Consider the following 72,089-nt stretch of genomic DNA (forward strand, 5'->3'; position numbering starts at 1 on the left):
CAGTGCTATTTGCAATGGCCTGAATCTGGAAACAACCCAGATGCCCTTCAATAGATGCCCTTCAAAAGATGGCTTAAGAAACGTGGTACACATATAAGATGGAATACTAGACAGCCATCAGGAAAAATGCAGTTATGCATTTTCCTATACATGGATGTACAAGGAAACTATTATGCTGAGTGAAATAAATCAGAGGAAGAGAGACAGACACAGAATAGTCTCACTCATGCGTGGAACTTAACAAAAGTAAAAGATAGCAATGTAACATTGCCCAGAAACAATAGAGATGAGTGCTCGAAGGTACAGCCCATGATATGAAGCTCAACACAAACAATGGTGAGTGCAGTTAGAGAAATTATCACACTAACAATTATCATGACAATGGTAGTGAGTGAGAGATGCAGAATGCCTGTCTCAAAGACAGGCAGGAGGTGGTGGAGGAGGGAAACGGGGGAAGGGGGAGGGTATTGGTGGTGGACTCACTGGTGAAGGACGGTGTTTTTTTTTTTTATGACTGAATCCCAAAGACAAACCTGTTTGCAATCACGGTGCTTAAGTAAAGATATTATTATAAATGTGAAAAAAGAGATATCAGTCTGGCATGCTCAGGGGACCCTTTGGGATTCCGGGGATGAAATCCGAGTTGGCTACATGCAAGGTAAATGCCCTGACCTCTGTGCTATTGCTCCAGACCTGGAAAACCTTAATTATAACTCTCCTCGGGAGCAAAAGCCCTGGTCCACGTGGGTTCATTGTTGGGTCCTATCAAGCCTCCAAAGAAGACTTAATACCTAGAGTCTTCAAGTGCTTCCAGAAACAAAGAGGAGTCATGAATTGTTCCAAATAGTTTCTTTGAAGCCGATGTTTTTCCAATTCCAAAATCAGATAGAGATGCTTCTTACGAAGAAAATGCCAGGGCCAAGGAGAGTGTATAGGCGTTACGGAAGTTATCTGGCCTGGTTTGATTCCCTAGTCCTCATATGGCCCCATGATACTTGCAGGGCTGATCACTGAGCAAAGAGCCAGGTGTAAGCCATGGAGAGAAAGAAAAGGGACAAAAGAGAAAAAAGGAGAAAGTAAAGAAAAAACCAGGAAAGAAAATAAAGGCAAAGAAAGAAAAACTGAAGGAAAGGAAAATAAGAAAAGGAAAGGGAAAGAAGCAACAAGAAAAATAAAAATATGAAAAGGAAGAAAAAGAAAAGGAAAGAATGAAAGATAAGGAAAAGGGAAGGAAGGGTGAGTAAAGAAAAGGAAAGAATAAAGAAAAGGAAAGAAAGAAAAGGAAAGAAATGAGAGGGAAAGAAAAAATGAAAGAAAATAGCAAAGCAAAATAAAGAAAAGGAAATAAAAGAAATGAAGGAAATGAAATCAGCAAATAAAAATAATATGAAATGAAAAGAAAGGAAAGGAAAAGGAAAGAAAGGAAAGGAACAAAAAGTTAAAAAATGAAAAGAGCAAGGAACAAGAAATAAAAGAAAGGAGAAAGGAAGGAAAGGAAAGGAAACGAAAGGAAAGGAAACAGGAAAGGAATGGACAGAAAGGAACGGAAAATGAAAGGAAAGGAAAGGAGGGAAAGGAAAGGAAAAGGAAAGGAAACAAAGGAAAGGAAAGGAAAAAGGAAAGGAAGGGAAGGAAAGGAAAGAAAAGGAAAAGGGAAAGGAAAGGAAGGAAAGGAAAGGAAAATGAAAGGAAAGGAAGGAAACTAAAGAAGGAAAGGAAAGGAAACGTAAGGAAAGGATGTGACAAGAAAAGACAAAGGAAAGGAGAGGGAAGGACAGGGAAGGAAAGAAGGGAAGGGAAGGGGAGGTGAGGAGATGAGAGGAGAGGGGAGGGGAGGCGAGGGGAGGGGAGGAGAAGGAGGGAAGGGGAGGGTAATGGAGGGGGAGGAGAGGGGAGGAGAGGAAAGGAAAAAGGAAAAAGGAAAGGAAAAAGGAAAAGGAAAGGAATGGAAAAAGGAAAGGAATGGAAATAGGAAAGGAATGGAAAAAGGCAAGGAATGGAAAAAGGAAAGGAAAAGGACAGGAAGGAAAGGAAAGGAAAAAAGGAAAGGAAAGAAAGGGAAGGAAGGGAAGGAAAGGAAAGGAAAATGAAAGAAAGACAAGAAGAGGAGAAAATAAAGGCAAAAGAAAAAATTAAAAGGAAAGAGAAGGAAGCAAAAGAGAAAAGAAGGAAATGAAGGAAAAGAGCAAAGAAAATAAGGAATGAAAAGAGAAAAATGAATGGAAAAGGAACGGAAGACAAAGGAAAAATAAAGACAAGGAAGGAAAAGAAAAGACGAGGAAAAGAAAGGAGAACTGAAAAGGGAGAGAAAAGAAAGGAAAGGCGATTCTCCAGCGAAGGTACGGCCTTGCCTTGGCCTCGGGCAGGAGGAGGCCAGTGGCCCTTCCTGGGCTGACAGCACAAGCGTCCACAGAGCCAGCCTTGAGACAGCAGTGACCAAACACGCGACCAAAGGAAGGCGACGACGAGATTCTAGCATGCATTTCTCACCACCAATGTCCTCAGTTTTCCCCCTGCTTGCATCTGAGGCAGACATTTTACTTCAGTTTTTCTCTCCTCTCCTCTCCTCTCCTCTCCTCTCCTCTCCTCTCCTCTCCTCTCCTCTCCTCTCCTCTCCTCTCCTCTCCTCTCCTCTCCTCTCCCTCTCCCTCTCCTCTCCTCTCCTCTCCTCTCCTCTCCTCTCCTCTCCTCTCCTCTCCTCTCCTCTCCTCTCCTCCTCTCCTCTCCTCGCCTCCTCTCCTCTCCTCTCCTCTCCTCTCCTCTCCTCTCCTCTCCTCTCCTCTCCTCTCCTCTCCTCTCCTCTCCTCTCCTCTCCTCTCCTCTCCTCTCCTCTCCCCTCCCCTCCCCTCCCCTCCCCTCCCTCCCCCTCCCCTCCCCTCCCCTCCCCTCCCCTCCCCTCCCCCTCCCCTCCCCTCCCCTCCCCTCCCCTCCCCTCCTCCCCTCCCGTCCCCTCCCCTCCTCTCCCCTCCCCTCCTCCCCTCGCCTCCCCTCCCCTCTCCTCTCCTCTCCTCTCCTCTCCTCTCCCCTCCTCTCCTCTCCTCTCCTCTCCTCTCCCCTCCCCTCCCTTCCTCTCCTCTCCTCTCCTCCCCTCTCCTCCCCTCCCCTCTCCTCCACTCTCCTCCGCTCTCCTCCCCTCCCCTCCCCTCCCCTCTCCTCCCCTCCCCTCTCCTCCCCTCCTCTCCTGTCCTCTCCTCTCCTCCTCTCTTCTCCTCTCTTCTCCTCTCTCTCCCTGTCTCTCTCCTCTCTCTCTCCTCTTTCCTCTCATTTTCTCTCTCTCCATTTTTTTACTTTTAGACACTATTGTTTGCATTATAGTTAATGAAAGGGTACAATGCATATCACATTTTCCCTTTCATCACTCAGTTCTTGTCCAGAGTGATCAGTTCTAATTATCTTTGTCTTAGTGGACCCTTCTCTACCCAATCTGCACTCCCTGCTGTTTGTGGCAAGCTTCCTACAATGGGCTGGTCCTCCTTGGTCTCATCTCTATTGTCTCTGGATATTATCACCATGAATGGATTATTTTCTAAGTAGATTTTGAATTTTCTTGATAAGCTTATTGATTTTTTTCTGGTATTTGCCAATTTTTCATCTTTTAAATTTTTTTTCCTGTGGTTAACAATTTTGTTACTTGTCTTTCACGTGCACAAAATTCCAACGCTACACCCATAACCAATGTATACCTTTCAAGCCTTCCCCATATGAACTTAATTTTGTGCATTAGTTCTTCAGTTATGGGGCCTTTGTCCCTTTGTTGCTGCCTTGTTTTGTATCAATAGGTCCCACATATGAATGATATCATTCTGTACATATGCCTTTCTTTATGATTAACTTCATTCAGTACAATAGTCTCTAATTCCAGTTATGTTGCTGAAAATTGCATATGTTTTTCCTTTCTTAGTGTTTCATAATATTCCCTTGTGTATACAAGATGCAACATCTCTATCCATTCATCCATTTTGGTGCTTCAGTTCCTTCCATATTTTGATCCATTCATCCATCATTGGCTCTTGGGTTGTTTCTCTTGGGGATTGATTTTAAAAATGGGGGTCTGTGGCTTTAATAGGAAAATAATCCCCTCAATTAGATACTTCTGTACCAAATTGAGAAGCAGTTGCTCCGGGTCATAAGAACCCAAGCTGGAATAATGTTGGGGGTTGGTGATATTGGCAAGTGATACTGGCAGTTGTGTTGAGGGTGAATGCTGGCTGGATTTTATGAGTGGCTTTTCAGGAAGACCTTGTAAACGTGTAAGATTATACATGTTTTCTTATATTAAACCCTTTCTCAGAAAAACTGCTGTCAGACCAGAATCATTCCTACTCAACTCCAGGAGTAAGGCATTTTCCTGACAGGTTCTATACCATGGGTATTGGACAAGTGTTGTTATGAACACTGTAGTGCCTATATCCTTTGAATGGATGTTTTCATGCTTGGGGAACAGATGCCAAGAAGTGCTATTACTGATATTATGGGAGCTCTTTTTCTATTTTTTTTTTGAGAAATCTTCGTATTGTTTTTAATAGAGGCTGAGCCAGATGACACTTCCACTAACAGTGGCTGAGGGTTCCATTTTTCACCACAGCCTCACCAGCATTGGCTGTTTCCAGACTGTTTGGTATGTGCCATTCTCACTGGTGTGACATGATATCTCAGTGTTGTTCTTTTTTTTCTGCTTTCAATATGACTTATTGACACAAATTCCTTCATAAAGGGCAGGAAAAAATGGTGAGTGGTACACTGAATGCTTTATTTCTTGAGGTTACAACCTTGGCTTTTCAAAACCAGTTAGATGACATAGAACATTTCTGACAACAGAGGTGGAACAAAAATAAACACACACTTAAATATCTCTGGTATTTTTAATGTAAGGAATCATGGTCAAAATAAGAGTCCAGTCTAGGAGGGAATGTTAAGATGAGCCCCCAAATTTCAATATGATATTTTGAAACAAGGTCTTATTTTTATATTTTAGTAATAGCCCTTTAAAACAGAAAAATTAACTCATTATAATAGTACTTCTAATTTAGACAAAGTTACATAAGAATTATTTTTATTTTGTCTATTTTTGGTTTGGTTTTGGGACCATCCCTGATGGTGCTCAGATTTACTCCTGGCTCTGCATTCAGAGATCATTCCTGCCAGGGCTCTGGGAGACTATATGTGATGAAGATGGAACCTGGACTGGCTGAGTGCAAGGCAAGCTCTATTTTATTGCCATGTGTTTTTGAAATGAGATGCTTAAAAAAATCTTCACCATAATAATAAAGCTTACCCCATTATGTATAACTACAATTACACCAGACAAATTAATCAAGTAATTGCTCTTGGAAGACTATAGTGTGCAAGACTTAAGATTATTGATTACATTTGAAGTCAAATGTAAAAAGAAGGGCCAGAGCTATAGCGCAGCGGTAGGGTGTTTGCCTTGCACGCAGCTGACCCAGGACTGACCTCGGTTCGATCCCGGCGTCCCATATGGTCCCCCAAACTAGGAGTGAAAAATAAAAAAATGCAAAAAGAAAAGCCCAGAGTAACAGTAGAGTGGGTAGGGTGTTTGGCTTGCACGCAACTAGTCGATCCTCGGCATCCCTGAGCCCACCAGGAATGATCCCTGAGCAGAGCCAGCAGTAAGCCCTGAGCACTGCCAGGTGTGTCCCCGCCCAGAAAAAGTCAAAGAATCTGAACCATCATAACAATTAACAGTATCTATTTAACTTATCAAGCAGGACAAATCTATTTTAGATACTAAGGCATTGCTTTATCAGTTCTCAGAGAATAAGGCACACAATCACTAGCATTATATATCAGGAAAAAAAATTTTGGGGGGGTTTTGAGCCACACCCGGCAGTGTTCAGGGGCCACTCCTGGCTATGCGCTCAGAAATCACTCCTGGCTTGGGGGACCATATGGGACGCCGGAGATCTAACCCAGGTTCGTCCAGGGTCAGCTGCGTGCAAGGCAAATGCCCTACCGCTGTGCTATCGCTCTGGCCCCGTGCATCAGAAGTTTCTAAAAGAAAATCTTTTTTTTTTTTTTTTGTGGTTTTTGGGTCACACCCGGCAGTGCTCAGGGGTTACTCCTGGCTCCATGCTCAGAAATTGCTCCTGGCAGGCACGGGGGACCATATGGGACGCTGGGATTCGAACCGATGACCTCTTGCATGAAAGGCAAACACCTTACCTCCATGCTATCTCTCCAGCCCCAAAAGAAAATCTTTTTAAAGACAGTCCATGGGTATTTAGGCCAAGGCTTTTCCTTTCCCTTCCCCATATTTTGTTGAGCCAGTGTCACTGCACAATTATACAGTAATGCAGGCACAAAAGTTTAAACTATGTAAACAGTAAGGAAATTAGTGGTTGCCAGGAACTATGAGAGACATTAGATGGATCATAGCAGTCTTAAGACAATGGAAATGCTTTGATTGATATATGATGGGTACATATCAGTATATACTTGTTACAACAAATAAAATGTATTCCATCAGGGATGAACCCTAATGCTAAAGAATTGTTTTGGGGGCAGAGATAATGCAAGGGTGAATGCAATTTCTAAAACATGGTTGCCTCCACTTTGATCCCCACAATAGCATATGGTCTCATGAAGACTGCCAGCTGTGATCCATGAGCATAAAGTCGAGTCAACCCTGAGACCTATGAACTCCAAAAAACCAGAACACTGAAACAAAACCAAATAGATATAAAATAGGGCTTTGAGAAAGATATGAGGCTGCAATGTAGGTGTATTATTTATGAACTAAGTACCACCTTGATGGACTATATTTGTAAACAGAGAGACAGTGAGAGATTGGTTATAGGGGTTCAATGAAACTCTTGAGCAAAGAGTACTCAAATTCATTGAACCTCTGAAGCATATGTGCACAGCAAAGTCACACACAAATGGGTACTGACACCACAATAGGCAAAAGTGAGAAGTATGGCAAGGGAGTATGTTTGATCTGGAGCCCAGTCTCAGAGCACAGGGAGGAGTCGGCAGATAGTGTGTTTCAGACCCTTCATTCTCAACATCTTCAGAACACAATGAACCCCAAGTCTGTGTCCAAGTGCCTGCCTGGAAGATAGCTCTGGAAACAAAATTTCTTTTTCACCTCCCAGCAGTCAGCAGGGCAGCAGCTTTCACCAAAACTTCCTGGATTTCAGTCATTTCTGCAAGAGTTGAGGGGCCACTCCTGCTGACTCTGTGAGGTGCTTCTGGCCCCTAGAGAAGCCGTCCAGGTTCTACGGGACCTTGAGGAGGTGCTACAGGACCCTGAGGAGGACCCTTCAGGACTGTGAGTGACACCCTCCCATCCCACAGCTATTGGGTACCAGAGTCAGAGTCTTGGTAGGCAGAAGAGGCTCAGTGGGCACAGCCTTTCCTTACTCAAGGCAAGGACCCTGCGGGGAACAGAGGGGACCCACAGAAAGTTGGTGTGCCCTGCAAAAAAAACTGAGAAAGTGGTGCACTGTTGTGGGGTTTTCACACTCTCCCCAACTTTTCAGAACTCTAGGAGTCAATTTGGTTCTCACTGGAGCAGTTGGCAGGGGGACACAGGGTGGCCCCAGGCACAACTGAGCAAGGTCAGAGAAGAGGGCCATGGAGAGGCTATCTGGAGCCATCAGAGCCACCTGGTGGCTTCCCAAAAGTGAAGTGCCCCTGTGCTCACTGGTCTCTGGGGTATGGCAGTGAGGTGGGTTTTAAGGATGAACAGCTTCAGGTTGACAGCAGGGAGGGTTCTCTCTGCCTGGAGTTACCTTGTGAAACCCAGTGAGAACAGATGAGACTCAAGACAGTCCTCCCCTTTGCAATATTGGGGACCCAGTAGGATGGTGGTATGCATGCTCTCCCTACATTTATAACTATTTGGGGGATCAAAATATTAGCTGAAGGTGTGCTACAAGGGGTTGATTTAAGATGGACTGAGTTTCTGAACCCCATACCAGAATTCCTCGGGAGGCCCATGTAGGCTGACTGCTCATCCCCATCTTGTCCTGACATGCACCTGGGTCTGAGGTATGGACTGAGAATAAGATCCAGTCCTAGGTGTGTCCATGAAGAGCACAGATGCCATTGGCATTCACGTAAGGACAGAGAAGATTGGAGGGACCTGGAGGGTGGTGAAACCTCCCCCAAACCTTCCGCTGCCATCAAGAAAGGGCTTGGAGACTCGGGGAATTATGGGTGCATTGACATTAAGTCCTGGGACAGAGAGGGGGGCATTCCAAGCCATGATGCTAGCCCAGCTGAGGTACAGGAGGGAAATTGTAATTTTATGCCACACAGGAGAGGGCCCTGAAGCTACTGTATGGGGTGCTGGGAAGTCACTGCAAGACAAGATCAAATAGAGCTCAGCTTCCCCCTGGGCCACAGAGCTGAGGGTCCTGCTGCGGCTTAGTCGGCAGAGGGTGAAATTTAGGCCACTGAACAGGACTTACAAGGCCTCGAACACAGATATAGACACTGCCAAAGAAACCTGCACCTAAAGAGATAAGGTAAGCTATCAGGAAGAGAGGCACTCTTTGCCTTCTCGGTGTGAAGGCACTGGTAGCCTGGGTAAAGGCTTGACCCTATGGAAAGAGAGAGGGGAAAGAACCAGCCCTGTTGGAAGAAAGGAGGGCTGCAGGGAGGAAGCAAGAGAGGCCTGACCACACAAAGAGCAGAGCTGCATTGGGCTCTGATCTTCACATACAGCAGGTCTGGGAAATCATGGGAATACGTATCCTGAGAGCCCGCTTCACAAGACAGAGAATGGGAGTCTCAGTAAGAATCCTGTCAAGGTGGGGGGGGGGTTAAGTGCCCCAGCCAAGGCCTTTTTCCACAGATGAAATTCACAGTTACAGTGGGGTCCACATGGTCCAGACTCAATCTTTGGGCTGTGTTTGCAATTACTCATAGAATCAACTACTACCTCCCTCCGGATCTTGGGGGACATCTTCCCAGGGACAGAGCCCTGTAGAGAAGTCAGGAAAGACACTTGCCCTTTCCCACCCAGTAGGCTCCACTAAGCTGACCTCATTTATGCACCATTTTCTTCCTCCAACCCTCAGTTTCCCACATCATGTCTCATGCCATCACTGTTTCCTGCAGGACAGGTGTCATCATGCCTGACAGAGACAACGAGGCAATGGCCAAGCCTGAGGTGGAGCAGCAGGAGCCCAAAGACGATCTGATGCTGCAGTTCTGGCAACTGTACTGGAGTGATGAGGAGGACAGCAGCTCCTTGTCTTCATCATCTGAGTGCTCTTTGTCCCTGTCCGAGTGCTCCTCCGAGTCTTCCTCAGGCTTCTTATCTCCCATCCCCTCCCTGTCATCCTGTCCCTCCAACTCGCCCTGCTTCTCTCTCCTGGAGCTGGGAATTTCTGACGGGGATGAGGGTGCTGGGGTGCCCACTGTACCCGGTGAGGCCCAAAGTGCCTCCACTTCTGTCCCCTCTCTTTGTGTTGGGAGTGACCATGCTGAGATGCCACCCCAGGGGGAGAGTCCCCCCACCCCAGCAGAGGGGCCAGATAGTCTGCAGGGGGCAGCTGCCGTTGAGCCTTCTAGCCCTGAAGTGTTGAGTAAGCAGGTGACTGAGATGGTGGGGTTCCTGCTCCTGAAGTTTGTTACTATGGAGCTGACGACTAAGGCTGAGCTCCTCCGTGTCATCTGCCCCCATGACCACGATCTCTTTGCTGTCATCTTCCCACGGGCCTGTGAGTGCCTGCAGCTGCTCTTTGGTGTGGGGGTGCAAGAAATAGACTGCCATGACCAAGCCTATGTCTTGAGCAAAATGGAGGGCTTTAAGCCCAATGAGGAGGTGCGCTGTGAGGGTGGCCTGCCCCAGAGCGCCCTGCTGCTCTTGATCTTGGGTTTCATCATGCAAGGGGGCGGCTGTGCCTCCAAGGAGGCAATCTTGGGCACCCTGAATACACTGAGGCTGAAGACCAGGGGGACACATGCTGTTCTTGGAGACCCCAAAGAGCTTCTCATCAAACTGTGGGTGCAGCAGCAATACTTAGAGCGCAGGCAGGTGCTGGGCAGTGACGCCACTCACTCTCTGTTCTTGTGGGGTCCCAGAGCCCATGCTGAATCCAACAAGAGCAAAGTGCTAGAGTTCTGGCTGGCTGTTGGGAGCAAAGGGCACAAATCCTGCCCCTGCCCTGCAGACACTGAGCAGGAGAGGCCCTGAGCAGGGTGGCAGAATCACAGGGAACAGCAAGGTGTGTGGATAATGCCCTGGTGAGCAGGTCTTCCAGCCAATAGCATCTCTGGCTCCTATTCTCTGTGCACCTTGTGGTTTTTGTTTGCTGTATGCCCTTGGCCAGTTTGCATTTGTATCTCCTCTAAATAAACTTAAATAACTGTATCCTCTTTTATTTTTATTGACATTGACCACCCCAGTATTTCTACTTTTCCGATATATGGGGAGGGTTTTTTTTTTAATATATTATAAAACAGATTGTTGGAAAATTCATGTTGGTTTGTGACAGAATGTCATAACATGGCATTGCAAATAAAAAGGAATGTAGAGGAATTAAACATCACAATGGATAGATTCAGAAATGGAAACATGAATGTAGAGCATTTATCATTTATCCCATCTTGTGCCCTTCAAAAAAGTGCCATATAAGCAATCACCTGGTCAAGACTGTCTTTTATGTTTGTTTGTTTGTTTGTTTGTTTTGGGGCTACACCTGGTGGTGCTCAGGGGTTACTCCTGGCTCTGTGCTTAGAAATAGTTCTTGACAAGCTTTAGGGGCCATATGGCATGCCGCGTATCAAATCTAGGTCCATTCCAAATCAGCCACTTGCAAGGCAAAGGCCCTACTACTGTGCTGTCACTCCAGCCCACAACTGGCTTATCCAAGGTGGACAAATGCCTTTATTTTCTTTTACACACCTTTACATTGATTGATGTTCTGTGGTTGACAATGCTATGAATATTGGTTTCTTATGAACATAAGAAAGGAGAAATCTAATCCCACTGAATTCACTCCCAGTGAGGAGCTCATTTAGCTCACATAGTCCCTGAGGCGTTGCTCCTACAGGGAGGTGTGTTATTCATTGTAACGCTTGGATGAGTAAGGTGCACCCCAGCACACACTGCAAGAGCATAGAATCTGATTTCTGATAATTCCAAGGCAGTGATTAGCAGACCCCTTAGACCTAAGGAACAATGTAAAATGGCAAAGAGATGGGGGTTAAGCTTCTAATGGATTGGGAATGCCTGAGACCACACAGTTTGTAGTCTGAACACCATAGTTATTTTTTGGGGAGAGGGACTGACATGTGCTGGGGGTGTTAGAAATGTTGGTAACACAAGTGTGTGAAGGCAGAGAAAAGTCTGGAACAGAAATGCCTTGTGTGTGTGCTGTGGGGTCATAAGACTCAGGAAAGAAAGCGCCTGGGACTGGAGTGAAACTACATGGAATCAGCCTCCTGCAGTACAACACAGTGAGAAACAGGGCATCGCCTCCACTCAGATAGCATGACCTCAAGCTCAAGGCCTTCCTTGTAGGCAAACCCAGGAAATTTCCTGGACAGGCTTTTTCTCATTCTCCCTGCTCAGCTGAGCTGTAAAGTCTTCATAGCAATGACATGGAACTAGGTAACCTAGAGGGTTCCTTTACCTAAGAAGGGCCTCGTTTTTCCCAGGATGAAGTGAATGAATGTAGTGGTTCAGGTGAAAAGAAAAACACCAGGTGATGCTACACAGATGTTGTTATATACAGAGATCACACTCTTCTTTTTCCAAAACAAAGACTCTGCCCTAGCTTCCAGTTTCTTTCACCCACCTATTTAGACATGTAAAAGACCCAGATAGGCTAGTGACACCACCCTTAAACCCCAATGTGGATGGAGTCTTTACAATAAAGATTACAGAGGAAGGTCAGTTTGGCAAGACCTTGCTTGGTCCATGGGGCTGGACCAAAGCACCCAGACCTCCATTCCTTTTCCCTCTCCCATATGACTGTCTTGGTTTATCAATTCTTGTGGCGACCCTGCTTTAGACCCACTCTTCTGGGGTTGAATTATGGTGAGTGGAGCCTTAAGAGAGGGCTTGTTCTGTGATTGAGGAGTTCCTGCCACTGATGGATGCCTACTGAGTCACATTGAATAAACTGTCATCTAGAAAGACATACAAACTTCTTTAACAGTCCTGTCTGCTCTCCACCTCAAAATCTCTTAAATTCCATGGAAAGGAAAGCAATGAAAAGGGAACTGGAGTGATTGGGTAGTAGGTTGCTCTTGTTCTGAATATAGCCTACCTGGATTCAATATTCAGTGCCCATAGGGTCCTCTGAATCTCCAGAAATGATGTCTGTCTGCAGAATCAGGCAGAAGTCCTGAGCACTGACACAGACAGGAACAGTGGAGGTAAAAACAGTACTGAAATATCTACAAACATCAAAATTTGCCACCTGGTTCCAGGGAGTACCCTCTGGGACGTGCACAGGTTTTGCATGTAAGTAGCCGAGATGTGACTCCTGACACCACATGGGACCTAAGAGCCATCAGCAGCACTTTCCAGCACTGCACCTAGGACAGTCCCGGCACGCAGCATTGTGTGACCTTGTACATCTCATGCACAGCATCTTCCTCCTAGAGGGAAACCGGCAAGTTACTCCACAGGCCGAGTGCTCCCTGCTCAGCTGAGCCACAGGGGTTCCAGGAAAGCATATGAAACAAGGTGACCTAGTTTATTAATTTTTAAAATAAAATGTTTTCACTTTAAAGATAAAACTATCTTTACAGGCCTGAGACTGGCCAGCTTTATGAATTCATCGCCTATAGTGCCCTAAACAGTAAACTTGTATCCTAGATAAGGAAAAGGTAGCATAGATCAAGGATTTTCCTGCTATCTTAGAACTAGGAAACAACCAGTGAAAACTGATAATAAGAAGATTCCTCTCATGAGGCACGTAAAGAAACATTGTCAGGGGAGGCCTGAAGGTCAACAGAATCAGACCCTCAGCATCTATAGAACTGAGTTACCCCAGGGACTGTGAGGTGGAACTGGAGAGGAAACCACAAGGCATTCCTATGTGAAGGAAAGCTGGCTCATGCCATTGGTGTGGTGTTGAAACACCGAATACCTATAAACTCATTTACAGTTTTGTACATCACAGTGATGAATAAAAGGCCTTTTGAAACAGGTATTTCAGCAATGTTCTAAAAGGTGAATAGGTCAGATTGAGCAATTACAAAATTTGACTTGGCTGTAGACCAGAAAAAAGACGGCTTGATACTGCTCACAGAAATCTCATTTTAATTCTAGCAGCAAATATCCTAAAGAAATCATGCCAATATTCAACAGTGGAGTGAATTAAACGTAAAATTAGACTATGTTCTACAACGGAAAATACAGAATACCATTATAAAATTGTTTTTGTTATAATTCCCTCTGTTAAGTGTTAACTCCTAGAGGAATAGAGCAGTGCCGAGCACTCCTGCCTTGCAACCTCTCCAGCATATGGTCATGAGTTCAAATCTTTGGCAGTGAGGTTGCAGAAAGAGTACGGCTGGAAAGGCATTTCCCTTGCCAGTGGCCCACCTGGATTTGATCCACGACAACCTCTGAGCACTGCCAGGAATAATTCCTAAGTGCTTATCCAGAACTAAGCACTGAGATCGCTTGTGTGTTTCCCCCAAAACACAAAAACCAAATCTTGGTGAGACACATGAATCTAGTGTGATCCTGGGAGGTGTGCTGTTTGGGCCCAATAGCACTGTTTTCTGAAATTTGGGACCACCAAAAATATTAAATGGAATTAATTAAATCATAAAATATCAAAATTAGAGAATGCAAAGAAAATGAATCAATTAATAACCCTGTTTATAGCTATTGAAAAAAGTTTGATAGAAATTTATAAATACACATGAAAAACTTTTCCCAATATAGTTTTAGAAAGGACTTTCCATTTCCATAAATACTAAACATAGTACACCTAAAAAATGAAAATTATTGAGGTAATTTAGTGAGAGGTAGTCATAAAAATATTCTGTCACCCTCTACTCTTTAAGAATGCACTCTCACACAAAAACACAACATTAAATATTGCTAGAAAAATCTTAATTGTTACTATAAAAGCACCGAATTAATAGCTACATTGAATTGTAGCTCACATTCTTGACAAATGTAAAAGAAAGAGCAAGTAAATTCTTTAAATTAAACTTTAAAAAATAAAATGTGGATGTTCACTCTAGAAAAATCAAAATTATTATAAAACAAAACAAAAATGTACTTTTAAAAGGAAAAGTGACTCATTCGTTCATTGATATGAAAAACTCAATTTTTGGGGGGGTTGGGGCTGAAGAGTCATGTTCTCTAGGAGGTTGGTTGAGGTTTGATTTCCACCGTGCTCACAGACAGGAAAGGCAGTTCCCATTCCCCTGCCCAATTAGGTCAGTGGTAACAGTTCCAGTAATAGAGATCCGCAGAAAGTAATTCACACAGTGAAAAGGTACGAGAATGGGTTCAGGAAATCTAGTGCTAAAGCAAGGAATTCAAACCTCCCAAGCTTTCTGCTCCCAGGATGGAGCACAGCTCAGTGGAAGAAGACCGAAAGAATGAGCCCCTGCCTTCCTCAGACCCCTGCTTTTATTGACAACAATCAGGTCCCACCCTAGGGTGGAAGAAGAACACCAAGTAGTGGATAATACAATATACTATCACCAGATCACACCCTAGGGTAGAGTACAACTACTGATTAGGGTAGGATCAGAAAACCAACATTGGGCCACACCCAGTTGACGCCCAGGGGTTACTCCTGGCTATGCACTCAGAAATCACTCCTGGCTTGAAGGACCATATGGGACACCAGGATTCAAACTACCATCCTTCCTGGATCAGCTGCATGCATGGCAAATGCCCTACCACTGTGCTATTGCCCCAAAACTCAAATGTTTAAATAGTACAAACAGACTGACAGACAAGCATCTAAGGGAGATCAAGATAGAGACTTTCTGATGGAGTTGCCTAGTAACAATGAAGCCTAGATTTTCCATTTTCTCCTACTCTATCCTCAACAATGTAAAGTTAAAATATTCAGAGCAAAATTAAACTCAAATACACACAGCAACACATCTATGTCAAAGGCCAAAAGAGAGACTAGTGGCAACACCAAAAGCTGGCATGGAACTCTGCAATGGCATCTCCCTTAGTGTTGAGAGGAAAACCTGAAATCATGGCCAATTTGCAGGGAAGTTTTTCAGTTTTCCATAAAATTAGGCATACTCTTACTGCAAGATCCCACAACCAAAAAAGCTCATTAAAACCTAACCTACAGGTCCGGAGAGATAGCACAGCAGCATTTGTCTTGCAAGCAGCCGATCCAGGACCAAAGGTGGTTGGTTCGAATCCCGGTGACCCATATGGTCCCTTGTGCCTGCCAGGAGCTATTTCTGAGCAGACAGCCAGGAGTAACCCCTGAGCACCGCCAGGTGTGGCCCAAAACCAAAAAAAAAAAAAAAAAAAAAAAAAACACAAAAAAAAAAAAAAACAAAAACAAAAAAACAAAAAAACAAAAAAAACCTAAACTACAGTGACAGTTGACAGACGACCAGGGACTGGCAGGGATTGGGAAGAGGGAAGACAGACAGAACACAGGATTCTGGAGGCAATAAAACTGTCCGTACAATATACTGTGAAGAATTCATAGTATCACATGCTAGTCAAAACTAATAAAATATACACAAACATGTGTGATCCCTAAGAGACAGTCAAGGATTGGGGCCATAGAATAAATACAAAGGATAAAACTCTTGCTTTCATGCAGCCCATTTTGGTTTGACACCCTCAAAGGCATATGTTCCACTGTGCATTTCACAGGTAACCCATGAATGCAGAGCCAGGAGTCAAATGAGAACATCACCAGCTCTGGGCAAAAACCCATAACCAGAACCAAAACTCAACCCAAATGAAAATCAAGTGTAGCTTTTGGGAGGGTATGATGCAGCAATGTAGATTCATTAACTATAAACCAAGTATCACAAGGGCAGTGATAGGTGGGTGCGGAGGTTAGATTGGAAATCTCAGGACTTTCTGCAATGTCTGGGCAATGAAGAGTTCTAGAATGGAAAGTATGAAACACACATAAGTACACACACAAATGGACACTGGTAAGGAATAAGCTAAAAGTAGAGAAGCATGGCAGGGGTGTGGTTTTGACCTGGAGTCCAGTCTCGGAGCACAGAGAGAGCCAGCAGGTGAAGGAGATGGAAGCAGCACTGGTGCAGGGCAGAGATGATCCTAAAAAGAGGAAGGTTTCAACATTCTCCACGCCCTATTCTCTATACAGATGAAAGGCAAGTTCTCTGAAGGTGCAAGACAGGAGCCTTGGAGAACAGAGGAATAGAAATGAGGCCATGAGTCATTTTCCTCCAAATGTGTTCCAATGACCGCCACCAAAAACATGGGAAACGTCGTAAACTCGGAAACATTTTAGTGGGAGACAACATGTCTTTCCAAACTTATCGTTTGAATTGGGTATGACTAATTGGTCAGGATAAGGAAAGTGAGTTTTAGGATGATGTCAAGCTTATTAAAAGAGGATCCCTAGAAAGTCTACAGTTTTTAGTCTGTGTATATATCAGAGTTCTTCGGGGGGGGGGGCAGTCTACCCGGTGGTGCTCAAGGGCTACTCCTGGTTCGGCGCTCAGAAATCACTAGTGGCAGGCTCAGGGGACCATATAGGATGCCTGGAATAGAACCCTGGTCCGTCTCGGGTTGGCCATGTGCAAGGCAAATGCCCTACCGCTGTGTTTCCTCTCAGGCCCCCATATTAGAGTTCTTAACTACAGAAAATGTATATCAAATGCTCCTCATCTTTAAAGGAGGTGTGTTCATGGCTATGTATTCATACACAGGGATCCTGGCTTATACATGTCCGGGCTAACTAGCAGCCCGGGGGGGTGATGGTGGGGTATATGGGTTGTAGAAAGGGAACTGGAATGGGGGGAGGACATAGTTGGTGATGGTTATTCCCCTGATTCAATGTTAATATGTACCTAAAACACTACTGTGAAAGATATGTAAGCCATTATGGGAAAATATGTTTTTAATCAGAAACTTTCTTTGACTTACATGTATTATTATATCAATTATATTATATGTTATGTTATGTCACTATATTATGTTATGTTAGCTTACCTCATTATGTTAATCAATTTTGTCTCTTGAATAAATTCTTACAATAAAAAAAAGAAATGTTGGGCTGATTGAGCTGGGAAGGAAGGTGGAAGGTGGAAACCACTGAGCCCTAGAATGCAGTAGCAACACATCTCCAATAGCAGGCTGCCCATCCCCTATCCCAGTGCTGCTCAAATACTTCATTTGCAACATCCTCAGGACAAGATGTGCCCACTGTTGATGTTGATGAGTCCCAAGTCCTGTCCCCAACATAGCTCTGGAAACAGAGTTTCTTTCTTACCTCTCAGCAGTCAGCGGGTCAGTGGCTCCTGTTAATGCTTTGCTTTCCCTGAATCTCAGTCATTATAACCAGGGCTGAGGGCCACTCCTGCTCTTGCTGGAGACTGTGAGGTACGCCTTTCTCCCACAGAAGCCAGCCAGGTGCTACTGGACCCCAAGGAGGACCCTTGAGGACAGTAAGTAATACTTTCCCCTTTTACAGCTCTCTGGGCACCGGTCAGAGCCCTGGGAGCCAGGGGAGGCTCACAGCCTTTCCTGACACAAGGCAAGGACCCTATGTGGGAGAGAGGGGACCCACAGAGAACAGGTGAGCCCTGCAAACACTGCTGAGGAAAGTGGCCTGGAGAGTCTCAGGAGCAATGAATGCATTGAAAGTGTGAGTCTTATTGAAACCCAACTACAAACATGCTTCTAATAAAGATTCATAATAAAATAAAGAAAAAAAAGAAAAAAGTGTGCGTCCTGGGACAGAGAAGGGGGCATTCCAATCCCCAGTGCCAGCACAGCAGAAGAGCAGGAGGGGAACTGGGGTTTTGAGCCCCACAGGAAAGGGCCCCAAAGCCACTGCATTAGGTGTTGAGAAATCAGAGCAAGAAGAGGTCAAATTGAGGCCAGCTTCCAGTTCGGGGACACAGAGCTGAGGGTCCTGCTGGGAGGATTGAATCGAGGACCCTTGAGATCTGGGAGGGTTTCTGATGCCAGAGACACATAGTGAGGTCCCTAGAAGGTGATGTGCCCTGATGTCTCATTGTGAGCCCTGAGCAGGGCTGTGAGACTGAATCCCTCTGGAGTCCCGAGCCCTGAGATCAGGGACATAGGCCTTGTCAGTAACAAACATTCCAATAGGGATCAGAGAGGGATCATACAGAAAGCATCATCTTCCACCACAGATGTAGGGAATCCCCAAATCATGGACACCCCTTCAGCTGCTACAGTGGTCCATGGAAGTGCATCCATCTGCAGTCTGAGGTATCCCCTTCTTTTACCATAATACAGGTTTGGGAAAGGCATGAGAACATCTATTCTGAGAGTCCACATGAGGCAACAGAGAATAGAAGGCTCAGTAAGAATCAGGCTTCAGGGTGAGGGATGCCCTGCATGCCCAGCCAGGGCCATTTCCCCACAGCACAGATGGGACACACAGCCTCATGGTCCACACAGCCTGAGAACAAACTGTAGGCTGTATTGGTGGTTGCTCAGAGAATACTGATAACTCCCTCAGAATCTTAGGTGACATCTACCCAGGGGACAGAGTCTGTGGGAGTAAGACCACCCCTGTAGAGGAGCCAGGAAAGACACTTGCCCTTTCCCACCTCATAGGCTCCACTGAGCTGAGCCCATCCATGCCTCTTTTCTCACCCCCTGACCCTCAGTTTCGCACATCCACGTCTTGACCTCTCCCTGTTTCCTACAGGATATGTGTTGTCATGCCTGCCAGGAACAACGAGGTGATGGCCAAGCCTGAGGGGGCACAGCACCAGGAGCCCAAAGAAGATATGACCCTGCAGTTCTGGCACCTGTACTGGAGTGACGAGGACAGCAGCTCCTTGTCTTTGTCTTCTGAGAGCTCCTTATCCTCCTCTGAGTCCTCCTCATGCTTATCTACTATATCCCCCCTCTCATCCTGTTCCTCCCCCTCTCTCAGCTCCTCTCTCCTGGAGCTGGGAATTTCTGAGGGGGATGAGGGTACTGGGGTGCCCAGTGTATCCAGTGAGGCCCAGAGTGCCTCCACTTCTGTCCCCTCTCTTTGTGTTGGGGATGACCATGCTGAGATGCCACCCCAGGGGGAGAGTCCCCCCACCCCAGCAGAGGGGCCAGATAGTCTGCAGGGGGCAGCTGCCGTTGAGCCTTCCAGCCCTGAAGTCTTGAGTGCACAGATGGCTGAGATGGTGGGGTTCCTGCTCCTGAAGTTTGTCACTATGGAGCTGACCACCGAGGCTGAGCTTCTCAGTGTCATCTGCCCCCATGACCGTGACTGCTTTACTGCCATCTTTACTCAAGCCTGTGATTGTTTGAAGCTGGTCTTTGGTGTGGGAGTGCAGGAAATAGACCCCCGGGACCACACCTATGTCCTGGTCATGATGGAGGGGTCCAAGCTCGCTGAGGGGGTGAGCTGTGAGTGTGGCCTGCCCCAGAGTGCCCTGCTGCTCTTGATCTTGGGTTTCATCATGCATGAGGGTGGCTGTGCCTCTGAGGAAGGGATCTGGGGGGCCCTGAATATGCTGAGGCTGCAGGTCGGGGAGAGACACACAGTCATTGGGGACCCCACGGAGCTGCTCATCAAACTGTGGGTTCAGCAGCAGTACTTGGAGCTCAGGCAGGTGCCTAGTAGTGACCCCACTCGCTCTGTGTTCTTGTGGGGTCCCAGAGCCCACGCAGAATCTAGCAAAAGCAAAGTTCTAGAGGTCTGGCTGTCTGTTGGGAGCAAGGGCCACAATTCCTGCCCCTGCTCTGCAGACACTGAGCAGGAGAGGCCCTGAGCAGGGTGGCAGAGCTTCAGAAGCAGAGTGCTATGTGGGTGATGCCCTGGTGAGCAGGTCTCCCAGCCAATGACGTCTCTGATCACTTTTCCTGGGCTTCCTAGTCTCTGGATGCCCTTGGCCAGTTTGCATTTATGTCTCCTCCAGTAGAAGCTTAAATAACTGTAATCTTTGATGTTTTCATTGACATTGGCCACCCCTGTATTTCTACTTTTCCAATACATTGAAGTCTTTTTGACATTTTATTAAATAGATTGGAAAAAAATTCATCTTGTTTTGTATAGATTTGATAATACATACTATGATAGAAATTTCTTGGAAATGTGACAAAAATAAGCATGACAGTTGATGGACCCAGAAATGAAAAAATAATTGTAAAGCATTTCACAATTCCTCACTTCTCCCCTTCAATAAAAGGTACCATATATGTATTATTTTAGAAGGATAAATATTATTATTATATTATTATTATCATTATTATTATTAGTTTTGGGGCCACACCTGGTAATGCTCAGGGGTAATTCCTGGCTATGTGCTCAGAATTCGCTCCTGGCTTGGGGAACCACTGGGAGATCGAACCGCAGTCCATCCTAGGCTAGAGCGGGCAAGGCAGACACCTTACCATTTGAGCCACTGCTCCGTCCCCGATAAATATTATTTTTATTTCAAACCAATTTGTAATTGCTATTCTGTGATTTACAATATTACTCCTATTTTTTCATGCACATAAGCAAATAAAATTTGAAACTATTAATAAGCTCCCAGTCTTTGGCTCATTTCTCAATCATGAGGCCTTGCTCTTTAGAAAGCCCACAAGTTACTTATGGTAACACTAGAGTAAGAATGATGTATCTCAGTACACATTGCAATAGCACAGAACCCTACTGTAGTATTTCAATGGAGGCAATTAGCAATTCTCTTTTATCCACAGAATAAATTAAAGCAGGGAGGCTTTCAGAGCTTCTCAAGTAAAATGGAATATTAATTCCTCAGTCAGTATAGCTTGGGACCTGGGACACTTCTGGAATTTCATTGATAGTCTCTGAACTGGATGTGTTAGGGGGCAGCAATTTGTAAATGTGTCTTAGTGGAGACAAGGGTCTGGAGTAAGCAAGTGTTATGAAGAAACTGGGATCACTGAGGTAACAGAAAGCTCCTTGAGCTGGTTCAAATTCCCCAATGATAATATTCGGCATGTGCGAGTGGATCATAAAAAGATCTAACTTTCTGTTGACCCCAGAAACCCCATTTTAATTCTAGCACAAATATCTTCAACTGATGCAATATTCAGCAACATAGTGAATAAAAGGAGCAAACAGGCTATGTTGAACACGAGAAAATACAATTTAGCATGATATAACTTTTGTTGTAATTACTTCATTAAAGATGCCATAATGGCCCAAAATAATAAATCATCCTAGAGTTCCTCCCTTGCAACCTTCTAATCATATGATCCTGAATTCAAATCCCTGGTGTCTCATGTGAATTGCATGTGATTCTGGGAGATGTGCTGCTTGAGGTCAGTAGTACAGCTCTTTGTGATCCTGGGAGCCACCACAATATATCAAATTAAATTAAAATATATTTAACCATTTTAAAATACTATGAATCTGGCTTGTTCGTCTACATCAATGGGTAAAGAATTACAAGTCTGATAGGAAGTTACACATATTATTTAAAAAACATTTCCCAACATAATGGTAGATAGATAATGTATAATATTATAGTCATATTAGTGACTACTCACACCCTCTAGTGTTTAGTGCTACACTGCTATACAAATCCAATGTTTTGAGTATTGCTATAGAAAAAAATCATAAACATGATTATAGAAACATTGCGATAATCACAGGACTAACACTGTGATTACCATTCCTGTTAAGTAAAAAGAAATGGGTACATGAAATATTCAAATCAAAACAAAACTTCAGAATAATAATGTATAAAAGATGACACATGCAAAAGCAAAACCCTTGATCATCACTCATGATTTAAGGAATGCAAATCAGAAGAACACTGAATCTCTCCAGCCCCACCATGGACTATGTTTTTTTTAAATATTTTTATTTTTTTAAAGAAAATGCCTCACATAGTTGACATAACTGATCATAATACATTTGTTTCAGAAAGACCAAAAGCAGCATGATTTAAGAAAATAGAGAATTAAAAGAAAAACTAAAGAGATGGAAGAGAAAGGAAAGTAGAAAAAGTTCAGTAGCTAGTATATTTCTGAAAAATATTGAATCACCAATGAACTCATTAAAGCACTAGCAGAATGTTTAATAAGCTCTTGTTTTTTTTTTTTAAAGGATACGAGTTTAAAAAAATACCTTAAAAATGGTGTGAGAGTGGCAATTGTTGCTGTTTGCATAGGCCCAACAAAATATGGGGAAGGGGAAAGGAAAAGCCTTGGCCTAAATACCCATGGACTGTCTTTAAAAAGATTTTCTTTTAGAAACTTCTGATGCACGGGGCCAGAGCGACACAGCGGTAGGGCATTTGCCTTGCACGCAGCGGACCCAGGACGATCCTGGGTTAGATCTCCGGCATCCCACATGGTCCCCCAAGCCAGGAGTGATTTCTGAGCGCATAGCCAGGAGTGGCCCCTGAACACTGCCGGGTGTGGCTCAAAAAACCCCAAAAAATTTTTTTCCTGATATATAATGCTAGTGATTGTGTGCCTTATTCTCTGAGAACTGATAAAGCAATGCCTTAGTATCTAAAATAGATTTGTCCCGCTTGATAAGTTAAATAGATACTGTTAATTGTTATGATGGTTCACATTCTTTGACTTTTTCGGGGCGGGGACACACCTGGCAGTGCTCAGGGCTTACTGCTGGCTCTGCTCAGGGATCATTCCTGGTGGGCTCAGGGATGCCAAGGATCGAACAGGACTAGCTGCGTGCAAGCCAAACACCCTACCCACTCTACTGTTACTCTGGGCTTTTCTTTTTGCATTTTTTTAATTTTTCACTCCTAGTTTGGGGGACCATATGGGACGCCGGGATCGAACCGAGGTCAGTCCTGGGTCAGCTGCGTGCAAGGCAAACACCCTACCGCTGCGCTATAGCTCTGGCCCTTCTTTTTACATTTGACTTCAAATGTAATCAATAATCTTAAGTCTTGCACACTATAGTCTTCCAAGAGCAATTACTTGATTAATTTGTCTGGTGTAATTGTAGTTATACATAATGGGGTAAGCTTTATTATTATGGTGAAGATTTTTTAAGCATCTCATTTCAAAAACACATGGCAATAAAATAGAGCTTGCCTTGCACTCAGCCAGTCCAGGTTCCATCTTCATCACATATAGTCTCCCAGAGCCCTGGCAGGAATGATCTCTGAATGCAGAGCCAGGAGTAAATCTGAGCACCATCAGGGATGGTCCCAAAACCAAACCAAAAAAAGACAAAATAAAAATAATTCTTACGTAACGTTGTCTAAATTAGAAGTACTATTATAATGAGTTAATTTTTCTGTTTTAAAGGGCTATTACTAAAATACAAAAATAAGGCCTTGTTTCAAAATATCATATTGGAATTTGGGGGCTCATCTTAACATTCCCTCCTAGACTGGACTCTTATTTTGACCATGATTCCTTACATTAAAAATACCAGAGATATTTAAGTGTGTGTTTATTTTTGTTCCACCTCTGTTGTCAGAAATGTTCTATGTCATCTAACTGGTTTTGAAAAGCCAAGGTTGTAACCTCAAGAAATAAAGCAATCAGTGTACCACTCACCATTTTTTCCTGCCCTTTATGAAGGAGTTTGTGTCAATAAGTCATATTGAAAGCAGAAAAAAAAGAACAACACTGAGATATCATGTCACACCAGTGAGAATGGCACATACCAAACAGTCTGGAAACAGCCAATGCTGGTGAGGCTGTGGTGAAAAATGGAACCCTCAGCCACTGTTAGTGGAAGTGTCATCTGGCTCAGCCTCTATTAAAAACAATACGAAGATTTCTCAAAAAAAAAATAGAAAAAGAGCTCCCATAATATCAGTAATAGCACTTCTTGGCATCTGTTCCCCAAGCATGAAAACATCCATTCAAAGGATATAGGCACTACAGTGTTCATAACAACACTTGTCCAATACCCATGGTATAGAACCTGTCAGGAAAATGCCTTACTCCTGGAGTTGAGTAGGAATGATTCTGGTCTGACAGCAGTTTTTCTGAGAAAGGGTTTAATATAAGAAAACATGTAGAATCTTACACGTTTACAAGGTCTTCCTGAAAAGCCACTCATAAAATCCAGCCAGCATTCACCCTCAACACAACTGCCAGTATCACTTACCAATATCACCAACCCCCAACATTATTCCAGCTTGGGTTCTTATGACCCGGAGCAACTGCTTCTCAATTTGGTACAGAAGTATCTAATTGAGGGGATTATTTTCCTATTAAAGCCACAGACCCCCATTTTTAAAATCAATCCCCAAGAGAAACAACCCAAGAGCCAATGATGGATGAATGGATCAAAATATGGAAGGAACTGAAGCACCAAAATGGATGAATGGATAGAGATGTTGCATCTTGTATACACAAGGGAATATTATGAAACACTAAGAAAGGAAAAACATATGCAATTTTCAGCAACATAACTGGAATTAGAGACTATTGTACTGAATGAAGTTAATCATAAAGAAAGGCATATGTACAGAATGATATCATTCATATGTGGGACCTATTGATACAAAACAAGGCAGCAACAAAGGGACAAAGGCCCCATAACTGAAGAACTAATGCACAAAATTAAGTTCATATGGGGAAGGCTTGAAAGGTATACATTGGTTATGGGTGTAGCGTTGGAATTTTGTGCACGTGAAAGACAAGTAACAAAATTGTTAACCACAGGAAAAAAAATTTAAAAGATGAAAAATTGGCAAATACCAGAAAAAAATCAATAAGCTTATCAAGAAAATTCAAAATCTACTTAGAAAATAATCCATTCATGGTGATAATATCCAGAGACAATAGAGATGAGACCAAGGAGGACCAGCCCATTGTAGGAAGCTTGCCACAAACAGCAGGGAGTGCAGATTGGGTAGAGAAGGGTCCACTAAGACAAAGATAATTAGAACTGATCACTCTGGACAAGAACTGAGTGATGAAAGGGAAAATGTGATATGCATTGTACCCTTTCATTAACTATAATGCAAACAATAGTGTCTAAAAGTAAAAAAATGGAGAGAGAGAAAATGAGAGGAAAGAGGAGAGAGAGGAGAGAGAGAGGGAGAGAGAGAAGAGAAGAAGAGAAGAGAAGAGAAGAGAAGAGAAGAGAAGAGAAGAGAAGAGAAGAAGAGAAGAGAAGAGAAGAGAAGAGAAGAGAAGAGAAGAGAAGAGAAGAGAAGAGAAGAGAAGAGAAGAGAAGAGAAGAGAAGAGAAGAGAAGAGAAGAGAAGAGAAGAGAAGAGAAGAATTGAAGTAAAATGTCTGCCTCAGATGCAAGCAGGGGGAAAACTGAGGACATTGGTGGTGAGAAATGCATGCTAGTGAAGGGTGATGATTGAAACTCAATCATGAACAATTTTGTAACCATGTGTTTAAATAAAGAAAAATTAAAAAAATAATCTATTCACCTCTTAATATAGAAGAAATAGATTGACATACACAAACTCCTCAGGAATGCACCGCAGGGAGTTCACAGACTCTCTGAGGCCTAATGACAGTGACGGTGAAACCTGGGTTTTCTGTCTTCCCCTACTCTATCTTCAACAATGTAAAGTTAGAAAACTCTGAGCAAAAAATTAAATACAAACATATAACAGCACATCCATACAAAAGGCCAAAATAGGGACCAGTGGCAACACCAGAAATTGGCATGGAATTCTGGGAATCTCCCTCACTATTGGGGGGAAGGCTCAAAATCATGGCCAACTAATTTGTAGGGAAATGTTAGAGTTTCCCTTAAATATACACATACTCTTACTTCAAGGTCTTGCAATCATAAGAACTTTAAAGGGCACTGAAGCGCATTGAAGCCTTGTGACAGCTAACAGTAAGGAGATCAGTGGCGGCAGAAAAAGGGCAGAGGGAAGATGGACAGGGCACAGGATTCTGAGAGCAATGAAACTGTCCATGCAATATACAGTGATGGGAAGTTTGACATACACACACCCAAACACAATATAGGCCTATATCTAAACATGTGCAGATGAGAACCCTGGAAGAGTGGAGTGAATTTGACCTGGTATTACTGTTTGCAAGGGTAGTGAGAAGTACATGGGAGATGAGATATATATATAAGCTTCACAGTTATAGTACAGAGGAAATGAAGGAAGAGGATCATTTTAACATCTCCCTTTTCCCCCTTTTTTTGGTTTTTGGGTTATGCCCTGCAGCACTCAGGGATTACTCCTGCCTCTACACTCAGAAATCGCTCCTGGCAGGCCCAGGGGACCATATGGAATGCCGGGATTTGAACCACTGCCCTTCTGCATGCAAGGCAAACGCCATACCTCCATGTCATCTCTCTGGCCCTTAACATCCCTTTTGTCCTACACCCTCAGACCCACATGATAGTAGTCTTTAAGTAACATAGGGGCATTGTTGAGAGAAACTGGAACATTGAGGCCTTGAAATGTGAGTCCATGACTAATTGGAAACTTCTTCCTGGGAGAGAACTGGGCTGCTTCTAAAGGAGGGAATCATGCATATCATGATATGCATGATACCATTTCAGTAAAAATATTACAAACCACAGTATCTAATAGGTGAGAGAGAGAAGGGGGGGGGAAATGTCAGCCATAGAGGCAGGTGGGGGTAGGTAGAGAAACTAAAGAAATTGGTGGTGGGAAAGATGCACTGGTGAAGGGATGGATATTGGATATTGTATGACTAAAACTCAAACCTAAACAACTTTGGAACTTTGATTATCACCTTGATTCCATTAAAATTATAAAATATTATTTGATTAGAATATGAATAATAATTCGTAATACAAATGTTATCAAAGTTAATCATGTTAAACTAAAGGTAAGAATTTTGTCAAAAAGGTCTCTAATATCTCTGTAAAATATAATTGTATTAAATATAATAAGTAAATTGCATAATCATATGTCCATACACATGGTTCTATATAAATGTATGAAAATGCTAGTCTCTGTGGCATAAGAGGATACCTCATTGTTTTGATTTGCATCTCCCCCAATGATTACTGATGAGAAGCATTTTTCTCAATTGTCTTTTGGCCATGGTATTTCTTTTTTGAGGAAATGTCTGTTCATCTCTTCTCCTGCATTCTTGATGGGGTTAGATATTTTTCTGCTTAATTTTAATCAGTGCCCTGTATATCTTAGATATTAATCCTTTATTTGATGGGTATTGGGTGAAAAGTTTCTCCCACTGTGTGTGTAGCCTTTGAAATGCAGCATCTCCGATTGGTAGTGAAACCGATGGTCCCACCTTCTAGGTGTGACGTCTTTCTATAGATAACAGCTGCTGGACAAAGCTCAGGGAAGGAAAAGACCCCCCTCCTCTTCCGTCCTGGCCTTTTATCTATGGAAAAACGTCACACCTACACGATGGGATCATCTGGTTTCACTACCAATCGGAGGTGGTGCATTCATAGAATACCATCCAATGAGAAAACCATGTGGGAGTTGATTGACATAGAGACAGGCAAGTCCCTAGTCACTATTTCCTTTGAAGTGCAAAAGATTGAGTTTAATGTAGTCCCATTTGTTTCTCTTCGCTTCCATTTGCTTGTCCAATGCTGTTTCATCCTTTAAGATGACTTTAGCTTCAATGTCTTGCTGCCTACATTTTCCTCAAGGTACCATATGATTTCAGGTCTGATATCAAGCATGCATTACAAAAACAAACAAACAAACAAAAACCACAAGAACAACCAGTGCTGGCATGAATACGGGGAGAAAAGGATTCTCATTCACTGCTGGTGTGAATGCAGACTAGTCCAGCCATTTTGGAAAACAATATGGACATTCCTCAAAAAGCTAAAATTGAGGGGCTGGAGTGATAGCACAGCGGTAGGGCGTTTACCTTGCACACGGCTAACCCGGGACAGACCTGGGTTCGATCTCTGGGGTTTCATTGCTCAGGAGCAATTTCTGAGCATGTAGCCAGGAGTAACCCCTGAGCATCACCGGGTGTAGCCTAAAACCAAAAACCAAAAAAAAAAAAAAAAAAAAAAGAAAGAAAAAAAAAAGCTAGAATTGAGCTTCCATTGGATCCAGCAATTCCATTCCTAGAGAATGTACCACAGGAATACAAAACACAATACAAAAATGCCCTCTGCACTCCTATGTTCAGTGCAGCACTATTTACAATAGCCAGGATCTGGAAACAGCCCAGGTGCCCCAAGAAAGAGGAGTGTCTCAAGACATTTTGGTACATCTACATCATGGAATACTATGCAGCTTTTAGGAAAAATGAAGTCATGAAATTTGCTTACACATGGATGAAAATGGAGACTATTATGCTGAGTAAAATGAATCAGAGGGAAAGGAATAAACATAGAATAAGATCATTCATTTGTGTGACATGAGAAAAACAAGAGATGGTATGGTAATAATATCCAGACACAACAGAGACAAAGGTCAGGAGGTCCAGTCCAGGTCCAGTTTGACACAAAGAACAGTTAGTGTAGCTAGAGTAAAAAAGTGTCTACCAGGACAATGATAGTTATAATTCATAGCTATGGACAACAATTTGGCATTGAATGTGGAGAAACTACAAGGCACCCCTCCATTAAAAATAGTGAAAACCAGATTGTCAAAGAGAGAGAGTGAGAGAGAGAGAAGCTAATTGCCTGTTCTAGAGCAATAGTGTGGAAAAAAATGGGTGACTTTGGTGATAGGAAGTGTACATTGGTGAAGGATATCATACGTTGTATGACTGAAACCCAACAATGAATAATTTTGTAACCCCGGTGCTGAAATAAAGCAATTAAAAATAAATGTATAAAATGCATGAGTGTCTTCCTGAGTGAACACACCTAGGTTCCAGGACAGAACTTGTTTCTCAATGGGAAGAAATGGACCAGTCAACCCCACTGCACTCCCCAATCTTCTGAGATCAGAGAAGTAGAGCATAACTAGGCAATAACTGATATTGTGGTATTTGTCCCTTTGCTCTGACTGAAGGTCACTAAGAGGACTTGGACTAGAAAGAAACTTTCTAAGGGAACACCAGATAACTAATGACATTAGACCCTGGGAGTTGGCTTAGAGGACTGAGTTCACTGAGTGGATAGGGTGTAGGATAGTGTGGGAAATCTTCCTAACAAAAGCTCCCAAGGTATGCACAACCTTAGATCAGATAGTTGAGGTACTAGAATGCTCAGCATTTGCAAAAATGTAGCCAGGAGAGAAGAATATAGCAGGAAAGAAAAGAATAAAATAGATAAAAATATCTGCTGACTGCAAAAATCTCCAGACAAGTATAGATTAAGATAGCTTTAGGGGTCGGAGAGGTTGCGCTGTGGCTGGCGAGGTGGCACTAGAGGTAAGGTGTCTGCCTTGCAAGCACTAGCCAAGGAAGGACCGTGGTTCGACCCCCCAGCGTCCCATATGGTTCCCCAAGCCAGGGGTAATTTCTGAGCGCTTAGACAGGAGTAACCCCTGAGCATCAAAAACGGGTATGCACCCCCCAAAGAAAAACAAAAAAAATCACCCCGGCAGGCTTATTTGGGGGTTCATATGGAACTTCTGGATTCGAAGCACTGTCCTTCTGTATGCAAGGCAAACGCCTCACCTCCATGCTATCTCTCCGGCCCCCAAGATACATAATCTTAATGATGGTTTCACTCATATGCTCATAAGAAGGTACGGTATGTATGATGCAGCTCCAAGAAGAAAACCACGGCATTTGCGGGGACATGGATTAGAGCTGGAGATTGTCCTGCTGATTGAGCTCAGACTGTTGGTCTTCAGGTCCGAAGGATAGAATGCGTCGACATTCTGTTCCCTGTCAAGAAGACCCCCTTCCCCACCCCGGAGAAGGACAGTTCCTTCTGCAACTTCCCTGGACTCTGGCGCATCCACTCTTTGAACCCCTTCTTTCTCCTGGACTCAGCCCTTTCCGCGAGGGCTGCACGGGAGTCTCTTGTGCGAGGCTGTGACGGGCTCCTGTCCCCCAGAGACTGGAGACAGAGAGCCCAGCTGCCTCCTGAGGGACCCTAGGTATAGTTCTGGGGTTCCTGTTGTCTTTCCAGTTTCCTCTGAACTCGGGGTCCACATTCCCCATCTCAGTCCCCCTCTGAGAGGCCAACGAGGGCCAGAGAGACACCGAGGGTCAGAGGAGAGGCCAAGGGGGCCACAGGAGAACCCTTTCCGGGTCTGAAATTCACCAGAACTGGCCGGGCAGAAGCGGGCTACTCTCAGTTCCGCCTGCAGGGGGCAGGGCCTCCCGCTGGGCAGATGCAGCCTCCTCTCAGTTCTGCCTGCAGGGGGCGGGGCCTCCTCTCAGTTCCGCCTGCAGGGGGCGAGGCCTCCCGCTGGGCATATGCAGCCTCCTCTCAGTTCTGCCTGCAGGGGGCGGGGCCTCCTCTCAGTTCCGCCTGCAGGGGGCGGGGCCTGCTCCAGGGAGTCAGGAGCCAAGGTATGGCTCTAAGGCAGGACAGAAGGGCCCACAGAGCCCACAGAGTGACCCAGAACACCCCAAGGGGGTCCGGGCAGGGGTGTAGGGCACACGGTCCCCTTCCCACCTCAGAGTCACCTCAGTGAATCAGATCGTGCCTGAAGGGTGCTGTCCACGTCTGGGCGGAGGCCCTTCCTTCTTCTAGGGCTCAGAGGCAATTTTCTGGAGGAGCCCTGAGCAAATGGCATTCTCACCAGCAGGGAATGAGAGTTACTTTCTCCCCGCTTTCTCACCAGCACTGACTGTTCTGTGTGTGTGTGTGTGTGTGTGTGTGTGTGTGTGTGTGTGTGTGTGTGTGTGTGTGTGATGTGTGTCAGTATCTGTGGTGTGAGATGGTACCTCATTGTTGTTTTGATTGGCATCTTCTTGATGATTAGTGATGTGGAACATTTTTTCATGTCTCTTTTGGCCATCTGTATTTCTTCTTTGAAGAGTTGTCTGTTCATTTCTTTTCCCTGCTTTTGGATGCAGAATTTTTTTCTTGTTAAGTTCTGCCAGTACCTTGTATACCTTAGATATCAGCCCTTTATCTGATGGGCATTGGGTGACTATTATTCTTCCATTCTTGGGTGGCCTTTGTTTCCTACTCACTATTTTCTTTGAGATGCAGAAGTATCTCAGATTAATACAGTCCCATTTCTATATCTCTGCTTCCACTTGGTTGGACAGCGGTGTTTCCTCCTTGAACGTGCCTTTAGTCTCAATGTCATGGAGTGTTTATACCTATGTGTTATTCTATACACCTTATGGTTCTGCGTCTGATATCAAGATCTTTAATACGTTCTTATTTGACCTTTGTGCATAATGTTAGATGGAGGTGCGAGTTTACTTTTTTGCATGTGGCTGACCAGTTGTTGCAGAGGCTTTCCTTGCTCCATTTTGCATGTTTTTGCCCCTTTTTCATGGACTAATTTTATGTCTGGTGAAAATTCTCTAAATACTCAAGTCTATTCCATTCATCTGAGGCTCTGTCTTTTTCCAATACCGTGCTGTTTTAATGACTACTGCTTTTAGTACAATTTAAAGTTGGGGAAAGTGATGCCTCTCATCTTCTTTTTCCTAAGTGTTGTTTTAGCATTTCATGGGTGTTTATTGGATGTTTATGGGTCTTTATTATTCCAAATGAATTTCAGGAGTGTTTGGAACACTTCTTTGAAGAATGGCATGGGTATCCTTAGAGGAATTGCATTAAATCCCTCCAATTCTTTGGGGAGTATTACCAGTTTTATGATGTCGGTCCTCCAACGCCATGAACAGGGAATGTGTATCCATTTCATTGTGTCCTCTTTTATTTCTTGAAGCAGTATTTTGTAGGTGTCTTTGTATAGGTCATTCATCTCTTTAGATAAGTTGAAGCCAAGGTATTCGAGTTTGTGTGGCACTGATGTGAATGGGTTATATTTTAAGGTTCATTTTTTCCTCTATCATTTGTATATAAGAAGGCCATTGAGTTTTGCATGTTAATGTTACAGCCTGCCTCTTTGTTTCGTAAACCTATTGTTTCTAGGAGCTTTTTCTTAGAATCTTTGGGGTTTTCTAAATATAGTAGCATGTCATCTACAAACAGTGAGAGCTAGAATTTTTCCTTTCCAATCTGGATGCTCTAGATATCTTTCTCTTGTATAATTGCCATGGCAAGTACTTCCAGCACTATGTGGAATAGGAATGGTGAGAGGGGGCAGCCTTGTCTTGTAGCAGATTTTAGAGGAAAGGCTTTTAATTTATCTCCATTGATAGCAATATTTGCCATTGGCTTGTGGTAAATGGCCTTGAATATACTGAGAAAAGTTTCTTCTATTCACACCTGGTTGAGAGTTTGTATGATAAATGGGTGTTGGACCTTATCAGATGCTTTATCTGCATCTATTGAAATGTTCATATGCTTTTTTGTTTTTCTTTTATTATTATGTTGTATCATGCTGTTTGATTTGCATATGTTAAGCCATGCTTGCATCTCTAGAATGAAACCTACTTTGCCATGGCGTATGACCATTATGAAGCTTCGGATCCTATTTGCTAGGATTTTGTTGAGGATCTTTGCATCTGTGTTCATCAGGGATATTGGTCTCAAGATTTTCTTGTTTGTTTGTTTGTGGAATTTTTTTTGGGGGGTTGGTGTTTTTTGCAGCATTTATTTCTGCTTTGGGTATCAGGGTAACGTTTGCTTCATAAAAATTAATTTGGTTGTGTTTCTGTGTTTTCAGTTTCCTAGAAGATCCTGAAAAGGGTTGGGAGTAGGTCCTCTTGAAAAGTTTGAAAGAATTTGTTAGTGAATTTATCCGAGACTGGGCTTTTGCTTTGGAGAAGAATTTGTACTTCCATTTTAATTTCCTCTATAGTGATGGGTCTGTTTAGATATGCTAGATCATATTGGTTCAATCATGGAAGACTAGAAGAGTCCAAGAAGTTATCCACTACTTCCAAGTACTCTTGTTTTGTGGCATACAGTTTCTCAAATTAGTGAATGATTACCCTTTGAATCTCTTGAATGACTGTAGTCATCTCCCTTTTCATTTCTAATTCTGTTTATTAAGTTTCTCTCTCCCTTTCTCTATGAGAAAAGACTTTTCCTTTCATTGATCTTTTGAATTATTCTTTGGATTTTCACTTCAATAATTTCTGCTCTAAGCTTTGTTATTTCACTATGCCTACCTATTTATGGTTCATTATGTTGATCGCTTTCTAATTTTATAAGTTGTCATTAAGTTTTTGATGTAGGCCCCTCCTTCCTTCTAGATGTGTGCTTGTAAAACTATAAATTTTCCTCTTAGTACAGCTTTTTCATTTCTCCCAAATTCTAGTAATTTGTGCTTCATTCTCCTTTATTTCCAGAATCTTTTCTTTTACTCTTGATTTTATTTCTGATCCACTGGTTGTTCAGTAGTGAGATGTTAATTTTTAGGTGTAAAAGCTTTCATTTTCTTCCATTATTCCTTTTAGAGTTAGTATATTCTGATGATGACAAACTGAGAAGGATGTAGAGAGCCCATATAGAGAGACCCCCAATCCCTTCAGCATTTTTGAGCATCAGAGGGACAGCAAATTTGTGTATATGTTGGGGCAATGTTAGGAAACATCCTTCTGTGTCTTTCAGGGAATTGGGAAGACCCCCAACTTGTACTCAGATGTTGTCAAACAATCGAGGGGACCATATCCACTCAGCAGTCTACTCTAAGTGAGGAACAGAAGGAGGGGTGAATATAACTGAACACCCAGAACAAATGGGGCCCCCAGGAATCTTTCCCTGCTTTTAATGTCAGGCTGGACCTCTGCTCCATGTCAGATGTGGTTCTCTGGAAGCATCTTGTTCTGGGGATCTGAAATCAGGTTAGCTAGGAGGGACCCCCAAAACAAGCAGAGCTCCACGGGGGGAGACACCAATTTTTGCATCCTGGAGTCTGGTAGACCCCGGGCACACTGTGAGTATAAAGATGAACCCCAAAAGAACAGTGGAGATATGTTCAATATCCCCAAAACACACATATCCCAATGCCAGGTAAGATGTGGGGACTATGGTGGCTAAAAATGTGCCCTAGTGAAGGGTGTTGGACACTGTGCGACTGATACTCGTGAATAGCTTTGTAACTGAGAATAAAATGACTGTATTGTGAACAGCCTTGTAATAATGGTGTTTAAATAAAGTAATTAAAAGAACAGGCTGAGTTGGCAACCTGTGCCCAGGATGTAACCTAATTCTTTCCTCCCAGGCTTCAGTGACAGCTGCCCAGAAAGACAGAATCTGTGAGGTTCCTTTCAACTCTTCACTTCACCCAGGTAAGTCCCCTTAAGAGAGAAAGAAGCTTTCATAATCTCACTGAGGTACCATTAACGTTCCTGTTTCCTTCTTAGGTACAGCTCCTGCCTCAGAATGTATATGGCACCCACCAAAGCCCAGCAGAGAGTCTCCAGATCCTGAACCACACAGTGAAATGAATCCCCTTCCTGGTGACCCCACTGCCAAAGGCCCCTCTGGGACCACAGCTCTGTGGTCTTTCTCCACTTTGTCTGCATTTGGTTTTGTTTGTGGCTGAGCTTTCCCCTCTGTGGCCCACACGCGAATGAGACCACCTGCTAGTTCCTCTCCTTCATGGGAGTCAGCCTCATGGGTGCTCCAGAATGCACATATCAGCAGGGCCCCTCACACTTCTTCTCTCCCTCAGGCTTGCCACTTCACAACCACCACGTGCACGCACGCCTGCCATCTGTGTGACACATGCCATGCCTCGTTGTGCTCCGTTTGTGACCTTCAGGACTGAAGAAGAAAATCAGGACCCACAAGATGATCTGCATGTGGAGATCGATCCACACACTGGGCTGAGGCAGAGCAGGCTGGTGGATGGTGGAGAAGGCACCATCCATTCATCCCTGCCTCTGTCCCCTTGGAGGATACCCTAGAGGAGGCAGCAGCTGCTGGAATAGTCAGTGTTCCCAGTGATCCTACCTGTTGTGCTCTCAGAGTCGTCACTTCCTGAAGACCATGGCTCACACTCTAGAGCTCTATGTCCAGATATACAATAGCAGCAGCTGGGCAAATATGGGGGCAGATGGTGGGGAGGAGGCAGCAGAAGCTGAGGCCTTACCTGACAAGATGTATAGTCTGGTAGAGTTTTTGCTCCACAAGTACCGCACTATGCAGCTGACCACTAGGGAAGTGATGCTGAGAATCCTTGACAATGATGTGGATAACTTATTTCATCCTAAGCAAAGTCTCCGAGTGCTTGCAGTTGGTCTTTGGCATTGATGTGAAGGAAGTAGACCGCCAAGCCCACAGATATGCTCTGGTCACTACCCTGGGCCTCACTTATAATGGGATGGTTGGTCCTCAGCAAATCATGCCCATAACGGGCCTGCTGGTAACAGTGCTAGGGATCATCCTGCTAGAGGGCGGTTGTGCTTCTGAGAAAGTGGTCTGGGAACACTTGAGCTTAAGAGGAGTTTATCCCGGGAGGAAACACTTCATCTTTGGGGAGCCCATGGAGCTCCTCACCAATGTGTGGGTTTGGGAGCAATATCTGCAATCCAAGCTAGTGCCAGGAAGTTACCCAACTTATTATCGGTTCTTCTGGGGACCCAGAGCCCACATAGAAATCAGCAAAGTAGAATTCATGGAGTTTTTTGGTTCAAGGGGATCAGAATTCCCTCCTGTTCCTAAGCCAAGAACTAGATGCAAAGAAGAGGGAGATGGATCCCGAGTGGGTGTGACAGAATTATAACCAACAGTCTGATTTCTAAGCAGTTGAGACCCAGGCAAGTGGGGCATCCAGGGAGAGCATCGTGAGGACCCTGTTCTCTTGATGACATGTAAATTAATTTTGGTTGTCTTGAATCTAATTTTAAATCTTGTTCTGTTACCTAGAAGGACATTTTGAATTTTCTCTGAGTTTATAAATGACTGATCTCTCAAGTGTGTGCACTTGCTAATTTCATGCATTCTTTTATATGTTTTATTCAATACTGGAGAAACTTGCTTGTCCGGAATGTGACTTGTAACATATAACTTAGCACTGGGAATGAATTGCTATGTAACAGGAGTTTAAAGGTTTGATAAAATCGGCACACACATTAAAAAATAACCAAAGAAAGCGATGTTTGTCCTATCAGTCTTAAGTTCTCTGAAAAAAATAAAATGTGCATTCCTTGGTGTTTAATAGATTATTCCTAATGTTCTCTCATTTTCCAGATATTCACAGAGCCTCTGCTCTTCCGAAGTCCACAAGTTACTAATGGAGTTCAGGGATTGGTGGGATTCATCCATACACAGAATAAAAGTGATAGTGTGGGATTATGCTCATTTATAGTAGAAAGTGCGAAGCTTTTATTGATTTTTATATACATTTGATTAACACATTGTGATTTACAGTGTTGTTCATACTTTAGTTTTAGACTTAGAGAATGTTCCAGCATAAATCCCACCACATCATTATCTCTCCACCACTGTCCCCAAGTTCTCCCTCCACTAGCCTTTCTCCTTGGCAAGCAAAGCTTTAGGTTTTCCTGGTTACAGTTTAGATCTCATATTTCCAATATAATTGGGTTTGTGGTATGCACATATTGCCCTATTATTTCTTTATATCCCTATCATATCTGACCCCTGGCGCCCTCACCCCCATACCTTACCTTCAGCTCTAACATGAAACAAACAAACCAACAACCACTCACAGGGTCTAGTCTTCAAAAGAGAAGAGTCAACAAAATGGCAAGCATTTAAAGATCCAGGGGAGTGACCAACATACAAAGAGTTTCTCAAGGAAACTAAATACCCGAAATTCGCAAAACCCACTGAGAGTCTCCTGGGTTAAACCAAAAGGAAAAATGGCTTCCCGGGAGCCCCAGAATCAAAATCAAACAATAAATTCAGAGGAATAGTATTTCAAGAATCAATATATGTGGTTTTTACCAAATTTTTTGGAGGAAACACACATCGTATTCAAAGAGGTTCACACAAAATACATCCAGTCAGCCACTGAGCCACTGTACAATTACAGTGGAATAAAGAAAAGGTAAGGAGAGACTCTTAAAATATTCTATAAAATAACATGTACCAGTGAAATAGTGGGTTGTGCATTTCACAATCCCCAGAGAGGGAGAGGGATCCCCATGCCTCCAATCTGTGTAGGACAAGAGATGAAAATCCAGCAGTCATTCTGACACAGGAAATAATCCACACACTGTTGGGAAGGAATAGCAGGCCGGAAAATCACACCGCAAGTTGTTTACCTGCAAGCCAGTAGCTCGACCACATGGAACAATGAGCCAAAATGGAAGCTCCCCTCCAGTCCTCCAAAGTAATCTTTATTAGAAAAAGCCAAAGCCCATCCCCAAGGTTAGGGAAGAGTCAAATGAGGAGACAATGGGAAACATCCCTTTAACATGTAAACTAAAGGAACCAAGTGAAAGACATCTAATTAGAAAGCAATATGAGGACCAATCCAAAGGGTTCCTATTACACAGAGAAAAAAACTGGCTCGCACCAGCAGATTCTATAAAATAACATATACCAGTAACGTGGGAGAGTGGTCTAGCCCTGTACCCAAACACACTCTACAACACTGTAACATGAGCGCTAACCTACAACCACAGAACTTTGAAATGTGCCTTAGAAGGTGGCATGTGGGAGTGGGGAGGGGTGGTGGGAGGGACTGGAGGGAACATGGCCACACCAGTGGAGGGAAGTTGACACTAGTGGTGGGATTAGTTCTGGAATATTGTATGCCTAAGACTCCACATAATCTTCAAAAACTGTTCTTAACTAAATTAAAATTTTAAAAGAACTCAAATAAAGAGCCTTCTAAAGTACAATCTGGGGATTCTTCAGTGAAAGCACTGCAGGGCAGAATGTCATGATAAAATATAATTAACATGCTGATGAAAAAAAAATGACCAAGTGTGACACTTTATACTCCTATATTTTCATTCAAAGAGGAGAGATATGGCCCTTAAAAATAAAACTTAAAGCACGTCGTAATCATTAAACTGACCTTGGCAGAAATCAAATGGGATGAAAAAATAAAAAAATAACACATATCCGGAAATGTCCTTGAGCAGGGGACTTCTCAGAAACAGAGTGTGATAGCAAGCAAAGGTCCACAGTGAAGGAAGGTGGGGGAAAGGAGGCAGGCCTCTGAGAGCAAATCAATAGCAACAGAGTATTGGTTTCTTGTAGGGCTGAGAGTCTATCTTTTCACTTTGGGAGCTGGTTGGCAGCTGGCTGGAGTGGGGATAATGATCTGCTTCTTGAGAAGCCAAGAACTAGGGTGAAGAGGGTTAAATGGTGGGTAATACCAGGTGGGGGCGAGGGAGTGATGAGCTAGACATGAGTTTGTAAGGTGATGAGCAAAAGGGGGGAAGGACAGTATACAACACAGGCATTCTGTATATTGCAAACGTACATTAAACAGACATGCATGGCGGACCTAGACACTCACGTGTATACATCATCAGACACAGAGGATCGACCCATGGGTTACAGTTGAGAAGCTGACCTAGGTGAAATGGGAAAGAATGCTTAAACATAAAGAAGATAATGCCAGCGAGTCTGATATAAAGGTTTTCCATATTCTAGAACAGTCATGCTTGGTGAGGATAGACTATACTGAAGTGAGGCTTTGTGGACTAGATGATGTATAGGGCCTTTCTAGAAAAAATTATACTATTTGAGTCTAGAAAGCTAAGTGAAATGACAATGAACACTTATGCGGAGTCAATACCAGAAATAGACATATGCCACAGAAGGCATTGGACAGACATTGGTATAGCAAACACATATAATAAAGTGCATATATCTGCATACACTAAGGATAAATCCATGGGTTACAGTTGAAAAATATTATTTGAGACATAACTTCACTAGCATCTCAAGGACCTTTCTTTGAGCCTCTCTTAAAGACTACTCAGATTTCTGTAAACCCACTCTGTCATGATCGGTTGTTTATGCCCAAAAAATTCTTTATTAGTCTTTACAAAATTAGAAACTGCCCGTAGACCTAGCTTTGCTCTTAGCCTAGGTGCAATCATGTTAAGGGTCAATATTTCAGGCCTCGTCTCAGAATGCAGGAACTGGAGCAAGGCCAAAACAATAGAAAACGCCAGTCTCTGGGAACTGATTTTGCTGGAGGAACACAGAAACTGAAGGCTATGCCCTGCCCTGAGTCGGTGAAGATGAACGTGAAGCTTGCCCTGTGCATTGCTCTGGGACAGTGTGAGAACTCACAGTTCTGTCTGCCATTATGATGTTTTGACAAGAAATTTAGTCTAAGTACCTTGTGGAAGCCCAGAGTGTAGAGACAAGAATAAAGAGACAAGATGCAACCTCACTTCTGTGTGTTTTAACCTGATCCCATTGCCCACTCCATGCTCCCAGCTTGCAGAAAAGGAACACGGAGAATTCTCTTAGTGTCTGGACCAAGCAGGCTGTGACAATGTGGCACCCCACTGCTTGAGTTCCTGAGCTTTCTGACAGCTGACAGCCCTATGGGCATTTCTAGAGAGTCTGAGAATATCTGGAAGACTCCCCACAATTCTCCCGTGTGCCCTCCTGTCCACCATTAAGGTGCTTTACGATGAGGGTGCTCATTGTTTCCCTGGGGTTAGCCTGGACTCCCCCACAAGTTGGATGGAAGGAGAAGCTTTCAACTGCAAATGTTCCCTGGAAGTCACAGAAATCGCATTGGGTTGCCTGGTGACAATGGTCATTGGCTAAAGATTCCAATATGTGCAGGAAACATGGGTATCTGGTCAGTTGCCACCACATGCTCCAGGTCACATGTAAAGCTAGGAAGTTAGTAGAGTCTGATGTACAGCAGTTACATGCTCCTCCACACCTGGACATGGTCGGTGGAAGGAACACTGATTTCACTCTGGCCACTGAATACAGATCTGGAGGCGTCAGCCAAGTCTTGGACTTCTGATTGGAAAAAGGAATATAGAGCTGCAGAGCTTGAACAAGTGCCATGACCCCTTGGAAATTGGTGTTCAATACCCAGGTGAAGGGTCCGTAAATTGCGTTGAATTTCATCATAGGGCACTTTGTGTGTGTGTGTGTGTGTGTGTGTGTGTGTGTGTGTCAAATGATTGTGTGATGTGGGGAGAAAACCAAATCTTTGGTGTCAGAAGTGTGAGCATAGGAAATTTTAGCATAGATGAACTGTAGGGCATGAGAGGAAATGAATTCTAAATTCAATGCTGTTACGGAGATCTTGGCCCAGGCTTGGAATCTCCCAGTAATTTGTAACTCAATGGTTTGCATTATTGAAGAATGAGTTTACTGCATTCACTCCAGCATTTGGGGGCATTCCAAACAGTGCTGTGGGACCCAGGGGTCACTCCCAGTGAGAATCCAGAAAGGGTTCCTGTCACTTGAGGTCTCACAGGATATGATTTTATGGCTATTGAGCCTGTGGGTTCAAACACAGCATGGAGGGTGCATGTGTGTGTGAGTGTGTGTGTGAGTCTGAGTGTGAGCCTCTGTGCAGTGGGAGGTTTCCCAGGATACAACCTGTGTACTGCCAGGGCTTTCCGACCTACACAGAGCCGCACCAATTCCCTTAAGGGCTGCAGAGCTGTGCTGAAGCCTGTAAGTCCTAGGGCTGGCAATGATGGTATTAAGAGGCTCCCAAGAATCTCTCTAGCATCGCAAGGGGTCTCCAGACCATGCTTGATGGTCCTCGGGTAACTATTGGCTACACTGCTGAGCTAGGACCACCCCATTGGTTTCAGAGAGCACCAAGGAGACACTTGCCAAGCAGTGTAGATCCTGAAGATCTTGGGCATTCAGAGTGGACACCCCCATTGATGGCAAGAACCAGGGCTTGGGCAAAAAGTTCCCATGGCCACCCTCATTGGTCTTGGAGAGCACCAAGGCAACACTTGCCAGACTTCGTAGATCCTGCAGATCATGGGCAGCAGGGGTGCACACACCCAGTAATGGGAACCACCAAGGCTTGAGCAAACAGTTTCCATGGCAAATACCATTGGGCTTGGGGACCACCAAAGGGGCTCTTGTTTAGATCCTGCAGACTTCGGATAGCAGGGGTGCACACCCCCGCTGATGGGAACCACCAGGGCCTGGGCAAACAGTCCCCATGGACCACGTCACATTCCCTGGTGGGCTATTGGGGCTATGTGAAATAGACTAACAATTCTTGGGAACCAAACCCATACCCAATAGGATCGAAAAGGGGCTACCAAGGGCATTATGTGTGATGGGGGCTACCAGGCTCACCTGCCTGCCATGTGTCAGAGGTCTGCGAGGTCACCCACTCATGCTTTTTTCACGATGGCCTCACAGGAGGGGAAAGAAAAGAAGGAGGAAAACAGGATGGCTAGGAGGGGAAAAGAGCTGAAGGCAATAAAAGGGGAGGAATTGCCAGTTGAAATTAGACGCCGCTCCGCACCATCCTGACTTCAATGTAGGATATACAGATTCCAGGACCTTCAATACAGAAACATGAGATCAACAACAGAGACTGTGAAAAATATAACTGTATGGGCACTACAGACAATGACCGGGATTGGACAAAATAGTTTGCCTGGAGCCTAGAAATGGTCTTATGTCAGGAAACTTCAGGGATAGGGTCTCCTTGTACTTAGACCAAAGTTTTTCCTTTCCCTGACCCCCATACTTTGGTGGGCCCGTACAAACGATAATTGCCAAACTAACATTGTTTTTACAGTGCTCCTTTGCCTCCAAACCTTTAAGAAACCACTAGTAAAAATATCTGGAACTGCAAAAAACGGTTTACATTAGTGTTAACATATATGCTTTTAGTGATACCAGCATTCTGGGGGATAAAGGAGGGAGATAAGGGATATATGCTTGGGAGCATGGATGAAGGGAACACAACTCTGCTGGTAGAGTGGCCCTCATTTATTGTCACTGTGTACCTTAAATATCACTGTGTAAGTTTAGCCGTTATATATACTAATAAATGTCTGTCATTTAAATAAATAAGGTCACATTCATTTGCCATAGTTCATTTGTTCTCTGACCACAAGGGTTAGCTCTTACATTATGACTTTTGCAGTGCAGAGGAACACACAATAAACAGTTCCAAATAGTATGTATGGCTTGTCTTAGTGGAATTTGATCTTGCACATAAAGTTGATGGACATTTTGTATGTAGAACAATATGTTCTTCTACCAGTGATGTAAATAGTGGCGTTGCCAGGTGATCAGTGAATTCATTTCCTAGAGTCATTGGACCAGGGATACCAGAATGAGATCGTATGTGCTTGATGTAAACAGGTTCTGAGTGCTTTTGTAGCATGGCTTACAATTGTAGAAATATATGCTGTGCCACATGGTTGTGAGCATTAACGATGGAGTCACACTACCAGAATGAGGCCAACTATATTTGCAGGGTCTCTCGCAATATTACAGGGTCCTGGCATATGTGATAATATGTCATTAAGGTAGCAAGTTCTACTTATTGTGCAGAGTTGTAATTAGTGAACGCTGTTGTGTAAAAAAAGGGGGAGGAAAGGGAATGGGGACAGGAGGGGAAGGAGGGCAGAAAGGATGAGCACTTCTGCCTCCCACTGGACAGTCTTAAGTATTCTCGCAGGCGCTATTGGAAGTGGACTTGTATGGACACATACAGGCCCCCTCTATGGGGTGGAGTCCAGAGCTGCAGGAGAGAGCAGAAAGAACAGGAGGCCGGATGTAGTGCAGAACAGATGGCTTTATTGGCTCTTTGTTTCGGGGAACCACTCCACACCTGGGGGTGCCATGGCCATTGAGACAGAGGGCTCCTTCCCCTGGCAGCTGCGGGTGGGGGCAGCTGAAGCTGCAGTAAACAAACATTTGTGCCACAGCACTGGGTGGCAAGCACATGGAGACTAGGGGGATGAGGATGCTCAGGCACACCTGGGCTGACAGTCAGGACCTGAGAGATGGGGCAAGGGCACATCCGTGCTGAGAGTCACGGCCAGAGGTGGCACAGGCACAGGTGGGCGGAGAGTCAGGACCTGAGAGGACTCAGGAGCAATCTGGCACATAGGCACAGCCTGAGTGGGCTGAGGTAATATAGGGCAGCATCTCTGGCCCAGGGGCTTAGGAGCAATTGGGAGGAACTTCCTGGCCTTAGGGGCTCCAGGAGCCACTTAGCACCAAGTCACATCCCGAGGGGATTCTGGTACAATTGGGCAGAGTGCCCCACCCTGTGGAGGCTCAGGAGCCCTTGGTTGGAGATTGATGCCTGATGGGTCCAGAGGACTCTGGGCAGAGATTCAGGGGCACCTGACGGCTCTGCCAGGAAGATGACTTGCCCAAGGCTCCCTTGGGGTCTGAGCCAGGGATGGGTTCTAGAGGCAGCAGTTGGGGATGCTGGACTGCCCCGGCAGAGGCCCTGGGGCAGGCTTCCTGAGCAGCCTCTGGGGGAGCAGAGTGCAGCAGCACTGGCCCTGAGCTCTCTGGGGTGAAGCTCCTCCCTGGGAGCAACAAGGCCACCTTGGAGGCTCTGAAGGCCCGGGGCCATGAGTGGCTGGAGGTCCAGAGGCTGCTCCACGTTGCGGCTGCTGGGCTGCTTCCTGGCCAAGTGGACTCCCACTCTCCTGTGCATGCTCTTCAGGAACTGGGCTCTCTCTCTCTCTGGAAACATGGGTGGCTGTACTGGTAGACCTGCGGGGGGCAAGTGACAGTCCATCAGGGCACCCATGAACAACCCCGCTGGGGAACAGGGAGGTCCCCATGCTCCCACTCCCCACAACTCCTGTCTGCCGGGGACAGTGGCCCAGGTCTGTCTGGGGGGGCCTCCCAGCCCCAACGTCCAGCTGCCCTTGGGCTCCCTACCGCATTCCCAGCCCACCTGTGGCATGACCCCTCCTGCTCTGCTCTCCAGGCCCATCCCGCAGGCCCAGTGGTGCCTGAGGTCCAGCTGCCCCTGACCTTGGAACAGCTGTACAGGCTCGTGCTCAGACCAATGTGCAGCTCCTTGGCCTCCGTCTCCAGGCTTTTCTGCTTGAAGCCATACAGCTGGAGCTGGCGGACAAAGGTCTCGAAGGAGCAGGTCTCAAACACTTTGCAAGGGGCTGGCTGGTCCAGGACTTCACTCTGGAAAAGGTCCTTGTCGATGCACAGCGCGGTGCCGTCCTCAGACCACCTCACGGAGCAGACCTGCTTGCAGTTAACCAACTCCCAGAGCTTCCTGGGGAAGGGCAGGTCCTGCAGCCGCTGACCGTGCCCTTGTCGCCTGCTGCTCAGGGAGCGCCTCCTGGGCAGGCTCCGGGCGAGAGAGTCTCTCCTGGAGCCAAAACCTGGGGGGTCTGTGCTCCTGGCCAGGCTTACCATCCTCCAGGCTTCATCTTCTGCCTGATCCGACCCAGGACTGGTGGCGCTCGGCCTAAGTTCAGGGGCAGCAGCCCCCTCTGCAACCAGCTCAGTGTGGGCTGGGGGCGCAGCAGGCCCCAGTGAGAAGCGAGGGCTGCGCTCTGCTGGCCCCGGAGGGGCCTCACCAGGCGCCCTGCCTGATGCAGGCCTTTCCATGTGTCCCTGGTTAGGCCGTGCCTACACGGAGCAAAATGGCGGTTGGGGGGGGCAGTTCAAGCCGACATCATAATTGGCTCCAGGGGACCCGGTTCTATTCCCCACATCCTGGACATTCCACCTTAAAGGGGCCGAGACCCCAGGGATTTAAAGACACAGGACGCCCCACCCCCCTGGGGTTGTTTCCCCAGTGGCGGTGGCCCTGGCGCTGATATCACCAGCAGCTTGGGGTGCCTGACCCAGAGACATGCCCGTCTGGAAGGTGCCCCTTCCTGGGAACTACTCTAAGGGTATTGTGGGGCTCGGGACAAGCCAGAAGCTTGTCAACAACTCTGGACTAGGCCATTTCCCGCCAAGATTCGCAGCCACCACCACCACCACCACTCACTCCCCCCAGTCACCTGATGCCCGCATGGACACCCAGCCGGAATGGCCCGAGACCTTGCGCTGGTCCCAAACCTGAATGGAGCGGACCCATCCCTGCAGCCCCTGTCCAGGTCTGTCTCCCACGTCTGGTACCCACCATGTGTGCTTTTGAACTCTGTTTTCTGCTCTGCATGCTATAACCTGGTTCCATGGGAAATACTCCCACTTGAGTGCTCAACAGGGCCAAAGGTTGGTCTGAGATACTTGTTTGGTGTACCTCACAGGCGCCAGCATGTTCATCCCTGGTGGTATGACTGAATTCCGGGCTTGGAGGGGGTTTCTAGGAACCTCAAGTGTAGCTTATGGAAGCCCTCATTCCCAACCTCTGGGGCTCCTTTGGGGCTCCTCTGGCCCAGTGGCACCAGGGTGGGAGACATCAAATCTCATAAAGTAAAATAAACTAACAGGGTGCTTTTACTCACCCTGAGGCCCCCGCGTAGTGGCTGTCCCTTCTCTGCTTTCCTCAGGCTATTATTTGGTCCGTCCACCCCGCATCTGTCCTTCCCGGGGAATCTCCCTTTCTGCAGGGAAGCCACAGGCTGCTGGAGGCTCTGAGGGATGAGAGTGCCTGAACAGGGAGCCTAGTTCTTGAGAGCCCCCTCTAACTCGGTGCTGCCCATAAAGAATAAGGGAAGTGACATGGAATCCTCCTTGTCCGATGGCCACTTTGTTTCCAGCTGCCCCGGGGGCCTCAGGTTCAGAGCCAGCAGAGGAAGATGTCACGTCCCTCTTCCCCGCCGTGTCCCCTCTGTGGCCTCTGACTCACACTACCGCCTCTTTTCCTCTTCTTTTTCTTCTGGGGCCACACTCGATAGTTCGCAGAGGCTCCTCTTGATCCTCTATTCCTGGGCCTCAGGACCACAGGTGACAGGTCAGATAACAGAAGGACCACAGTTAACAGGCTTCCGGGGCCATTTAGCCCTGAACAGGGAGTTATCATGGTCCCTTTTTGTATTGTCACTCCAACTCTCATATTATGTTTTGATTTTATTGTCACAACTGCTATGCTCCAGGGACATATTCAGCATTGTCTTTCTGCAGTGCCCTCTCAGATCTAGGCAGACTGTGAGATTGGAAATTAGTCCCACCAAAGAGCAGAAGGAATCTGTTCAGTGTCCTCAGTTTCTTCCATCGCTATGTCAGCCAAGAGCTGAGTCTTGGCTCACACCACCTTAGGATGCCATATCATTCCGAGGACAGACCTAGGATAACAGTCGATATTCATGCAACCCAGGATAATCACCTATGGTTCTTTTTTTTTTTTTTTTTTTTGGATCACACCCTGCAGTGCTCAGGGGGTTTTCTGGCTCTTCGCTCAGAAATCTCCCCTGGCAGGCACGGGGGACCATATGGGATTCTGGGATTCGAACCACTGTCCTTCTGGATGTAAGGCAAACACCCTACTTCCATGCTATCTCTCTGGCCCTTACCTATGGTTCTAAGTGGCTTGCTTGACCACTGCTATATCATTAACCGACTGTATCTGGGCTTTAGTGAAAATTTCATGCCTCTTAGAAGTTTGTTACCAAGCAAACTCATACCAAACTTCTCTGTATCCTTCCTTCAAGTCCACTGACCACCCGATGTCCTTGTGCTGAAATAACATTGTTTGGTTTTCATCCAGGCATCTGTTTTCAGTTGCTTTTTTTTTTCCAGTGATGTACTGTGCCTTTCTTTTCTGCATCCCCTATAGAAGTGAGATCAGTTGATGTCCCCTTTTCTTCTCCAAGTAAGTGACCTTTGTTTGAGCTCCCAAGGATGCTCATGTCAGCTAAGCCCTCTAACCATGAGGTTAAATCATCGGGGGAAGTAAGCTGTCTTTCTCTCCTTTGTTTTTGTTTCACTTTGTTTTTTAGGTGCACGAATCAGGACCTCACCGAGAGTATCTAGGACTTCCTGGCACATCAGACCAGGTTAAAAAGACAAGAAGGTAAAAGTGCAATTTTACTCTAAAAAACGGAATGACAGGATCATAACCGTATTGACTAGACTACAATGACAGAAATTTCTTTAGGCTGTACCTAAAGTTAGTTCCTTAAGGAACGTATTCTGTGCCTAACAGACTGGAATAGGATGGATCAGGGCATTCTGAAGTCTCATGAACAATAAGACACAAAAGAGCACTCATCTGGCAGTGTCCTCCTCTATATGGAGACAAACTAGGAATCTTATATATGATAGACCTGAATTAGAATGTATGGCTCTAAAGTCTAAATTAGACTATCATGGGCCTTCTGAGGTTATAAAGTCTATAAAGAAAAAGCATGTAAAAATTGGCTGAATTATGAGGTAGACTCAGAACTGGAGAAAAAGTTCTTTGAAAATACATCTCTGTTGGCTTTCACTACTGCCCCTCCTATACAAACGATTAGAAATTTCTCAGAACTAATTTGTCCTATTACTGCAATTTCTAGAGCCTCAGAGTTTTATTCTCCTGTAATGTTTGAGAAATATGAGGATGCCTTAGGGCAACCTTTGCCTTATAGAAATCAGAAACTAGAAAGTAAAAGGCCTTTAATTTCTAGAAGGTTCCGGGAAAGGAAAGATTCTTAGATTCTGGTAGATACTTCTTGCATTGCTGGAAATGAACTGGCCCTATTCATGGTCTATGGAACATGTTTCCTCTCCTTTGATGGGCCTAGGATTAGCAAGTATTGCGACTAAAAGTGCAATTATTTTCATCTGGGATGATGGTGTAAGCAAAGAAAATTTCCAGCCCTATGTTCTACCTCACTTATCATATACCTTGTGGGGAAGAGATATACTAAAAATATGTCTAAACATCATGGTAACTAACATCTAAAAATGAGTAAAGTTTCATTACAAGTCTCTGCTCAATTTTATGCAAAAATAATCAACTTGTTGAAATTTGCATATAATATCTGATGCAACAAAAATAGGATTTAGCAACTAAGAATTTAAAGAAATTATTAAATGCACTTAATTTCTTCTATTCCTTTTCTTCTTCTAAAGCTACTATTTAATTAGAGCCAGCTCTTATTTTTCTAAAAAGACCTTCTTTTCCTAATTTTTTTCTAATATATAGCCAGCAAAGATCTGGGGGGAATTTTGGAGATGTCCAAATATTTTCCTCAGATTTTTCTCATCTCTCATATCTTTTGATCTGTTACTCATCTTTATTCGGTTTTTCAATTTGTGTGCTGTGAAAATGTAAAAGTTTATTTGAGTGGTGCATTGAAATTGTGCGTTGAAATCGTGTGTTGAAACCCTGAGTGCATTTTACTATGACTAAGCACCTTGTAGATATGTAAACTTTAATCAGCCACTTTTCCAAGGTCAAAACTGGCTGCAAAGAAAAAATGATGTGCTAGCCCAGGAGTCTCAAACTCGCGGCCCTCCGTACAATATTTTGTGCCCGCCGTACATCATTTTGTGGCCCGTGGCTGGCCTTCAAATATCGCAGTATTCACGGTTATTCGCTTACAAAATAATCGCAATAAAAATCACATTAGTAAGAAAAAAAATCGCATTAAACATTCGCATACCCCGAGCAGTTCCCTTCGGGGTATGCAAATGTTTAATTTTTCTTACTAAAGCCATTTTTTATTGCGAATATTCGGTAAGTGAAATCCCTTATGAGGCCCTGACTCACCCCGACTTTGCCTCCTGCGGCCCCCAGGTAAATTGAGTTTGAGACCCCTGTGCTAGCTTTTTAAGTCCAAGCAGCTTCAAAGTTTTAAAACTCGCTCCTTTCCCTGTGGGGAAAAAGAATCCTCCCAGAGAGCCTATTGTCTGTATACTAATAGTAAACAGATAACCACTTAGGGAAAGAAAAAGCTTGGGTTTTTTAATGTTTCCAAGTTTCTCTAACTATAGAAGTTTTCTAGAATAAAAAATTTCTTTAATAATGTTGCAATTTATTAAGGTTAAGATGTTTTAGATACTATTGCTAATTTTGTAAGTGCATAATATTGTTAAAAACTTAATTTCATTGAGAATTTTAAATTCAATGTTGATCAAAAGATTAATTTTATATGCATGATATTGTTTATGGATCAGAATAATATTAGAAATGCTATTTGATGGGGGCTGGAGAGATAGCATGGAGGTTAGGCGTTTGCCTTTCATGCAGAAGGACAGTGGGTGGTTTGAATCCCAGCATCTCATATGGTCCCCTGTGCCTGCCAGGGGCCATTTTCTGAGTAGAGCCAGGAGTAACCCCTGAGAGCTGCTGGGTGTGAAACAAAAAACCAATATATATATAAATGCTTTCTGATTATAGTGATACTTTTGTCATCCTAAAATGGTTGGTCTGATGATAACTTTTAAATATCTTTAACGTCTAACACAAAAGCAGATTTTATATTTTTCTCCTTAAACCTTAAGTTTTAAAATGCTACTTAATAAACTGGAGTGCTCTGAGAACATACTTGAGCACCTAGCACACAAATTTCTTCTAGAGTTCTGAGCTGGGGTTTTTTGCCCTGCCAGGCAGCACTGGCTTTTAATCTAGCCAAGGGCAATGCTGACTCAAATTTGTCAAGTACTGCAGAATAACTTCAAAGAATGTCCTCAATTTTTACCATATTTAAGTACTATATTTGGTAAAAGAGGACCTATCCCCATAGTCTAAAGACTTTAACTCTTGTGGCTAATGGCACTAAAGCTAATTAATCTGGCCATTTAGTCAATTAGTGAAAAATTATTTACAGCCGTGGCTACTAACAAATTTAAAAACCTCCTTCACTCCTACAGGCATCATTTGGCACATAAATCTAGCGGAGTGAATTTACATTCTTTATTTAAGATAAGTTGTTATCATATATAGTGACCTTGGTAGTCAACATCATATAGTAATAAAGAGATTAGAGATAGGAGTGCAACTGTGAATTAAAATAAATAGTGAATTTATGACATTGCATGATCAAACTGATTTATTTTTCTAAATTAGAATTAATTTAATAATGTTCTATATAGAAAATTCTAGGAATAAGTAACTTAGATGCTCTTAAACTCATAACAGTGCTCATAATATGGATCTATATAAATTATAAAAAGCCTAAATTATCAAATTGCAATTTAAAATTTTAACAGTTGCTCTGTGTGTTTTGTAAATTTGACAAAGATTTTGCCTTTTTTTTGGCATCTCATTATTGATTCTTAATAGCTATGTTAGTTTGCATATATATGTATATATATACATATATATAGGCAGGATATTCTCTCTGAGGTCGGATTAATCCTTATGCAGACAGTGAAATTTAAGCCAGGTAAGGGACTCTACAGCCATCAATGGGTGTGCCTAGTGGAGATTTTCAAATCTTACTAAATTTGTGCCAAGAGCATAAGTAAAATTATTCTGCTATTTGGAAATAAAATTTAAAGTTAAGGTGTAAAAGAGCAACTAAATTTCTGTAGTATATTGAATTAAATACATTTTGGAGAATTTAACTTAAATCCCAATCCTCTTGGTTATGTGGAAGTTACTTACTGATTGTAACAGACTGGTCATAGGTAACTGATAACTTAAATGTAATCATTAATCTAGCTTAAACTTTACCAGGGAAAATTTATCCTGAAATAAAGTGAAAAATAACAGTAAAGTTAACTCAACTGTGTTTTCTTCCTACACAGCAACACCTGTATAGCATAACAACTCTTTTCCCAAGTAAGACTGGCAGTGTGTCTTCATACAAATGCCAGGTAACTAGTATAATCTTCTACATTAATAATTTTCACAAATATTACTTGCTACTTAACTCTTTCATTTTATTTAAGTAAAAACTTTTTAGAATAAAATAATTTTTATAATCTTATGTATAGCTAAATACAAATAAAACTTGCAATTATGGCAAAAAATTGCTTCTTTTATTTTCCTGATTGTATTTCTCAGTCTCAAATGACTATACCAACCACTCTTTTATTAATTGCTTATATATAAAGTACATTTTGATATTGTGACTAAGGAATTTACTTTACTTCATAACAATTTTGAATTAAATAATGCTATGTTGCTTTGACTTAATTTCTGTGTAATTATTTAAAAAAAAAAGAAGCTCCAGGAAAATCTACGCTTGCCCAGTGGTTCCCGACTGTGAGAAACTATGAGTGTTGCCTGTGTGGTTTTTTTTTCCACTGTTCTATCTCCTGAACCTCTCAGGAGTGGGCTGAAAAGGGCTCAGAAAAATCGCTCTCCCAGAGGCTCATTCAGGGGCCAAAACGCCAAGGAACTGTGTCCGATCATGAAAACCGGCTATCCGAAGTATTCTGCAGAAAGGCAGGTCCCCTGTTTGTGATGTCAGGCTGGGAAAATCTGTGCCTGCCCAATGGTTCCTGACTGTGAGAAACTGTGAGTGTTGCCTGTGCGTGTTTTTCCACTGTCCTGTCTCCTGAACCTCTCGGGAGTGGGCCGAAAAGGGCTCAGAATAATCGCTCTCCCAGAGGCTCCAGAAGAGCACTTAGCTCTGCTTTACTTCGCTGCCGAGCGCTCTTTCTAATGAAAGAACACCACTGCAACAAGAAGAAAAAAATCACACTAGGAACTGTGCTGGATCTCTAAAGCCCAGCATCTCTCTCCAGACTGTCTTCTCTGCTGCGTGATCGGGTCTAAGATTTAATCCTGTTTGAGGCTTCATCCAAGGAGGGCTCCCCTTCCTTGGAGGCCAGTCGTCCCACTCAGAAAGGGTGGAGCCAGAGGAGCATGGCCCTGCACATAATTTAGCCAATGAATACCACCACAGCACATAGAAAAACCCACAATACAAGTGTGACAATGGGGATACAATGCAGGCCAGCATCAGACACAGAGATTGAAGATGGCAACTCTGATCATAGGAAAATGGCCAACCAACTAGTTTCTCAGATAAGGATTTTAGAGAAGAAATATGGAAGATGCTCAAAGAACTCAAAGAAACCATGGATCGAGTTGAACAGAACACTAATAAAAACCAAGAAAATATGAATACAGAACTCAGAAAACACCAAACTAAAATAACAGGTCAAATAACAGGTCTGAAAAACTCAGTAAACAAATTGAATGGCAAAATGGATAAGCACTCCAACAGGGTAACAGAAGCTGCGGCTACAATTAGTGCTGTGGAAGATGAGATAAATAACTCCATACAGCAGGAGAGATTGGAACAAAAAACTTAAAGCAAATGAACAGACAATGGAAAAATTAGTCAAAGAATGTGAACAGATGAAAATAGAAGTCTATGATAAGCTCAACAGAAACAGCTTAAGATTCATTGAGTCCCAGAGACCCAGGAAGAAAATTTTCAGGAAGAATCAATGGTCAAGAACATCATAAAAGAGAAACTTCCAGAGCTAAAGAATATATGCAATCAAATCCTGCATGCCCAAAGAATACCAACCAAAAGAAACCCCAGAAAAAATACCACAAGACACATCCTAGTCATAATGAATAATCCTACAGATAGAGACAGAATTCTGAAAGCAACAAGATCAAAAAGCAAAATTACATGCAAGGCAACATCCTTGAGATGACAGCAGAACTGTCACCAGAAACCCTCAAGGCCAGAAAGCAGTGGTGGGACATAGTGACAATGAAATAAATGCTTCGCCTAGAATACTGCACCCAGAAAAACTCACTTTCAGGTTTGAAGGAAAAATACATGGTTTCACAGACAAAAAACAGCTCAGAAAATTTACAGACTCAAAACCAGTCTTAAGAGAAAAACTGAAAGACCTACTTTAAGACAAGACTGGCCAAAAGACACACCAAACTTCGATATAAAGATGGCACTAAATCACAGGACAATTCTTTCTCTCAATGTCAATGGACTAAATGCACAAGTTAAGAGACACAGAGTGGCTAAATGGATCAAAATACTCAATCCAACCTCTGCTGCTTACAAGAAACACACCTGAATAGTCAGAGCAAACATAAACTCAAAATAAAAAGCTGGAGGAAAATTATCCAAGCAAATAACACCCATAAAAAAGCTGGAGTGGCCATACTAATATCAGATGATGCAAACTTTATACTCAGGAAAGTTGTAAGGGACAAAGATGGACATTTTATATTAATCAAGGGATATGTACAGCAGGAAGAAATCACTCTCCTAAACATATATGCACCGAATGAGGGGCCAGCAAAATATTTAATACAATTGTTGACAAATCTGAAAAAGAATATCAATAACAACAAAATAATTGTGGGGGACCTCAACATGGCTTTGTCAACACTGGATAGGTCAACCAGACTGAAACCTAACAAGAATATACTAGACCTGAGAAGAGAAATGGAATAAAGAGGCCTAGTAGATATATATGGGACACTCCATCCCCAGAAACCTGGATACACATTTTTCTCCAATGTACATGGGACATTTTCCAGGATAGACTACATGCTGGCACATAATATCAAGAGGATAGAAATTTTGCAGGCTATATTCGCTGACTACAAGGCTTTGAAATTATATGTGAATTCCAAAGGGACACAGAAGAAAAACTTTAACACCTGGAAGTTAAACAACCTCATACTGAATAACCAGTGGGTCCGAGATGAAACCAAAGAGAAAATCAAAACTTTCCTGGAAACAAATGACGATAAAGACACAAACTATCAGAACTTATAGGACAGAGAAAAAGCAGTACTGAGTGGAAAATTTATAGCTTTGCAAGCACACATCAGGAAGAAGGGGCCTACCTGAATAGCTTAATGATGCAGCTCATAGAATTAGAAAGTGCTCAACAAAAGGACCCAAAAATAGGGAGAAAGAAGAAAATAACAAAGCTGAGAGCAGAAATCAACGAAATGGAAACCCAAAAAACAATCTGAAAGATCAACAAAAGCAGAAGTTGGTTCTTTGAAAAAAATAAACAAGATTGATAGACCATTAGTGAAACTAACAAAGAGAGAAAAACTTGATAACTTGTATTAGAAATGAAAAAGGATTCTGAAATCAAACCATGCCAGAGTACAAAAAGAAAAAGATAAATAAAATAAAATAAAATAAAATAAATTGGAGACATCAACTTCAAAATCTATACCAAAATAAAGACATCAATAAAATCGATCACTCAATAAATTTATATGTGGAAAAATGATTATATTGTGCTTTTTTCTCTTTTTCTTCCTGCATAGGCACAGTAACTATTGGGGATATTATGGAGGGAATTCCCTTGGCCTAGGAGATACAGGGTTTCTCACCCCTGAAGTATAATTTCAGAACTGAGACTGTTGTGCGGTGCTTGTCTTTATTGCTGTAGTGCTCACTGGATATTTAATTTGATATTTTTTTCTGTATTGATGTGGTGTCAATTACTGTTTTCATGTCCTTGCTCAAACTGAGCTTGAAAGCCTCTAGAAGGACTCCACCATTTTCAGCTTATTTGATTTACTTAATTTTTTCTTATTTTTATTCCATTCTATTGCTTTTCTTTCCTTCAAGCAAAACCACATAACTCAAATCATCGAGCTCCACCTCTCAAATAGAGGGGGAAACAAGGGAGGATACCAGGACCAAACAGATATATGATCACTAATAGTAAGCTAGACAAAGAGGGGACCACCTACTCTAGCAGCCCAGGGCTAATGGTGGAGGATATGGTTGCAGGAAGGGAAAGGAGATGGGGAGAGGACAAATTTGGTGATGGGTATTCCCCTGATTCAATGTTAATATGTACCTAAAATACTACTGTGAAAGATATGTAAGTCAATATGATCAAAATAAAAATAAAGAAATGAAAAGGGGAGATCACTACCGATATTGCATATATTCAAAGGGTAATCAGAAACTACTTTGAGAAACTCTATGCCACTAAAAATGAGAACCTGGAAGAAATTGATAAATTCTTGGACTCTTATAACCTCCCATGTTGAATAAAGAGGATATAGCATATCTAAACAACCCCATCACTATTGATGAAATTAAAATAGTAATCAAATGTCTGCCCAAAAACAAAAGTCCAGGACCAGATGGATTCACTAATGAATTCTTTCAAACTTTCCAAGAGGAACTACTACCAATCCTGGCAAGACTCTTTCATGAAATCGAAAAAAAGGGAACTCTACCAAATAGCTTTTATGAAGCTAATATCACCTTGATACCTAAACCAGACAGAGTTGCTACCAAAAAAACAAAATTAAAGACCAATATTCCTGAAGAACTCAGATGCAAAGATCCTCAAAAAACTCCTGGCAAATAGGATTCAATGCCTCATTAAGAAGATCATCCACTGCGATCAAGTTGGTTTCATCCCAGGAATGCAAGGATGGTTTAACATTCATAAGTCTATCAATATAATACACAACATCAACAACAGGAAAATAAAAATCACATGATCATATCAATAGACACAGAGAAAGCATTTGATAAGGTCCAACACCCATTCTTGATCAAAACTCTCAGCAAGATGGGAATTAAAGGAACCTTTCTCAATAAGGTATATAGAACAACACGTAGGTAAAACACTCCATAACATTGAGACTAAAGGCATCTTTAAGGAGTAAACTGCACTCTCCAAGCAAGTGAAAGCAGAAATTAACAGATGGGAATATATTAAGCTGAGAAGCTTCTGCACCTCGAACGGAATATTGTCCAGGATACAAGAGACACCCACTGAGTGGGAGAAACTATTCATCCAATACCCATCAGATAAGGGGCTAATATCCAAAATATACAGGGCACTGACAGCACTCTACAAGAAAAGCACATCTTCTAATTCCATCAAAAAATGGGGAGAAGAAATGGACAGAAACTTTGATAAAGAAGAAATACAAATGGCCAAAAGGCACATGAAAATATGCTCCACATCACTAATCATCAGGCTGATGCAAATCAAAACAACTATGAGGTAACACCTCACACCCCAGAGATTGGCACACATCACAAAGAATGAGAACAAGCAGTGTTTGTGGGGATGGGGTGAGACAGGAACTCTTATCCACTGCTGGTGGGAATGCGACCTATTTCAACCTTTCTGGAGAGCAATATGGAGATTCCTCCAAAAACTGGAAATTGAGCTCCCATACGATCCAGCTATACCACTCCTATATACCCTAGGAACACAAAATATACAATACAAAAACTCCTTCTTTACCCCTATATTTATTGCAGCACTATTTACCATAGCAAGACTCTGGAAACAACCAAGATGCCCTTCAACAGATGAATGGCTGAAGAAACTTTGGTACATATACACAATGGAATATTATGCAGCCGCCAGGAGAGATGAAATCATGCATTTTTCCTATACATGGATGTACATGGAATATATTATGCTGAGTGAAATAAATCAGAGAGAAAGAGAAAGACGGAGAATGGTCTCACTCATTTATGGGTTTTATGTAAAATGAAAGATATTTCTTAACAATTTTCAGAGACAAAAGCAGAGAGGGCTGGACGTTACAGCCCACCTCATGAACCTCACCACAAGGAGTGATGAGTTTAGTTAGAGAAATAACTACATTGCGAACTATCCTAACAATGAGGATATATGAGGGAAATAGAAAGCCTGTCTAGAGTACAGGTGGGGGCAGGGAGGGGAGGAGGAATATTTGGGTCATTGGTGATGGGAATATTACACTGGTGATGGGGGGTGTCATCTTATATGACTGAAACCCAACCACAATCATGTTTGCAACCAAGGTGTTTAAATAAAAAATATTTTAAAAAAAGAATAAGCTCCAGAACCTGATCGGCTAATAGATGGACAAAAGGATCAATCCATAAAAAATGGACTACATCTGGTGGGCTTCCTGAGTTTTCCTTAAATGGAGATGTCTATGCATGGTGTGGCATTACACCCCTTTTTTTTGGGGTCACATCCAGCGGCGCTCGGGGGTCATCCTGGCTCTGTGCTCAGAAGTCACTCCCAGAAGTGAGGTGGCCACCAAACACACACTCACGCATAGATCAGCTCAAGTAATATTCCACTACCTAAATACATATATATACAATATAAACATTAAACATGAACATTTATTTAGTTCTTTCTTCTTGTGTATGTCCATTTCTTTTCCCCGGGAAGATAATTCCATCGCTGCTGCAGCAGTAGCACGGGTGCTTATGTTACAACTTCTGTGTAAATTCAAAGGAACAATATAAATCAGCCCAGCTGGATTTGCTGAAGACAGTCCACAGCATGGAGAGAAGGGCTTGAAAAGCACCATTGGCATGTGAAAGAACGGCCCATGGTCCTCTCCAGTGGCTCATCCTACACAATGGTCTGCTCTATGTCATTGCTCTGGCTGCTGTTGCTGCTGCTGCTGTCAGAGTCACTCAAGTCTTTGAATCGTGAGTCATCCTCAAAGAAGGCAGGCACACCGCTGTTGCTGATGTGTTCTCAGTGGTCAATTTCTACCACTTCAATTAACCATAGACTGTTGCTCACAACTGCTTTCGGCTTTTGAGTGATCCTCGGAATGACGGCATTTCCTGATCTGTGAATGCTGTGAGCCATTTTTTCAGAATTCACAAGACTGCTTGGCAAACAAAAGTTGGGTTCCTTTATTTATCTACTCTCCTCAAACTATCTCAAAAGACAGAGGGTATATATATATATATATATATATATATATATATATATATATATATATATATATATATATATATATATATGTGTGTGTGTGTGTGTGTGTGTGTGTGTGTACACTTCTCTGTGTATTTCTTCTCAAGTGTATTTCTTTAACATGTATATTCTCTATGTTGTATTATGCTTTCTCCTTTTTATTTAGATTTGCTAGTAGAAATTCTTAGAGGATAGCAGAGATAGTAACCATGAAGTCTTTGTGCTTTTAATAGAACCAAGATATGGATTGTTTGATTTATTATCTTCCCCTTAGGCCCCAATAGTTTTTCATGGCACTATTACTTTGGCATAAGAGCATTAACATTGGAAAATATTAGAAACTAAGAGGAGTTTTATCCATTAGGGATGAGAACTCAGTAATTTCTGGCTACAAGGGGCCTTTCACCCTGAACATTTGCCTTGGTGACTTAGGCTTTATTCACTTGGACATCAGCTGTTTGCCCCTGAACCTGGGTCCAACATGTTTCTCTGCACCTATAGCAGGAATCAACCATATCCCAGTATGGACCCTGGATCTGCACTGACTGGCCACAGCCTAGTATCTTCTCTCAATATCTAGAATAGATCTAAATATTGGAGTCTCTCCCAAACCTGACAGACCCCATTTTAACAGGACACTTCTAGAGATGATGAGAGGCCCAAGGCCACCTTCTGGCTCATCATTTTGATTTGACCTTTGCAACTTTACATTGACCAAACCTAGATAGCCCTGATGTTACAAGAAGATCATAAAGGAAGGTTGGCCTAGGAAAATTAGAGATCATCTAGGAATGAATGGTACTGTTTTGGCACTTACTTGCTCTAGGATGGGCTAACATGCTAACCCAGTGTTTCTCAATTATTTTCTGTCATGCCTCCCTAGAAAGAAAAAAATAGTATCTTTATTAAAAAAAAACTTTAACCTGCAAAACAAAAATATATAAGATAATTTGAGCTGATTTTTTAATCAGTGGTGATGTCTGGATTAATGGCTACAATGAGCACGTTTTGCAATGCATAGCTTTTCAAATCAGGGTTTGAAGCAGGACACAGCAACTCTCAGCTCCAGAGACATACAGAGACATAAACAGGGGGCTTAGCTTGTTATGACAGAGTTTGCCGAGGTCAAACGCGTCCCCGTTTACCAAGCCTTGCGCACCCCCTGGGGGGATCGCCCCACTATTTGAGAAACCTGTGCTAATCTGACAGTGAAAACTGTGTTTAAGGAGAACATTTCCTTGGAACTTTAAGAAAGACTATGAGGTTGTACAAATTAGTGTGCCTGGAACCTGTAGATATCTTGAGGCAGAATGCTTCATGGGCAGAGATACCCTGTTTTTAGGCCAAATATTTTATCTTTATACTTTCCCTAATTTTGCTGTGCCTATGCAATATATTGCAAATCTTTATCTTTAGAGTCATCCACCCTAAACTTAAAACCAAGGGATGTGATTATTTTGTTTTCTATAAAAGCAATTAAGGGGAGATATTGGATTACTGATCCCACCCTGATCAATAATCATACTCCACCCTAGGGTGTGATCTGGTGATGGGATTATTGGTTTATTCCCTACTTGGTATTCCCCTCCCACAGTAGGGTGTGGCCTGGTGCATGTCAATAAAAGCAGGGGTCTGAGGAAAGCAAGGGCTCAATCTTTGGTCTTTCTTCACTAAGCTTATTTCCTTCTTAGGAGCAGAAGACTTGTGTGGTGGGATTCCTGTCTTGAGTGCTGGATTTCCTGAACGTGTTCTTGTAACTTTTTATTATTTCCTGCATCAGTGTTTGATTCCAGATCTACTTCTCACCAGATCCTTGTTTTGGAGCCTGGGGTTCTGCTTATATGAGAGGAAATCAGACATCATGGGAGCTTCATCTACTTGGTCTTAGATCCTGTCAGGAGCGAAGTTAAGTAATAAGAGAAACGATTATGTATACCCCAGAGCTCAGAACAACAAGAGACTCCAATTCCGGGGTCTCAAACTCAATTTACCTGGAGGCCGCAGGAGGCAAAGTCGGGGTGATCCTTGAGTGCAAAGTCAGTAGTAAGCCTTGAACATTGGGGTGTGTGACCCAAACAACTAAAACAAAACAAAACAAAAAAAGATTCCTCTAGGGCAGGGCCACAAAATGTTGTACGGAAGGCTGCAAAAGGCCCGCAGGCCGCGAGTTTGAGACCCCTGCTTCTAAATCAAGCCTTTCTCTGATGTCAACCTGAAAACCTAACATAGGCAATAAGCCTGGACCCCTGCAATCTTCCAGATGGTTCTTTCAAGAGAGATGGTGTTAGATTGAGGGAATAGTTTTTGATCAAATTGAGGGGTTCCCAGTGCCTAAACGGGCTCCATAAGAGAATCCAGCTATAACCCTGTCCTGGATCATGGGGGTGTCTGGGTAGGTGAGACAACATGTGGGTCCTGAGTGCCTTCAATTTGGCCCTGAAGGGAAAAGAGGGGTACAAACTTACTCTAAGAAATTTACCTCGGGCCCGGAGAGATAGCACAGCGGTGTTTGCATTGCAAGCAGCTGATCCAGGACCAAAGGTGGTTGGTTTGAATCCTGGTGTCCCATATGGTCCCCCGTGCCTGCCAGGAGCTATTTCTGAGCAGACAGCCAGGAGTAACCCCTGAGCACCGCTGGGTGTGACCCAAAAACCAAAAAAAATTACCTCAAACAGCACATGGTAAGCCTCCAAAGAAAGACAGAGGAGACCATTCACCACAGAACATGGGTCAACATTTGCTAACCCCACCCCACATAACTGTCAGAACAACAATCTCTGGGTGAGGTGGCTGCTCCCTAAAGAGCCATATCACTTCCTCCTCAGGTTCTAGAATACATCTTCCAGGGGAATTGAGCCTGTGGGGTTGAGAAAACACCTTTCAAGAAGACTAGTGAGTCATTCAGGTCAACGCCATCAAGGTTTCTACTTTACTCTTGGCTGGGGCCCCTCACACCCTCTCGCTGCCCCCAAGAAATGTGTCTCATAGTCACTTCCTGAGAATGTACTTCCTGTCTGGGTGACCAGACCAACATGGCTTTCCATAAGAAGTATTTGCCTTGCAAGCTGGAACAAAATTATCAGAACCTAGGTAAGGCCCAGGGTCCAGAGGATGAGCAGCAGTATCCTACTGCTTAGGCTCTCACATCTGCCATCTCCTCCTTTCACACAGCTTCCTCATCCTTCTCTTTCAAAGTCTCCTCTTCAGCCTCTCACTCTGTTCAATTCATAGGTACCCTGGAGGAGGAGGAGAAGGCTCCTAGGGATACCTAGTGCTAGGGATACCCTACCTAGTGCTCCCCAGAATGCACCTAGGGCCTTAAACTCCTTCAGAGACATGGTTGACAATCTACAGAGCCAGCTTGAGGATTATAGTAATCAGGAAGAGGGGACAGGATGCTGCCAGGAGCTTGGAGAAACTGAGTCTTCCTTCCCGGAAACTTTGTTTGGGAAGATGAGTGACCTGGTGGGCTTCCAATTCTTCAAGTACCACAGTAAGGAACCAACAACTAAGACAGAGTTGCTGATTCAGGTCCTCCTCAATTACCAGGACTACTTCTGTGGGGAGAGAAGCTGGGAAATAAGGGGATTTCTGAAAGCTGTCCTGGAATATAAAAGAAAGTCTTTGTGCAGAGACTTTTGTTCCTTGCTGTTATGAGTGCAGAAGGAGCTAAAGAGAAAGTTATCCAGGTCAAACAACCTGTCCTTACAAACTATCTAGGCTAATGAATGCCATAAGCATTGCAACCGCTATCTTTACATACTTCTTGATTTAATGATACCATGGTCATTGTAATTGCTATCTTTGCATACCATCTGAATCAATGATGCCATGTATTTGTGACTGTTGTCTTCACATACTATCTTGTTGTTGTAATGCCTAAGCTGTTTTACTCACATTCTGTTTCCTGTCTAAATTTTGCCCTTAAAAGCCTTGTCTCTACCTTCAATAAAAAGTCTATTGCTCTGACAATGCTTCACTGTGTGTGGTCTGTGGCTCTAAGTCTTCCCCCTTTTCCTGAGTCTAGCCTCAGAGGATATGGATTGAAAAGACCCTTACCTTTGTCTGGAGACCCTGTACCAAAGGCTACATCTGGTGCCCAACGTGCTTTCTCAGGACCCTCAAATGCTTCAGAGACAAAGGGACACTTCCATCCACCACTAACTCATAGTGGAGCAAAGTAAGTTTCAATTCTCGGATAATCATTGCTGTTTTTCAGGGGAGGGATATACCCTGAGACTCATGTATATGTCTGGTTAAATTTATGGCCATTGCATTTATTTCTTTTCCTCATTGCCTATTTACTTTATTTTCTTGCTTCTTTTCTGGTTCTCTGTTCAGCTATTTCTCTTCTGCTGTGCCTCTAATCCTAAAAACCTCCTGCCTCTCCTTCTGTAAAATATTTCCTCATTAAAGCAGTCTGCATATCCCCTCAGAAATGAGTCCACCCAAATAAGTCTCTAGTACGGCAGCCATAAAGTCACCCATGACATGATAAGGGGATCACGAACAGGTCTCCCCAAAATATTTGGCAGACTGCTTTGACTTTCATTCCTGTGTTTCTGCCTCTGCTGGCATCCTTTTCTCTCCCTTCCAAATATAGGAAAATTGCCTCCAAAGGCAGAATACCCCGCCTTTACAGCACTAAGATCAGATAAATATATTTAGGGCTAGTGCACTCAAGACATTTTTTGAGGTGAGAATGGCCCAAGACTGTGTTTTCCGTCAAGACTGGCATTCCAGTAGTATCTCCAGTGGCCACTGACACTCCAAGGATATCTGTCCACGTAGGGGGGAAATTTTTTATTTGCTATTGGATTCTGGGGCATATAAAATCAATATGCAAATTGAGAAGACCCCAAGCTAGGGGAAACTGTCTGCAAGACCCAAAGTGCAAGGTGTGAACAGCTTTCCACTAGGAACCTTTGAAAATAAGGATTTTATTAAATGGCTCAGTTTAGATGGAAATTTTGGTTTTACTGAGCCATTAGTGGCCAAAAAATATTGTTAGGGCAGGATATACTGGGAAAGGCAAAATCATATGGTTCTAAACTAAAAATTAAAATGGAAGGAGGAGGACCCAGTCTGGGTGGTACTGTGGCCTCTGTCTTTGAATAAACTGGGCACTTTAAACCATATAATCAAAAAACAACTGAAACTTGGCCACATTAGACCATCAACAAGCCCATGAAAGACCTCTGGGAAGTGGCATATGTTACAACATCTAAGAAAAACTAATAAGAGAATAATAATTCAGAGGACCCCCTTAAGAGATATGCTATGGATTCCAGCCATTACTAGTAACTTGCATTTGATAATTATTGATATCAAGGATTGTTTTTTCTCTACCCCCTAAGGGATGAGAATTATAATAAATTTTCTTTTCATTCTTTTTTTTGTCAGTTTGTGTTGTGTTTTCATTTAAATTGTGTGTTCAAATTCTGTTGTGCTTTTTGCTATGCTTATGTTGAGTATTGCCCCATTTTAGGTTAAAAATTGGCAGAAGAGAAAAAAGGTGCTTGTTTTTTTTTTTAAACCAAGTGGTATTTCAACATGATTATTATCTGACAAGAGAAATTGCCCTAGGGAAATCATTGTCTCTATGCTAGCTAGAGAAAGAAAAAGAAAGGAAATCTTATCCATTGCTGGTGGGAATTCCGTTTAGTCCAACTTCTATGAAAAACGATATGGAGATTCCTCCAAAATCTGGAAATTGAGCTCCCATTTGATCCAGCTATTCCACTCCTAGGGATATATCCTAAGAACACAAGAATACAATACAAAAACCCTTTTCTCACACCTATATTTATTGCAGCATTATTCACAATAGCCAGGCTGTGGAAACAACCAAGATGCCCTTCAACAGACGAATGACTAAAGAAACTGTGGTACATATACACAATGGAATATTATGCAGCCGTCAGGAGAGATGAAGTCATGAAATTTTCCTATACATGGATGTATATGGAATCTATCATGCTGATTGAAATAAGTCAGAGGGAGAGAGAGACGCAGAATAATCTCACTCATCTATGGGTTTTAAGAAAAATAAGTCATTTTTGCAACAATTCTCAGAGACAATGAGAAGAGGGCTGGAATTTCCAGCTCACTTCATGAAGCTCACCACAAAGAGTGGTGAGTGCAGTTATAGAAATAACTACACTGAGAACTACCATAATCATGTGAATGAATGAGAGAACTGGAAAGCCTGTCTAGAGTACAGGTAGGGGTGGGGTTGGATGGAGGGAGATTTGGGACATTGGTGGTGGGAATGTTGCACTATTGAAGGGGCGTGTTCTTTACATGACTGAAACCTAATCACAATTATATTTGTAATCAAGATGTTTAAATAAAGAAAAAAAGTGAGCTTAGTACAGACACAGTGTTTTGGCTGCAAGAACATGTATCCTACTGGACTTACACATATTGCAAATATATATATGTAGTTCTTATTACTTGTTAATCTGCTGGTAAAAAAAACCCTTTTTGTATCCTAAATGTCACATGGTGATGGGAAGGTTGCACTGGTAAAGGGGGTGTACTTTTTATGACTGAAACCCAACTACAAACATGTTTGTAATCATCGTGCTTAAATAAAGATATTTTTAAAAATTAAAAAATGAGCTTTTTAAAAAAATTTTAAATATACTTATTTAAACACCTTGATTACAAATATGATTGTAGTTAGGTTTTGGTCATGTAAAGAACATCCTCATCTTCACAAGTGTAATATTGCCACCACAAATGTTCCAAATCTTCCTCCTCCTCACACCACCAATGCCTGTACTCTAGAGAGGGCTTTCTACTTCTCTCATTCATTTACTTTTTATGATAGTTCCCAATGTAGTTATTTCTCTAACTGCACTCATCCATCTTTGTGTTGAGCTTCATGCCATGAGCTGGACTTTCCAGACCTCCTCTATTTTGTCTCTGAAAATTATTGTAAAAATGTCTTTTATTTTTCTTAAAACCCATAGATGAGTGAGATTATTCTGCATCTATCTCTCTCCCTCTGACTTATTTCACTCAACATGATAGATTCCATGTACATCTATGTATAGGAAAATTTCATGACTTCATCTCTCCCGATGGCTGCATAATATTCTATTGTGTATATGTACCACATTTCTTTAGTCATTCATCTGTTGAAGGGCATCTTGGTTGTTTCCAGAGTCTGGCTATTGTAAATAGCACTGCAATGAATATAGGTGTGAGGAAGGGATTTTTGTATTGCATTTTTGAGTTCCTGGAGTATATCACTAGGAGTGGTATAGGTGGATCATATAGAAGCTCAATTTCCAGATTTTTGAGGAATCTCCATATTGTTTTCCATAAAGGTTGGACTAGACAACATTGCCACCATCAGTGAATAAGAGTTCCTTTCTCCCCACATCCCTGCCAGCACTGCTTGTTCTCATTCTTTGTGATGCACGCCAATCTCTGTGGTGTGAGATGATAACTCATGGTTGTTCTGATTTGCATCTCCTTGATGATTAGTGATGTGGAGCATTTTTATGTGCCTTTTGACCATTTGTATTTATTCTTTGACAAACTGTGTATTCATTTTTTTCTCCACATTTTTTATGCAGTGGATGTTTATTTCTTGTAAAGTTCTGTCAGTTACTTGTATATTTTGAATATTAGCCTCATATCTGATAGATATTGGGTGAATAGTTTCTCCCACTCAGTGGGTGGCTCTTGTATCCTGGACACGATTTCCTTTGAGGTGCAGAAACTTCTCAGGTTAATATATTTCCATCTGTTTATCTCTGCTTCCATTTGTTTGGAGCGTGCATATTCCTCCTTAAAGATGTTTTTAGTCTCAATGTCATGGAGTGTTTTACCTACGTGTTGCTTTATACACCTTATGGTTTCAGGTCTGACAACAAGGTCTTCAATCCATGTGTATTGATACAGGTTGCTAACTGTAGGTCTGAGTTCGCTTTTTTGCAAATGAATAAACAGTTGTGACAACACCACTTGTTGAAGAGGCTTTCCTTGCTCCATTTATGATTTCTTGCCCCTTAATCAAAAATTAGTTGATTGTATGTCTGGGGAAAGGAGTACTCAAGCTATTTCACTGATGTAAGGGTCTGTCTTTATTCCAGTACCATGCTGTTTTGATAACTATTGCTTTGTGATAAAGTTTAAAAGTTGGGGAAAGTAATGCAACCCACATTCCTTTTCCCAAGGAGTGCTTTAGCTATTTGAGGGTGTTTATTGTTCCAAATAAATTTCAGAAGTTTTTGATCCACTTCTTTGAAGAATATCTAAGGTATCTTTAGAGGGATCACATTAAATCTGTACAATACTTTGGGGGGAATATTGCCATTTAAATAATGTTAATACTGTCAATCCATGATGAGGGTATGTGTTTCCATTTCCTTGTGTCCTCTCTTATTTCGTGGGCAGGATTTTATAGTTTTCTTTGTATAGGTTCTTCACATCTTTAGTCAAGTTGACTCCAAGATATTTGTGTTTGTGTGGCACTAATGTGAATGGGGTTGTTTTCTTCATGTCCATTTCTTCTCTATCATTATTTCTGTATAAAAAGGCCATTGATTTTTGTGTGTTAATTTTGTAGCCTGCCACATTGCTATAAGCATTTATTGTTTTTAGAAGCTTTTTGGTAGAGTCTTCAGGGATTTCTAAGTAGAGTGTCATGTCATCTGCAAACAGTGAGAGTTTGACTTCTTCCGTTCCTATCTGGACTCCCTTGATATCTTTATCTTTCTTAATTACTATAGAAAGTACTTCCAGTACTATGTTGAATAGGAGTGATGAGAGAGGATAGCCTTGTCTTGTACCAGAATTTAGCGGGAAGGCTTTTATTTTTTCTCCATTGAGGATAGTACTTGACACTGACTTGTGGTAGATGACCTTAACTATATTGAGAAAGGTTCCTTTCATTCTCATCTTGCAGAGAGGTTTTTTTTTTTTATCAAGAATGGGTGTTGGGGGGCCGGCACAATGGCACTAGAGGTAAGGTGTCTGCCTTACCAGTGTTAGCCTCGGACGAACTGCAGTTCAATCTCCCGGCATCCCATATGGTCCCCCAAGCCAGGAGCGACTTCTGAGCACATAGCCAGGAGTAACCCCTGAACATCATCGTGTGTGGCCCAAAAACAAACAAACAAAAAAAGAATGGATTTTGGGGGCTTGAAAGATAGCATGGAGGTAAGGTGTTTGCCTTGCATGCAGAAGGATGGTAGTTTAAATCCTCAAGCCTGCCAGGAGTGATTTCTGAGCATAGAGCCAGGAATAACCATTGAGTGATAATGGGTGTGACACAAAAACCAAAAAAAAATGGGTTCTGGACCTTATCAAATGCTTTCTCTGTGTCTATTTATATAATCATGATATTTATATTTTTCTTATTGTTGATGTTGTTTATTACATTGATAGATTTATGGATGTTAAACCATCCCTGCATTCCTGGGATGACACCTACTTGATCATAGTTAATGATCTTCTTGATGAGGCATTCTATTTGCCAGGATTTTGTTGAGGATCTTTGTAACTGTGTTCATCAGGGATATGGATCTGAAATTTTCTTTTTTGGCAGCATCTCTGTCTGGTTTTGGTATCAAGGTGATGTTGGCTTCATAAAAGTTGTTTGAAAGTGTTCCCATTTTTTCAATTTCATGAAAGAGCCTGGCCAGGATTGGTAGTAGTTTTTCTTGAAAGGTTTGAAAGAATTCATTAGTGAATCCATCTGGGCCAGGGCTTTTGTTTTAATTTCCTCAATAGGATGGGGGCATTTGGATATGATACATCCTCCATATTCAACAGTGAAAGGATATAAGAGTCCAAGAATTTATCCATTTCTTCCACGTTCTCATGTTTAGTGGCATAGAGTTTCTAAAGGTAGTCTCTGATTACCCTTTTAATCTCTTCGATATCTGTAGTGAACTTCCCCTTTTCATTTCTAATACGGGTTATCAAGTTTCTCTCTCATTATTTGTGAGTTTTGCCAATGGTCTATCAATCTAGTTTATTTTTTCAAAGAACAAACTTCTGATTTTGTTGATATTTTGAATTGATTTTTGGATTTCCACTTCATTGCTTTCTGCTCTCAGCTTTGTTATTTCCTTCTGTCTCCCTAATTTTGGTTCCCTTTGTTGATCATTTTCTAATTTTATAAGCTGCGTCATTAGGCTATTGAGGTATGCCCCTTCTTCCTTCCTGATGTGTGCTTGCAAAGTTATAAATTTTCCTCTCAGTACTGCTTTTGCTGTGTCCCATAGTTTCTGATAGTTTGTGTCTTCATTGTCATTTGTTTCCAGGAAACTTTTGATTTTCCCTTTGATTTCATCTCGAAACACTGATTGTTCATTAGTAGGCTGTTTACTTTCCAGTTGGTAAAGTTTTTCTTTTGTTTCCCTTTGTAGTTCACATCTAATTTCAGAGCCTTGTGGTCGGCAAATGTAGCCTACAAAATTTCTATTCTCTTGATTTTTTTTTTGTTTTTTTGGGCCATACCAGTTTGATGCTCAGGGGTTACTCCTGGCTAAGCGCTCAGAAATTGCCCCTGGCTTGGGGGCACCATATGGGAGTCAAGGGATCGAACCGCAGTCGCGATCTTTCCTTGGCTAGCGCTTGCAAGGTAGACACCTTACCTCTAGCACCACCTCGCTGGCCCCCTATCCTCTTGATTTTATGGCAGTATGTTTTATGTGTCAGCATGTGGTCTATACTGGGGAATGATCCATGTACACTGGAGAAGAATGTGTATCCATGTTTCTGGGGATGCAGTGTCTTATATATATATATATATATATATATATATCGACTAGGCCTCTCTTTTATTTCTCTTTTCAGGGATAGTATATTTTTGTTGGGTTTCAGTCTGGTTGACCTATCAAGTGTTGATAGTGCCATGTTGAGGTCTCCCACAATTATTGTGTTATTATTGATGTCCTCTTTCAAATTTGCCAATAATTGTATAAGATTTTTTTCTGGTCTCCCATTGGGTGTGTATATGTTTACCAGTGCAAGTTCTTCCTGTTGCAAATATCTTGGATTAGTAAGAAGTTCCATCTTTGTCCTTTACAACTTTTCTGAGTCTAAAGTTTGTGTCGTCTGATATTTATATGGCCACCTCAGCTTTTTTAATGGGGCTGTTTGCTTTAATGATTTTCGTGCAGCCTTTGATTTTGAGTCTGTTTGTTCCGACTATTCAGGTGTATTTCTTATAGGCAGCAGAAGGTTGGATTCATTTTTTGATCCATTTAACAACTCTGTGTCTCTTCATTGGTGCATTTTGTCCATTGACATTGAGGAAGATGATTGTCATGGCATTTAATGTCATCATTGTGTATATGTTTGATGTGTTTTTGTCTTAAAGTTTTTGTCTTGTCTTAAAGTAGACCTTTCAGTTTTTCCTTTAAGGCCGGTTTGTATCTGTAAAGTTTCTGAGCTGTTGCTTATTCATGAAACTATGTATTCTTCCTTCAAACTTGAATGTAAGTTGAGCTGGCTGCAGTATTATAGGTGAAGCATCAGCTTCATTCAGTCTTGTCACAATATCTCACCACTGCCTTCTGGCCTTGAGAGTTTCTTGTGACATGTCTGCTGTAAATCTTAAGAATACTCCCTTGAATGTAATTTCCCTTTTTGATCTTGCTGCTTTCAGTATTCTATCTCTATCTGTGAGATTCGTCATTGTGACTAGGATGTGTCTTAGGGTTTTTTCTTTGGGTCTCTTTTAGCTGGTACTCTTCAGGCATGCAGTGTTTAATTCTGGAAGTTTCTGTGTGATAAAATCTTTGACTGTTGATTCTTCCTGGGGATCTCCTTCCAGGGACTCTGGGACCCCAATGATTCTTATATTATTTCTGTTGAGTTTATCAAAGACATCTATTTTCATCTGTTCACATTCCTTGAATACTTTTTCCATTGTCTGATCATTTGCTTTAAGGTTCTTTTCTAGTCTGGTCTGTTGTTTGGAGTTGTTTCATCTTCCAGTTCATTGATTCTCTCCTCAGCTGCTGTTACCCTGTTAGAGAGGCTTTCCATTGAGGTTTTCAGTTCAGCTACCATGTTTTTAATATCTGTTATTTCAGTTTATAGTTTTCTGATTTATTTCTTTGTGTTCTGTTCAGCTAGAGCTATATTTTCTTTGATTTCCATGAGAATCCTCCATATTTCTATTCTCAACTACTTATCTGAAAGACTACTCAGATGGTTGGTATTTTTGGGTCATCAGAGCTCTCATCTTCATTCTCTGTGCATGGTGTTTGCCTGCGAGATTTTCCCATTGCCATGATTGTAGTGTGAATTTTTCTGTGTTATGATGGAGTTCATTATTTAGAAAGGGCACATGATTGTGAAGTGAAGCAGAATGGCAATGCTCTTCTGGAACCTCTAGGAGACAGTTTTTGCTGGGCCCTTCCTGGACCTCTCAGAAGATCTTCAAGAGATGGAAGAGAAGAGAAACATGCAAAGCCAACAGGCCCCTCAGTTTCTCCCAGTTGCAAATCTCATAGCAGGTACAAACCCCTCCCACATTCACAGACAAAGGAGTCACCACTCTGGGGCTTTTTAAAATTTCTACTAAAAAAGTTTCTCTGACTTTAAATATTCCTAAAAATTAGGTGGAAGAAATCAGTAGCAAGATAATATCGTGAGTACCCTAATCAATAAAGGGGAAGGCACAACAAAAAATCTCCCTCTACCTCATGCCCATGGTACAAAAAGGGGTTTCACTGTCAGGCTGACTGTAAATCTAAGTTTAATTAGGATGGGAAAGCCTTTAACCCAAATCTGGCCATCCCTCTGCCCCATCACCCAGAGGAGGAAGTACTAAAAAGGCTGCCACTAAGGGCCCTTTATCCTTTAAGCAGAGACCCCAGCCTACTGGACTGGGAGTGTCAGGGTGTCAGGTGTAGGTGGAGTTTCCCCTGTTTTAAAACCATTGAGTGGTTAATATAGGAAGATTCTGACAAAAATTTAGAAGCAATAATAACCCTCAATGTTAGAGGCTTATCCTCTAGTATCTTAGGACAGAATAGACTGAGACAATGAAAGGCTTCTGTCTCCAAAACACCTAAAGTTTGTGGCCATGCCCACCCCCAATACTAGAGGCCACTGTGCCTCAGGTACTGTTAATATCCTGGTGACCTGGATAGCCTAATTGACTTAGTAGTGTAGAATTCAAATAAAATTGAATGATTTAAAACACATAGTAAATACCACCACCTACACCTTAGGAATTTTGGAGTAGGAATCATCAATAAAGAAAAACTTTTGTTATTTTAAATACAAACAGGCTGCAATCTATTATAATTTGGTTATTTTATATTTCTACTAGAATTTATTTTTTAATTTTAAAGGTATCTAAAAATGAAAATTGAGTGTAAAATGTTGTGGTTAGTTTTTTTAAATAATAGTGTTAATTTAGTAAGTGCTTAAAATTGTTGAGATAACTAAATTTCATAACTGTGTTGCCACCAGGTATTAAATTTAATGTTGGTCCTATAATATAAAATACAGAGCTGATTTCTGCTGTGTCTCAGAAGCCTAGCAGACACCTTGGGCCTTTTCTCTGCTTTGCTTAGGCCTGATTTTTGAATGTCTTCAGCATTCTTCCCTGAGGGTTCATCTTCTCCATAGGTGAGTCCTACTGCCAACAAAGGGTGGAGCCAGAGGAGCATGGCAACTCGATTCACTACATGGCTGCGTGCATCATCTATCCGATGAATACCACCACAACACGTAGAAAAATCCAAAATACAAGCGTGACAATGGGGAAACAACACAGACCAACACCAGGCATAGAGAATGAAGATGGCAACTCTGAAGAACAAAAAACGGCCAACCACCTAGTAAGTATCTCAGATATAGAGTTTAGAGAAGAAATATGGAGGATGTTCACAGAACTCAAAGAAAGCATAGATTGAGTTGAACAGAGCACTAATAAGAATAAAGAAGATAAACTCATACTTCAATAATAGAAACCTTTGAGTAGCAAATAACTGGAAGGTTCCAAGCCTGGACCAAGATCTCTTTAACAGCATTGAGATTAGAAATCTTTTCCTCTCGTGATATACAGTTCATCTATGCTAAAATCTCCTATGCTCACACTTCTAACACCAAAGATTTCATTTTCTCCCCACACCTCACAATCAGTTCACACACACACACACACACACACACACACACACACTAGGTGCCCTATAATGAAATTCAACTCAATTCAGAGACCCTTCACATGGACATTGAACAAAATTTTTTCAAGGGCTCCATACACTCATCCAAGCTCACTCTGCAGTTCACTCTGCTCTCTATTCCCTCCCCCCAAACACACAAAGGTTCTGGAGCACATAACAGTGCATATATTTCTCTTAGACAAAAGGGGACCTTTCTGAACCCAAGAGAAAGCACTGTGGTTAAGGCACTGATCTCAAACCCAGCAGCCTGGATATGTGAACCCGAACACTGAATATGGGGAAACTCAGACAGAAAAAGAAGCTGCAGGGACTGCACTTGCAAATGACAGTCCAAGCAGGAACCTCAATAGCACCCAATTATGGGCTCAGTAGTCCAGTTAGCCTGTTAACTGTGGTCTATCTATCATAGGTCACCTGACTTGTCACCCATGGTCCTCAGGCACAGGAACAAAGTGTCAGGAAGAGTGTGTGAGGCCCAAGTGTGGTCCAAGTGTGGCCCCAGAAGAAAAAGAAGCAGA

The sequence above is a fragment of the Suncus etruscus genome, chromosome X (assembly GCF_024139225.1).
Source record: "Suncus etruscus isolate mSunEtr1 chromosome X, mSunEtr1.pri.cur, whole genome shotgun sequence".
NCBI classification, from domain to species: Eukaryota; Metazoa; Chordata; class Mammalia; order Eulipotyphla; family Soricidae; genus Suncus; species Suncus etruscus.